The 71111-nt window shown below is 47.5% G+C and overlaps 5 protein-coding genes and 1 long non-coding RNA gene across 6 annotated transcripts; 4 read left to right on the top strand and 2 right to left on the bottom strand.

The window, feature by feature from the left end:
* The first annotated feature begins 7099 nt into the window (after positions 1 to 7099).
* On the top strand, positions 7100 to 9882 carry LOC123135122 (uncharacterized). Its single transcript, XM_044554225.1, has 6 exons — positions 7100 to 7473; positions 7579 to 8402; positions 8520 to 8675; positions 8779 to 8970; positions 9067 to 9364; positions 9449 to 9882. Exons 3-6 carry the CDS (start codon positions 8607 to 8609, stop codon positions 9865 to 9867), a joined length of 978 nt encoding a protein of 325 aa, XP_044410160.1. The 5' UTR covers positions 7100 to 7473; positions 7579 to 8402; positions 8520 to 8606; the 3' UTR covers positions 9868 to 9882.
* Positions 9883 to 9896: 14 nt separating this feature from the next.
* Positions 9897 to 11187, top strand: LOC123135123 (uncharacterized). The gene is made up of 5 exons (XM_044554226.1): positions 9897 to 10140; positions 10223 to 10321; positions 10409 to 10665; positions 10765 to 10840; positions 10937 to 11187. The coding sequence occupies exons 1-5, from the start codon at positions 10027 to 10029 to the stop codon at positions 11054 to 11056; spliced, it is 666 nt and encodes a 221-aa protein (XP_044410161.1). The 5' UTR covers positions 9897 to 10026; the 3' UTR covers positions 11057 to 11187.
* Positions 11188 to 26498: 15311 nt separating this feature from the next.
* Positions 26499 to 28128, bottom strand: LOC123139940 (uncharacterized). The gene is made up of 4 exons (XR_006469706.1): positions 28075 to 28128; positions 27059 to 27957; positions 26816 to 26959; positions 26499 to 26746 (listed from the first exon to the last, which is right to left on the bottom strand). It is a non-coding gene; the product is annotated as an uncharacterized lncRNA (long non-coding RNA).
* A 272-nt stretch (positions 28129 to 28400) lies between these two features.
* Positions 28401 to 29241, bottom strand: LOC123139939 (uncharacterized). The gene is made up of 4 exons (XM_044559653.1): positions 29150 to 29241; positions 28988 to 29065; positions 28845 to 28913; positions 28401 to 28757 (listed from the first exon to the last, which is right to left on the bottom strand). Exons 1-4 carry the CDS (start codon positions 29228 to 29230, stop codon positions 28560 to 28562), a joined length of 426 nt encoding a protein of 141 aa, XP_044415588.1. The 5' UTR covers positions 29231 to 29241; the 3' UTR covers positions 28401 to 28559.
* A 6756-nt stretch (positions 29242 to 35997) lies between these two features.
* Positions 35998 to 37466, top strand: LOC123139736 (LRR receptor-like serine/threonine-protein kinase EFR). The gene is made up of 2 exons (XM_044559462.1): positions 35998 to 36046; positions 36343 to 37466. Exons 1-2 carry the CDS (start codon positions 35998 to 36000, stop codon positions 37464 to 37466), a joined length of 1173 nt encoding a protein of 390 aa, XP_044415397.1.
* Positions 37467 to 59334: 21868 nt separating this feature from the next.
* Positions 59335 to 63332, top strand: LOC123139734 (LRR receptor-like serine/threonine-protein kinase FLS2). The gene is made up of 2 exons (XM_044559461.1): positions 59335 to 60049; positions 62206 to 63332. Exons 1-2 carry the CDS (start codon positions 59335 to 59337, stop codon positions 63330 to 63332), a joined length of 1842 nt encoding a protein of 613 aa, XP_044415396.1.
* The last annotated feature ends 7779 nt before the right edge of the window (positions 63333 to 71111 follow it).

Below are 71111 nucleotides of genomic sequence, written 5' to 3'. Positions count from 1 at the left end.
GAAAAAGAATTAAAATGGAAACACAAAATTAAATGAAAAAGAAATCATAAAACTAAAAAAAACCCAAACCTTATAGTACCGGTTGGTCTTACCAACCGGTACTAAAGGGCTCCAGGCAACCGGAGCTGGCTCGTGCCACGTGGTTGCCCTTTAGCACCGGTTCGTGCTGAACCGGTACTAAAGGGGGGGCCTTTAGTGACCACAATTTAGTGTCGGTTATGGAACCAGCACTAAAGGGCCTTACGAACCGGTGCTATTGCCCGGTTCTGCACTAGTGATCATCCGCAAAGGAGACCCGTTGACTTGAGCCCTACCTAGTGAGGGGTGTGAGCATCCCTTTTCTGTCCCCTAAGGAGAACAAGCGGTGGAGCGGCTCAATCATCATGATGAACAGCATGGGGGAGAGGGATCCGCCTTGTCTCAGGCCCCTGCGGTTGGAAATAGGCGCTCCTGGGATGCCATTTATTGAGACTCTGGTGGATGCTGTAGACAGGAGGCCGGCGATCCAGGACATCCACCGCTGCCCAAAGCCAAGTTTTCTCAAAACCTCCATGATGAAAGCCCACTGGATCGTGTCAAAAGCTTTGGATATGTCAAGTTTGATCAGTGCAGTCGGTTGCTTCAACGCGTGCAGCTTTCTGGCCATGCATTGGACGAGCATGTAATTGTCATGAAGCGATCGCCCACGTATGAATGCACTCTGGTGCATCCCTACTAGCCTTGGGAGATCCGCGGTGTCCCTTACTGAAAGAATCTTATCGAAGATCTTAACGACACCATGTATTAAGCTAACGGGCCTGAAGTCCACCGGTTCGATCGCCCCATCTTTTTTGGGGAGCAAGGTGATCAAGGCTTTGTTGATGGCCTGCATTCCACGAACATCTCCTTTGTAGAAACAGTCCAATGCGCGCATGAAATCCCCTTTGATGATATCCCAACATGCGGCGTAAAATCGTCTGGTGAAACCGTCCGGGCCGGGAGCCTTGTCCTTGGGCATGGATTTGATTATGTTGCCCACCTCCAGTTCGGAAAAAGGAGCCTCAAGGTGTTGGAGATCTAGGTTAGTCAAGTCAAGTGTGTCGAGGTCCAGACCAGAGTCACGCTGCGGGGCCTTTCCCAGGATGTTCTCATAGTAGGCGTCGGCGGCAGCCGCGATTTCCTCGTGCCCGGTGCACATACCACTCTCCGTGTTGATGGTCATGATCACGTTCTTCCTCCGCCTGTGGTTTGCATGCTGATGGAAAAACTCAGTGCTAGCGTCCCCTTCCTTAAGCCATAGCATGCGGGATCATTGCCGTGCGATCATCCTTTCCAGCGAGCAAAGACCTAGGAGTTTTCTTTTGAGCAATCTCCGCAAGGACCTCTCCTCCTCCAATAATGCTCTTGATTCCGCTGCCACATCAAGTTGCTTGATGAGCTCAAGAGCTAGGCCTATCTGGAATTTAACATTGCCGATCCACTTTGTCAGCCCAACTCTGCAGTGCTTTCGCCATGGCTCTCAGTTTCTGATCAAGAACCACAAAGGGATTTCCTGAAGATGATATTGATCTCCATGCCGCCGCGACAATGTGGTGGAAGTCGTCTGCTTTTGTCCAGAATGATTCAAACCTAAATCTCTTGCCTATTCTGAAGTCCGCATGTAGATCAAGTAGGAGAGGACAGTGGTCTGAAACTGCAGACCGCAGAGCCGAAAGGAAGCATGTTGGGTACAGGGCTTCCCAATCCACCGTGGTGAAAACATGATCAATTTTCTCTAGAGTCCCACTGCCTCTTTCGTTCGACCAGGTATATCTCCGACCATTGAGATATATTTCTTTAAGCTCCAGGTCATTCAGTCTTGCTCGGAATCTTGCCATCATGCACCGGTTAATCAAAGTGTTCCTCTTGTCTTATGGATTGACAATTAGGTTGAAGTCACCCAAAACAGCCCAGGGCTCGGCGTGCAGATATCGAATCTCCACTAACTTATGAAGAAACTCGTCCTTGTGCTCATGTTGGTGTGGTCCATAGACCCCGGTGAGCCACCACTGGGCAGAGGAGCCCAACGGTTTAACAAGAGCCATGACAGTGTAATCCGTGTAATGGGGGTTGGAAAGTTGCAAATGAGTGGGTCCCAGGCCAAGAGGATGCCGCCTCGTGTGCCCCAAGCCGGAAGGTAAAAGAACTGGTCAAATCTATTACCCAAACATTGAGTGACAATGGCCGCAGATACACATTCAAGTTTCGTCTCCTGAAGGCAAACAATGCCTGGGTTGACCGCTAGACACACCTGGAAAACTGCATTACGACGCGCTGGAGCGTTTAAGCCATGCACGTTCCACACAAGAACCTTGCAAGGTTGCATCAACATTGAAAAAAATCTACTCGTGAGTGATCCACTAGCTGGTGATCACGCTGCCTCTGCCAGCTCTGCTGGCAGCTCCACCATGGGCAGAACCGAAGGTTCCCATCCGAAAAGAGCTAGGATTGCCGTGACATGCACAAACGAAAGTGGGTGCACAAACAGCTTGGCATACATCTGCAAGGCCTCCTCTCCGATCACTTCTCCTTCATTGGCCAAACAAAGCTTGCGAATGAGCACTTGCTGCTGCTTGGTTGCTGTCGATGCCATCTTGCATTTGGCAATGCGCACGCTCCGTCTTGGTGAGCTAACCGGCATGTGCTTCACACGTGGCCGGCGTGCCCTAGATGTCCCGAGCGCTGGCGGATCCGCAGGGGTGTCAAGGAGTGGCGAGAGGGAGCGCCTCACATCCCTGCAAAAATCCTCCACAAGTCTGCGGGCGTGCCCGGCAGGGGAAGTGTCAACAGGCTCATGGCCTCCCGCATGCATGCCCGAACCAGTATGAGATGGGGTGGCAGGGTCTGGGAGCCGAACGGCTGCTTGCATGGAACGGTCTGCATGGGGAGGAGTGCTAGGGTCCATATCCACCCGTGGCCCATGATCGGCAGAAGTGACAGGTGATAAAGTAGCCGCGGGGCCGCACGAATCCGCAGACAGACTGACCCTGAACCAATCCGCATCTCCCATTAGGCGCGAGGCCCGAGGTGGATCCGGCCCACCCCACGGAGAGCTGACCGACAATGGACAGGGAGACATGTTGTCCCTGTCCAAACCAACCACCACACATTCCTTTTCCACGCCCGGGTTGGGTCCCACTGGTCTACACTACCCTCCAACGGAAAGATCTCCATTGAACCAATCGGAACTGGCTCCTCAAGATTCCTGGCAGGAGTTGCCGCAGTCTCCTGCGCCCCGGTAGCATCAGAGGCCCCACCATTATCCAGTTATCCCACCATGCAGACAGAGGGCTGCGACCGGTCCGCCCTCGGAGCCCGAGGCGCCCCAGGCAAAGCGACCGTGACAGGGCTGGGTGCAGAGGCGCAAGACGACGCGTCCACCCCAGAGCCGGACCCACGCCTGGCACAGCTGAGCTACGATGCCGGGCTATCCACCCATTGGTCACGTGCCACGTGTCTAGCAGGGAGAGGCGCAATTCCACTTTCCAGCACGGCGAGGACCGAGCCGGTCCCGCCATGACCACTTTCCACTGGTCCACCCCAATCCTGACGCTGCGGCTGAGGTGACGTGGTGCGCACCTGATTTTGAATTCCGGCCTGCCTCGCCGGGGGCACCGTGGCCGACGCCGCCGAGGAGCTCGGCGAACTCACCGGAGTCCAGCTCGCGCGCGGGGGAGCCCCCTCAGTCCCACCAGGACGGTGGTACTCGGGATCCGCAGAGTCGGAGGGCAGCGATGGTGGCGGTGGGGGCGGAGGTGGGGGAGGGAAGGAAGCATCTTCAAGGTCCACGATAGGATCCGCCAGCACGGTGAGGGAGATTGGGTAGCTAAGCATGCGGGATCTTCCCCAGCCTGACGAGCGGCGCGCCTCGGCGCCCGCCCAAACCGTGCGGCTGTGCTCCTCGACGAAGAGAACGCGTCTGCTGGGGATGCGGTCAAGCCGATCCGTGCGCAGTCAGACTCTGAAGTTCGACATGTTGTGGCGGCGCGCGGTTTGGTCATCCACTCCGGCGATGAGGCCGGCTCCATGCAGAATGACGGTGGCCATCCGTCGGCACCCCACGGAGAGAGATGGGCACGAGGAGGGGCAGTGAAACCGCCGTAGCCTGTGCCTGTCGCAGCCATGGCCTGAGAGACAGCTCAAACTAGGGCGAGGATGCTCGTTCGGCCCGCACCATGCGCTCCCGCAGGGAAGCCTCGCGGCACAGAACCAGGAAATCTTCCGGCCAGAAAGCGCGAATGGACATGTCCTCCGGACCGATGCCGAACTCCACATGCAGTGCCCGGGCTGCGTCCGCCAGATCCACTGGTGGCCGGGTGCCAGTGATCGTGACCAGCACCGCTCGCGAAAGCTCCGCCTCCATCGACCAGAGGTCCTTCGACGCCTCGAGGAAGCAGGCCTCCGCCTGGATGCCCTCGGCCACTCCACAATCCACAGGCGGCTGCTCGAAGGGCACGGAGAACGATGACCCCTCTGCGCTGGCCTTCGGAGCGGAGCACCGGCCGTGGAGGAAAGGGCTCCGAATACGAGCCTGATGATGTCCCGGCTGAGAGAGAAACGCGGGACGCCATGGAAGGGGTGGGCGCCGCCGCCGGAGTGACGAGCGGCGAGGGGAGGTGGCCGCCGGAGCGGCTGCCGGCGCGGGCTCAGAGCGGGGAGCGGCGCGGGCTCAGAGCGGGGAGTGGGGAGCCGAAGCCTTGAGCTTCTCATTTCGCTAGCAACGGAGCCTCGGTGTGCATGGTCGAGTCGATACGGTTTGACTCACCAAAATAAAGAAACATCAGCTCAAATGAAAGCTTCAGATTTACATGAATAAGTCTACAAGCACTGGTGGTGAACAGATCTTTCAAACAAATATGTTCTCATATTAACCATCATGTGCCATTTTCTTTGCTATGCAAATGTAGAGCCGACTCTGGAGCAAACCGAACAACATGAAAAAGGTAGAGTGCAGAATATACATACACTCCCTGTTTGTTAAAGAATAGACAAACAAATACCAATACAATACAGTACAAAGGTCCAGCCAAGGCTCATTTAGAGCTAAAAATAGAGATAAGGTGGCAACATACAATTTTTTCCGATAAAGGGCGCTTTTATTATCTCAAAAAGTAGCATCCAGAGAATACAAAGCATTATGAGTAACACCCGGCCTCTGCTAACTAAGATGCACACAGCCAATCACCTAAAATCTGATAAAAAGAAAGAAAAAAAGATGACAAATGGGCGACAATAGAGTCATATAGACCGACATTATGCCTATGTCGAAAGGGATGGTGGACCGATCCGGAGATTATGCTGCCACCCATGTTGGGTAAAAACCTCCGAAGCCACCTGCTCCAACCGCGTACACACCGCCTTGAACTGCGGTTGGTACTCCACTCGTTGTAGCGTAGACCACGTATGAAGCGAGTGCGTACAACGGAAAATAACCTGCAAAGGAGAAGCATTTTTGTTATTGAAAACCAAATCATTTCTACATAGTCAAAGCGACCATAGTAAGGCATACGCTCCCACCCTTATTAGCGTTTTCAACCTATTTGAAATACCATCCAACCAATGACCAAAAATATTGGCGACACTTGTGGGTGGATACAAATTTGACGCTATTTGGATGACTGACCACGTAGAACGTGCAAACTTGCATTGGAAAAAGAGGTGTTTGATTGTCTCTTCATGAGTGCAAAAACAACACTTCTTACTCCCTGGCCTGTTGCGTCGTGCGAGGTTGTCTTTGGTTAGAACAACTCCCCTACAAAGATACCACAGGAAGATTTTAACTTTTAGTGAAATCTTTGACTTCCAGATTTTCTTGTTGTTGCTCACTGGTACCTCAGAATGCGTGAGCGCACGGTACATAGATTCTACTATGAAAGACCCCGATGCAGTAAGGTTCCAGCGAAACACATCCCGACCTTGTGTCAAATTGATCAAATCCAGATGGGATAAAAGATTATGCCATGACGTAAGACGGGGCCCAATCAAATCCCGCCTAAACGAAATATTGGGCGGGAATGAACTGAGCACCTGCGCAATTATTTTATTCTTATCGCGAGCGATGTTGGACAAGGATGGATATTGTTCTCGGAGACTGGCATTGCCTAGCCAGATGTCTTCTCAAAAACGAATCTCCGCCCCGTCCTTTATCGTGAAAGACCCAATGTTTTTGATGATATAGAAGATAAAGCTTGGTAGAACACTTACAATGTTTTTGATGCGGTCCGTTAAAAAAACAATGTTTTTCATGCGGGCAACGGGGTAAGCCCGGTTCACACAACAGCCTCAGTTCACTTATGTCCGCATTTTTGCAACACCAGGGGACTGGTGAGTTGTTGTATACGCCGTGGCAAAGACTTGATGCTCTAGTATCCATAACCTTAAAAACGTCTTCCAATGATTTTCAGGTTTCCAAGGCTCGTCGGAAGATACTCGAGTGCATGGCATCATGAGAGATCATGCGAGTGTTTGAAGGTTTCATAAGGAATCTAATAACATTTCAAAATGAATCTAATAACATTGAGTTGGCATTGCGAATGTTGATACTTTTTTCTAATAAGTTTGATCAAAGTAAAGATTAAAGAAAAGTAAAGATACTTTGAGTTCGGTCAAAACTTATATGCAGACTAAAAAAGACAGGATGGAATACTCGTAGGAACATGGCCTCGGGCTTAATTAAAGACATAGATTAGGATATTTTTTTAATATTTCACGGTGGGAGAGCTGCCCGACACGTGTGCATTCGTGGTGTCCCTTCCGACAAGATCAAACGGTCCAGGGTCAATTGGAGCACCGTATCACCGATGGTGTTGCCAGGCAACCACAGCATGCGCATGCAGCAGATTTTAATTCCTCCCCCAGCCACGTGATGGGCCCCCTCCTTCGTTGGTCCCCCGCCTTGGAGGGCCCCGCGGAGACTGGCTGACCGGTGGTGGACTTGAGGTCTTGAGGTTGACGGACGACTTGAGGTCTACGCTCCGGTGGTGGCCAGGCTTGAGATAATAATAAGGCTAATCAAGTCCGGAAGAGTTGGTCTTTTTAAACCCCGGCCGGGGCCTCAACCAGTCCAGCGTTCCAACTCATACCTGGCAGCGGCATTGGCATACACACCTCACAATCCGGCCGGCAGCAAAGCCATGCAAGAAAGGCTGCCGCTTCGCGAAAAATGCGAACATCGGCCATGCAAGAAAGGTTGCCACCCTCTCCCCCCTCCTATGTTTTTCGCGTTGCGATGCCGTATCCTTCTCTGTTCGTGGTGCTTTGCTCTTCCCTAGCTCGCTTCTGTTCGCATGGGCAGAAGTTTTTTGCTGTGATGCAGTTAGAGAAGTGAGGATGACAGATTTATTCTGAAGGAGCCAGCCGGAGCACCGACTGCCTCGTCCCCGGGCGTCCAGGAGACGCCGAGGTTGAATCTTGGCCGGCGGCGTGCGGCGTACGGCCGAAGAGTTCTCCCGAAAGGTACCTACCCTCGCCCCCTCCTATGTTTTTGGCGTTGTGGTGCCGTATCCTTCTCTATTCGTGGTGTTTTGCTCATCCCTAGCTCGCTTCTGTTCGCATTGGCAGAAGTTTTTTGCTGTGAGGCAGTTAGAGAAGTGAGGATGACAGATTTATTTAGTGGGATACAAGCTGCTATGGTGATTAATCATGTAGAAAAGAGTGACCAATCCCCTGAAGATTCGGTTAGCGACGAGGATGGTTCAGGTGGTTCCACTGGATTACCAGGGACACCATGTTTTACTTCCAGGCTTTCATTGCTCAAAGTTGGTTCGGTTGTTGCCAAGTTCAGTGATTTCAAGCGGCAGCTAGTTATGGAGACTGGTTTTGGGGGGTTTCTAGAGGTGAAGGCATGGCAGAAGATTAATCTGAAGTATAGCGCTTTTTTAATGGACCGAGTGCATGTAGAATCCAGCACAATCCACCTTGAGGAACAGGGCGTGCTTGAACTGTCCGAACAGAAGCTTAATTATGTTTTTGGCATCCCCTCCGGTGAATTTGATATAAACGGCGAAGGTGTCGAGCCATCAGAAGCCTGCATCGAGTACACCCGAATGGCAGCAACATTCAGCGACAAAGGCACACATAGCCTAAAAGCAGCTGAAAATGTTTTGCTTGGAGCTATATCAGAAGCGTCCTCCCAAGTACAGCAGGACTGTTTCAAGATTGCATTTGTTATTTTTATAATCGGTCATGTGCTGGCTCCCACCTCCAAACATGATTATATTTCCATAGATTGCTGGGTTGCACTGAATGACATTAGCAAGATCAAGAGTTAGAACTGGGGAGGGTATGTACTGACATTAGCAAGATCAAGAGTCAGAAAGTTCAAGACAGATGTTTCAAAGAGAAACCCAACCATCCACATAGTTGGTTGTCACTTGTTTCTGCAGGTATGTGGTCCACTTTGCACAAACTAGTGAGCTTTTTCATTTTTCAATCTTCTTGCTGTGCCAATCTAGATCCCATGCTAATGCATTTGTTCTATGTTGTCGTTACATATAAATCAGGTTTTTGTTCTCGATTGTCTCGACCTTGGTATACTAAACAAGCCACGAGAAATAACCCCACGCATAGGTTTGTATGATTATGATTCAATGAGGAAGATGGTTGAGAAGATTGCAGTGAACATATCTCCTGGGGAGATTTCCTACCACGGGGGAGCGGTAATTATCGTCTTCATAATTATTGAAGTTTGCGGTTTGTGATATATTTTCTTGTACTTCTTTTTCCACGCACCATACTAAAAATTCTCACTGTTTGCTTTAGGTTCGGCCCGAGCTCTTTTTTAGCAAGCCGATTGAACTCCGTGCGAAAGATACATGCTCCCTAAATCCCCCCAAACAAGCAACAGCCCCTAAAAGAGCAAGCATACCATCCACACCAATGCTACGGTGTAATTACACAAGGACTGGCCCACAAGATTTTTCAAATTACATCCGCACAAAATACCCGAGCATAGTAAGTGTGCCCAAACATGACCATTTCTCTGTTGCCCTGCGATGACATATATTCATGCCTTGTGACTAACCATTTATCTCTCTAACAAACATTTAGTCAGCAGAGAAGCTGGGTATTCTTCTTCGCGAGCAGAATGCACGTGGTATCGCTAATATAATAGAAATGCGCCAAGCATTCCAGACAAACATGTTCACTCTCACAGACAAGCTTATGGCCTGTCTAGCAGCAAGTTGTACCTGCTGCAAGGCATTCGGCCGCAAATCTTGCATTTTGAATGGTGAAGGCACAACCAACTGTCAACCACATCCTACAACATCAACAGACCAAAACCAATTCAGCACTCCTTTAGTAAGCAAGGTTGGGCCATGCTTGCCTGCACCAGGCCACCATGAAGGTACGTCAGCAACTTGAAGCTTTTCCAAGAACTTCTCCAAGAAACAAAACAATCCCAACATCCTTCATGTTATTACTTTCGCAGGAGCCATGTCAGCTACCAGCACAGCATCTAGAAAAAGGGAAGGAAGTATATCATCTAGTGTGCACTCTGGGTTAGCAAAGAAGCAATGCTCACGCGATGAGATTGACAAGCAAACCCAGATGGCCATAGCACAGGATTCGTCGGTTATGGAGATTGCTAGCACGATTGCCAGTATGTATGATGATCTAACGGCCATTCTTGTAACATATTATGCTGAGATCCGGCCATCTCCTGAGTGCATCTTGTTTGGATCAACTACGGAAGGCGCACCTTTGCAAATTGACCTTCCTAAATGCAATTTCGGCAGAGACCCATGGGTTGTTGGTACAGTAAATGCACCACCACCCGAGAACAATCTCGGAGCTATAAGAGACTGGATGGCAGCAGCTTCTACCTTAAATCTTCAGAGGCAAGCATAACCACTCAGCAAACATACACTGATGGGTCCCTAAATTTTCAGAGGCAAGCAATAACCTTCATCTTTTCTGATTAACAGGCCATGGGTTGTACACCCCAAACCTCGTTTCATCTCAGTGGATGGCATAGATATTCAGCAACAGCTTGTGGCACACGAGAAAATGTCCCATGAAATTTGTACTTCCATCTTCCGTAGGCTTGCCCAACTTGACATGTCCTTCTCAAAAGACACTCCTGGTATGATATGGAGGAAATACATCGAGCCCAATTTTGCGGTGAGTGACACCATCATACCAGGCCCCAATTTGAAATTTATGACACGTTTTTACTGACCGCAAACCCTTTCTGAATGTGTAGACAACTGTTCTGTCCAATGCCGACCCACTAACTGTGCACTCCATCAGGGCTAGCTTCCAGGAGGGAACCGCCTCTTGCAACCCAGCATCATGCCGCATGGTAATCCGACATCATTCAAACACTTTCCTTTTAGTGGAACCCTACATCCCCATTGAAATCACTTTTTTTTCCATGTCCATTTGTCAGTGGATTATTCCAGCTATTCTCCCAGATGGCTGGGTGGTTTATGCATTTGACATGCTGCGCAAGCGAATCGTCGTTTATGACCCTGCAGTTGGCCCATTCGGATACAGTAATCGCCGAGTCAGCATCCATGAATTTGTGAGCAACAAACTTCATGCTGCTCTGTTCAACTGCCTCTACAGTTTTTTCAGTTCAGGGCATTGTGAATCAACTCACTGGACACGTACATTTCCAATCATAATGAGAGAACAATTTCACAAGTAAGCCCCCCTGATCTGCCACTGCCTATACATGAAAAGCCACTATCCTTGTCAAGTAATTCTCACTTCTTGGTTTCCATTCTTTAATTCGATATGCAGGGACGAAGCCGGATTGTGTGCCACTTTTTTTTCAAGGAACTACGACGGTGACAAGTTGCAAATCCCACTCACGAAAGTAAGCTCTTCGGATTGAATGAAACACCTAGCCCCTGAGGATGAATTAATTATTCAAAAAAAAAACTAATCTATTGCCGACTATCTTATCTCGTAGGAAACACTCGTATCGCACAACAACCTCATGTTGTACGAGCTGATGAGGATGCAAGGAAATCAAACAAAAGCTGCCAGCGACTCGCTCGAAGCAATTAAAGGGCCGTTTGTCATTCTGTAGGCAAACATTGTTGTTTTAATGAAGAGGTAGCCATTTGTGTGACAGCTTTACTAGATATGGCATTTGTGTCTAGCATCCCATTTTAATCCCATGTTGTAATGAAGCTTATCAGAGCTAAATGCAAACAAGTTATGACAAACTAGGTTTCATGTGCTGCAGTTACAAGATAGACATGGGGATACATTTTGGGCCACCAACATTAGATATTTTCCAAATTGGGCTACCAAATAATTTCCTAGGCAAATATACTATTCCACACCACTGCCACAACCAACACAAACAGGGCCACATTCTTCCAGTAGCCACACCTTGCGGTCGCAGGCAGATGAGCTACTGGAGCTAGATTATTCTCAGCCTAGACAACCTGCCTCTCTTGCACAGCCATCGCTCCCCTGTGTAGTTCAGAATTCATCGTCTCCAGCAGGCGAACCTTGTCTTGCAGATCAATCAGCAGTTGCTTCAGGAAGGGATCTTCAATGAGATCGTCATGCCACTTGTAGAAGTTGCAACCTCCCATCTGAGCCCAAACAATAGCACATCATATCAACTAGAAAGCTCACGGCAAAACACAGCAAAATCAGGTTGGTTGTAAGATTACTTACCCTTGACATGGCACATGTTTTACCTTCTTCCAGGATTCTCGTCACTCCAGGAGATCCACATGGCTACTTTTGGCTTGTGCTTGCATTCACAAGGAGTCGGTGGTTCGTAGTCCATAGGCCCCACCATGTACCTCATCGGGGACCTGTTTTGCCCATGGAAACCAGGCCTGGAGGAAGAAGCAGATCTAGAGCTTGAAGAAATGGAATAAGACATTGCCGTTGGATGTGTGTGTTGGAGGATGGTGTCGCTGGGTGCCTGGCATGGTCATTATATAGCAAGCGGCTCCCTCCCAACGGACTGATTCTTTCAAATTTTGTGGCTCATGATGCTCGCGGGACTGCCGCGTACATGTGGAGCCGCAGAGATACACATCTCCTGGCCAACTAGGTACGCTCACTAGTTTGTTAGGTACCAATCTAGTCGCACAGTTCACCCAACTATGCTTCCATTTGACAAATCAACCCTGTAGTCATTATCTTAAGAGGACCAAATCCAGGTCAACACAAACAACACACAATATTGCAAATTTTCAAGCTGTCACGCAAAGCAGCACACCCCATAGATGATTACAACTAAATAGGTTCAACCAACCACCCATCTGCCACGTCCACCACGTCACATTGACAGGCAAAACCAGCAACAAGCCAGTTACAAAATGATACATGGTTAAGTTCTACATTTAAGAACAAACGACGCTTGTACATCAGTGCCAGCAGAAGTCCAAAAGCTTGACACCATGGCATGGCGACTGGATCCTACTCCTCCTCCACCTGCTTCATGAATCCTGGGCGAGAGCAGTGTTGCCGTGGCAGGCAATTGTCTCATACAGCATCCTCTGGCGCCGCCCGGGGAGAACAACCTTTTGTTTGTTCATGCAAAAAAAGAAGGCATCATCATAATGCTGTCGATAACTCATATAGTTGCAGTAACTAGTTGCACGGAACGGGAGCAAACTTACCACTGGGACAGCTTGCTCCAGTTCGTGACCGTTGTAGTTGTCAGCGTAATAAGCAAGGTAGCCAGGAGATTCACCGCTGAAACATTTAGTTTGCCAAACACGCATTTAGCAGTTGATGTAACCAGGGCGTGATCAGCTAGAACGAACGGCATTTCAATACGTACCTGCCGCATGCCACATGCATGTCCTGGTTGTACACCACGGTCCATGAAGAAATGTCCATGTGCTAGCCGTCCACCAGTATCGTCCCAAGGATTTGCATTCCTCTTAGAAGCATGCGCACTGTCCCCCCATGCTTCCCCTCGTACACGTGCGCAGGCAACTGTGTGTACAAGGGATCAAAGACCATGAGCCTGGTGCGCTCCATGTCGAAGACGTGCAAGCACCACTCGTGATTGAGCCAGACGGGGAACATGATCTGCAAAGAAAAGTTTTTTGATTTGAGTTCGAAGGATTTCTGTGCAATAAACAAAGTCTAAAATTCAGAGGTTTGTTTAACTCACCAAACGACTAGTGGCAAGCCTGAAACCCAAGGTTTGGCGCAGCAAGCAAGGCAGTCACCATAGCACGCCCCACCTCAGTATCAATGTTTTCCATGTGGAGCTTCAACAAAAAAATGAGAAAGATGCAGAGATGTCAGTGAGATGGACCGAGTTAGGTTATGGTTATACTAAGCTGATGCATTATTGAATATGCACTCGCCACAGCATCTGGCGGGGCCAGAGCCCTCCAGTTTGGCAGGCACACCCTCTCCATCATTCTCCTCTCCCTCTCATTCCACCCACGCACCCAAGCATCAAGGCCAGTGTACATCATCTCTTCATGCAAATTGAACTGGTACTTAATCTTGTGACCATCTATCCTCAGCACAGTAGGGGAGTGGTGCTCAAACCAAGTCCTGAAAAACACATACAACAACAATGGCATTTTAACTACATCCAGAACAGCTTGCTCTCAAAATCTAGCAAACAAGACGTATATGGTAATCAACCTGCTTAGTTCCTTTGGGTTGGTTAGCAGCGAGACGGACTCATAGAAGTCAGCGCACACATAATCCGGATAAAAAACATGGTGAAGCTCCAACTCAAATGGTGAATATCCGTATTCCGGCGGAGGTGGCGGTGGAGATGGAGGCATTGCTGGAACCACAGCTGCGAGTACATGGCAACAGTTAAGCGGTGATGCCACGTGGCAAAAAAAATGCATATGTTCAGTTTTTGACTAACCTAGAGGGGCAGGGGTACTCTGTTGGCCACCATCTGGGAGCGCAAGCCTCTTGTTTCCTATGGGAGTAAGCGTGGCAATGCCAGCTCCATTAGCAACGCCCAGCCCTTCACCGTCAGGCACACTACCTGTAAAATGTATCACGAACGAGGTGATTATTTTCTGTTTTCCGACGCAAAGACAATGCATTGAGTACCATACCCAGGCCGTACGCACCTTCGTACATAGCTTGGTCGCATGCTTGGTGTACGACTGGCACAACTTGGTCTCGCGTTGATCCAGCTCCCAGTGCCTCCTGCATTGTCATCTGCCTAGTACACATGCGGCCACCCACTGCACACAATCCCATAGTTCTGTCGAGTGAGAAGCTAGACCATTGCTAAAAACGATGATAACATACATCAATCGTGTCAACTCACCGTTTAGTGCTGGTCCTTTTCCTTTACGGTCTTCGATCATTGGATTATCTTCAACTTCATCAACACCCATTTGTTCCGAAACAACAATTTGTGCAAAAAATACAAGGGATAATTAGTACAGGTATGAAGATCCAACAGACGACGCGGCTAATTAAGAACTGTTTCTAATCAACTGTATACCTTTTCCACGCTCCATCGGAGGCACATGCACGTTATGGTTCTGGCTTCCAGAGGCTAGCGAAATACCTGCTGCACCAGCTGGCATCAATAGGAACAATCCATATTTCAGTTTGTCTTGAAACAAGCCAACGATTGAAAAAATGCAATAAGTTTTTGCTTTTCTATAATGGCCGTGCGCACCTGGGGGGCTACGTGTTTCCTCGTTACGGACCACAACAGCCATCAGAGATCGAGCAGCTTCACGTGAAGTAGCAGCTAGGTCTTGCACGATATCTATTTGAAAGTCACATTTTAACGTCAGTCGCTTGGTGAAGACGGATAAGCCATTTTTTTCTAGTAATAAAACAACAGCGTGCAAAAGCTCATGCATTCTGCATGCATCGCATGGCCCACTCCCATGCAAAAACATCACAGCCACACATGGGCCCCACTACTGCATGCATGCAAGACCAAACATTTTCATGCACGTACATGCTGACTTCTAACTCATTTCGCAGAGTGCATGCATGGGCAACTTGAAAAGAAAGCTAAAAATAATCGAAACTACAGCATGTTGCAAGATGACAGACGAAAGATTACCTGTTTTGCTTCTTGGCACATGAGAATACGGTGTGACGTTGTGAAACGCCGCCGCCATTGGAGCCTGCCTCTTCACCCTGGCCATGAAATCCTCGAGCGTGTCTTCTAGATCTCTCTGTCGTTTGGCTTCCGTCTTGAACCGTATTTCCGCCAGCACCTACTCCTTGGCATCGTCCAGCATCTTCAAGAACTCCTCCTCCCTTTTCTTGAACTGATGTGCCACTGCCTCCTTAAGTGCGGCCAGAATCTAATAGATGAGACATGGACAAAAAAGCGGGATTAGTTTTTTCTGCTTCCGACAACCAAACCAAATAAGACAAATCCCAGCGGAAGCAAACAAGATAAAAAATCGCACCTGCGGAGGTATCTGTTGGGGAACGTAGTAATTTCAAAAAAAAATCCTACGCATACGCAAGGATCATGGTGATGCACAGCAACGAGAGGGGAGAGTGTTGTCCACGTATCCTAGTAGACCGAAAGCGGAAGCGTTATGACAAGGCGGTTGATGTAGTCGTACGTCCTCATGATCCGACCGATCCAAGTACCGAACGTACGGCAACTCCGAGTTCAGCACACGTTCAACTCGATGACGATCCCCGGACTCCGATCCAGCAGGGTGTCGGGGATGAGTTCCGTCAGCACGACGGCGTGATGACGATGATGATGTTCTACCGACGCAGAGCTTCGCCTAAGCACCACAACGATATGACCGAGGTGGAATATGGTGGAGGGGGGCACCGCACACGGTTAAGGAACGATCACGAAGATCAACTTGTGTGTCATGTGGTGCCCCCCTGCCCCCGTATATAAAGTAGCAAGGGAGGAGCAGGCTGGCCCTAGGAGGAGGGCGCGCCAAGGGGAGTCCTACTCCCATCGGGAGTAGGACTCCTTCTTTCCTAGTCCAACTAGGAGAAGGGGGGAAAGGAGGGAAGTGGAGAAGGAAGGGAGAGGGGGGCCGCGCCCCAAACCCCTTGTCCAATTCGGACTGGGCTTGGGAGGGGCGCGCGCCACCTCCTGGCTCCTTCCCACTAAGGCCCATTAAGGCCCCCAATACTCTTCCCCGTATTCCCGTAACTCCCCAGTACTCCGAAAAATACCCGAATCACTCGGAACCTTTCCGATGTTCGAATATAGTCGTCCAATATATCGATCTTTACGTCTCGACCATTTCGAGACTCCTCGTCATGCCCTCGATCTCATCGGGGACTCCGAACTCCTTCAGTACATCAAAACTCATAAACTCATAATATAACTGTCATCGAAACCTTAAGCGTGCGGACCCTACGGGTTCGAGAACTACGTAGACATGACCGAGACACGTCTCCGGTCAATAACTAATAGCGGAACCTGGATGCTCATATTGGCTCCTACATATTCTACGAAGATCTTTATCGGTCAAACCGCATAACAACATACTTTGTTCCCTTTGTCATCGGTATGTTACTTGCCCGAGATTTGATCGTCGGTATCCAATACCTAGTTCAATCTCGTTACCGGCAAGTCTCTTTACTCGTTACGTAGTGCATCATTCCGTAACTAACTCATTAGCTACATTGCTTGCAAGGCTTATAGTGATGTGCATTACCGAGAGGGCCCAGAGATACCTCCCCGACAATCGGAGTGACAAAACCTAATCTCGAAATACGCCAACCCAACATGTACCTTCGGAGACACCTGTAGAGCTCCTTTACAATCACCCAGTTACGTTGTGACGTTTGGTAGCACACAAAGTGTTCCTCCGGTAAGCGGGAGTTGCATAATCTCATAGTTACAGGAACATGTATAAGTCATGAAGAAAGCAATAGCAACATATTAAACGATCAAGTGCTAGGCTAACGGAATGGGTCATGTCAATCACATCATTCTCCTAATGATGTGATCTCGTTAATCAAATGACAACTCATGTCTATGGTTAGGAAACTTAACCATCTTTGATTAACGAGCTAGTCAAGTAGAGCATACTAGTGACACTATGTTTGTCTATGTATTCACACATGTATTATGTTTCCGGTTAATACAATTCTAGCATGAATAATAAACATTTATCATGATATAAGGAATTAAATAATAACTTTATTATTGCCTCTAGGGCATATTTTCTTCAATCTCTCACTTGCACTAGAGTCAATAATCTAGTTCACATCGCCATGTGATTTAACATCAATATTCATATCTGTATATGATTAACACCCATAGTTCACATCGTCATGTGACCAATACCCAAAGGGTTTGCTAGAGTCAATAATCTAGTTCACATCGCTATGTGATTAACACCCAAAGAGTACTAAGGTGTGATCATGTTTTGCTCGTGAGAGAAGCTTAGTCAACGGGTCTGTCATATTCAGAGCCGTATGTATTTTGCAAATATTCTATGTCTACAATGCTCTGCACGGAGCTACTATAGCTAATTGCTCCCACTTTCAATATGTATCCAGATTAAGACTTAGAGTCATCTGGATCAGTATCAAAACTTGTATCGACGTAACCCTTTACGATGAATCTTTTTGTCACCTCCATAATCGAGAAACATATCCTTATTCCACTAAGGATAATTTTGACCAATGTCAAGTGATACTCCTAGATCACTATTGTACTTCCTTGCCAAACCAGGGCAGAGTATACAATAGGTCTGGTCCATAGCATGGCATATTTTTATAGAACCTATGACTGATGCATAGGGAATGACTTTCATTCTCTTTCTATTTTCTGTCGTGGTCGGGATTTGAGTCTTATTCAATTTCATACCTTTGCAACACAGGCAAGAACTCTTTCTTTGACTGTTCCATTTTGAACTACTTCAAAATCTTGTCAAGGTATGTACTCATTGAAAATCTTATCAAGCGTCTTGATCTATCTCAATAGATCTTGATGCTCAATATGTAAGTAGCTTTACTAAGGTCTTTCATTGAAAAACTTTTATTCAAGTATCCCTTTATGCTATCCAGAAATTCTATATCATTTCCAATTAATAATATGTCATCTACATATAATATCAGAAATGCTACAGAGCTCCCACTCACTTTTTTGTAAATACAGGCTTCTCCAAAAGTTTGTATAAAACCATATGCTTTGATCACACTATCAAAGCGTTTATTCCAACTCTGAGATGTTTGCACCAGTCCATAGATGGATCGCTGGAGCTTGCACATTTTGTTAGCATCTTTAGGATTGACAAAACCTTCTGGTTGCATCATATACAACTCTTCTTTAAGAAAACCATTAAGGAATGCAGTTTTGACACCCACTTGCCAGATTTCATAAAATGTGGCAATTGCTAACATGATTCGGGCAGACTTAAGCATCGCTGCAGTTGAGAAAATCTCATTGTAGTCAACACCTTGAACTTGTCAAAAACCTTTTTGCGACAAGTCGAGCTTTGTAGATAGTAACACTACTATCAACGTCCGTCTTCCTCTTGAAGATCCATTTATTTTCTATGGTTTGTCGATCATCGGGCAAGTCCACCAAAGTCCACACTTTGTTCTCATACATGGATCCTATCTCAGATTTCATGGCCTCCAGCCATTTTGCGGAATCTGGGCTCATCATCGCTTCCTCATAGTTCGTAGGTTAATCATGGTCTAGTAACATGACTTTCAGAACAGGATTACCGTACCACTCTGGTGCGGACCGTACTCTGGAAGACCTACAAGGTTCTATAGTAACTTGATCTGAAGTTTCATGATCATCATCATTAGCTTCCTCACTAATTGGTGTAGGAATCACTGGAACTGATTTCAGTGATGAACTACTTTCCAATAAGGGAGCAGGTACAGTTACCTCATCAAGTTCTACTTTCCTCCCACTCACTTCTTTCGAGAGAAACTCCTTCTCTAGAAAGGATCCATTTTTAGCAATGAATATCTTGCCCTTCGGATCTGTGATAGAAGGTGTACCCAACAGTTTCCTTTGGGTATTCTATGAAGATGCACTTCTCCAATTTGGGTTTGAGCTTATCAGGATGAAACTTTTTCATACAAGCATCGCGGCCCCAAACTTTAAGAAATGACAACTTGGGTTCTTGCTAAACCACAGTTCATATGCTGTCGTCTCAACGGATTTAGATGGTGCCCTTTTAACGTGAATGCAGGTGTCTCTAATGCATAACCCCAAAACAATAGTGGTAAATCGGTAAGAGACATCATAGATCGCACCATATCCAATAAAGTGCGGTTACGACGTTCGAACACACCATAACATTGTGGTGTTCCAGGTGGCGTGAGCTATGAAACTATTTCACATTGTTTTAATTGAAGACCAAACTCGTAACTCAAATATTCGTCTCCACGATCAGATCGCAGAAACTTTATTTTCTTGTTACGATGATTTTTCCACTTCACTCTGAAATTCTTTGAACCTTTCAACTATTTCAGACTTATGTTTCATCAAGTAGATATACCCATATCTTCTCAAATCATTTTGTGAAGGTCGGAAAATAACGATACTTGGCACGAGCATCAACTCTCATTGGATTGCATACATCGGTATGTATTATTTCCAATAAGTCAGTAGCTTGTCCCATTGTTCCGGAGAACGGAGTTTTAGTCATCTTGCCCAAAAGGCACGGTTCGCAAGCATCAAATGATTCATAACCAAGTGATTCCGAAAATCCATCTTTATGGAGTTTCTTCATGCGCTTTACACCGATATGACCCAAACGGCAGTGCCACAAATAAGTTGCACTATCATTATTAACTTTGCATCTTTTGGCATCAATATTATGAATATGCACTATGATCGAGATCCAACAAACTATTTTCATTGGGTGTATAACCATCGAAGGTCTTATTCATGTAAACAGAATAACAATTATTTTTTAACTTCAAATGAATAACCGTATTGCAATAAACATGATCAAATCATATTCATGCTCAACGCAAACACTAAATAACATTTATTTAGGTTTAACACCAATCTCGAAAATATAGGGAGTGTGTGATGATGATCATATCAATCTTGGAACTATTTCCAACACTCATCGTCACTTCCCCTCAACTAGTCTCTGTTTATTATGTAACTACTGTTTTGAGTTACTAATCTTAGGAACCGAACAAGTATCAAATACTCAGGGGCTACTATAAACACTAGTAAGGAACACATCAAACACCTGTATATCAAATATACCCTTGTTCACTTTGCCATCCTTCTTATCCACCAAATATTTAGGGCATTTCCGCTTCCAGTGACCATTTCCTTTGCAGTGTAAGCACTTAGTTTCAGGCTTTCGTCCAACTTTGGTCTTCTTCACGGGAGTGACAACTTGTTTGCCATTCTACTTGAAGTTTCCCTTTCTTTCCCTTTTGCCCTTTTCTTGAAACTAGTGGTCTTGTCAATCATCAACACTTGATGCTCTTTCTTGATTTCTACCTTCGTCGATTTCAACAACACGAAGAGCTCGGGAATCGTTTTCGTCATCCCTTGCATACTATAGTTCATCACGAAGTTCTAGTAACTTAGTGATGGTGACTAGAGAATTCTGTCAATCACTATCTTATCTGGAAGATTAACTCCCACTTGATTCAAGCGATTGAAGTACCCAGACAATCTGAGCACATGCTCACTAGTTGAGCGATTCTCCTCCATCTTTTAGCTATAGAACTTGTTGGAGACTTCATATCTCTCAACTCGGGTATTTGCTTGAAATATTAACTTCAATTCCTGGAACATCTCATATGGTCCATGTGAAGGAAATATGCCCTAGAGGCAATAATAAAGTTATTATTTATTTCCTCATATCATGATAAATGTTTATTATTCATGCTAGAATTGTATTAACCGGAAACATGATACATGTGTGAATACATAGACAAACATATAGTCACTAGTATGCCTCTACTTGACTAGCTCATTAATCAAAGATGGTTATGTTTCCTAATCATAGACATGTGTTGTCATTTGATTAATGGGATCACATCATTAGGAGAATGATGTGATTGACATGACCCATTCCGTTAGCCTAGCACTTGATCGTTTAGTATATTGCTATTGCTTTCTTCATGACTTATACAAAGTTCCTGCAACTATGAGATTGTGCAACTCCCGTTTACCGGAAGAACACTTTGTGTGCTACCAAACGTCACAACGTAACTGGGTGATTATAAAGGTGCTCTACAGGTGTTTCCGAAGGTACATGTTGGGTTGGCATAATTCGAGATTAGGTTTTGTCACTCCGATTGTCGGAGAGGTATCTCTGGGCCCTCTCGGTAATACTCATCACCTAAGCCTTGCAAGCATTGTGACTAATGAGTTAGTTATAAAGATGATATATTACGGAACGAGTAAAGAGACTTGCCGGTAACAAGATTGAACTAGGTATTGGATATCGACGATCAAATCTCGGGCAAGTAACATACTAATGACAAAGGGAACAACGTTTGTTGTTATGCGGTTTGACCGATAAAGATCTTCGTAGAATATGTAGGAACCAATATGGGCATCCAGGTCCCGCTATTGGTTATTGACCGAGAATGGTTCTAGGTCATGTCTACATAGTTCTCGAACCCGTAGGGTCCGCACGCTTAAACGTTACGATGACAGTTTTATTATGAGTTTATAAGTTTTGATGTACCGAAGTTTGTTCGGAGTCCCGGATGTGATCACGGACATGACGAGGAGTCTCAAAATGGTCGAGACATAAAGATTAATATATTGGACGACTATATTCGGACACCGGAAGTGTTTCGGGTGATTTCGGAGAAAACCGGAGTGCCGGAGGGGTTACCGGAACCCCCCGGGAGAGTATTGGGCATATGGGCCTTAAGGGAAAGGAGAGAGGGGCGGCCAGCATGGGCCGCGCGCCGCCACCCCCCTCTGGTCCGAATTGGACTAGGAGGGGGGGCGGCGCCCCCCCTTTCCTTCCCCCTCTCCCCCTTCCTTCCCCCTCCTAGTAGGAGTAGGAAAGGAGGAGTCCTACTCCTACTAGGAGGAGGATTCCTCCTCCCTTGGCGCGCCCAAGGGGCCGGCCGGCCTCCCCCCTTGCTCCTTTATATACGGGGGCAGGGGGCACCCCATAGACACACAAGTTGATCTACGGATCGTTCCTTAGCCGTATGCGGTGCCCCCTTCCACCATATTCCACCTCGGTCATATCGTCGCGGAGTTTAGGCGAAGCCCTGTGCCGGTAGAACATCATCACCGTCACCACGCCGTCGTGCTGACGGAACTCATCTCCGGAGCTTTGCTGGATCGGAGCCCGGAGATCGTCATCGAGCTGAACGTGTGCTGAACTCGGAGGCGCCGTACGTTCGGAGCTTGGATCGGTCGGATCGTGAAGACGTACGACTACATCAACCGCGTTGTGCTAATGCTTCCGCTTACGGTCTACGAGGGTACGTGGACAACACTCTCCCCTCTCGTTGCTATGCATCACCATGATCTTGTGTGTGCGTAGGAAAATTTTGAAATTACTACGTTCCCCAACACCATGACGTTCAAGACGTGTTTGAAGTCCCGATTCTAAGCCGTTAAGCATGGTGCACTAAACTATCAAGTATTCATCATATTGAGCTAGCCAAACATTCATAACGTCTGCATCTGCTCCTGCAATAGGTTTATCACCTAGCGGTGCATCAAGGACATAATTCTTCTGTGCAGCAATGAGGATAAACCTCAGATCACGGATCCAATCCGCATCATTGCTATTAACATCTTTCAACACAGTTTTCTCTAGGAACATATCAAAATAAACATATGAAAGCAACAATGCGAGCTATTGATCTACAACATAATTTGCAAAATACTACCAGGACTAAGTTCATGATAAATTTAAGTTCAATTAATCATATTACTTAAGAACTCCCACTTAGACAGACATCTCTCTAGTCAACTAAGTGATCACGTGATCCAAATCAACTAAACCATGCCCGGTCATCACGTGAGATGGAGTAGTTTTCAATGGTGAACATTACTATGTTGATCATATCTACTATATGATTCACGCTCGACCTTTCGGTCTCCGTGTTCCGAGGCCATATCTGTTATATGCTAGGCTCGTCAAGTTTAACCTGAGTATTCCGCGTGTGCAACTATTTTGCACCCGTTGTATTTGAACGTAGAGCCTATCACGCCCGATCATCACGTGGTGTCTCAGCACGAAGAACTTTCGCAACGGTGCATACTCAGGGAGAACACTTTTTGATAATTTTTAGTGAGAGATCATCTTAAAATGCTACCGTCAATCAAAGCAAGATAAGATGCATAAAGGATAAACATCACATGCAATCAATATAAGTGATATGATATGGCCATCATCATCTTGTGCTTGTGATCTCCATCTCCGAAGCACCGTCGTGATCACCATCGTCACCGGCGCGACACCTTGATCTCCATCGTAGCATCGTTGTCGTTACGCCATCTATTGCTTCTACGACTATCGCTACCGCTTAGTGACAAAGTAAAGCAATTACAGGGCGTTTGCATTTCATAGAATAAAGCGACAACCATACGGCTCCTGCCAGTTGCCGATAACTTCGATTACAAAACATGATCATCTCATACAATAAAATATAGCATCACGTCTTGACCATATCACATCACAACATGCCCTGCAAAAACAAGTTAGACGTCCTCTACTTCGTTGTTGCAAATTTTACGTGGCTGCTACGGGCTGAGCAAGAACCGTTCTTACCTACGCATCAAAACCACAACGATAGTTCGTCAAGTTAGTGCTGTTTTAACCTTCGCAAGGACCGGGCGTAGCCACACTCGGTTCAACTAAAGTTGGAGAAACAGACACCCGCTAGTCACCTGTGTGCAAAGCACGGCGGTAAAACCAGTCTCGCGTAAGCGTACGCGTAATGTCGGTCCGTGCCGCTTCATCCAACAATACCGCTGAACCAAAGTATGACATGCTGGTAAGCAGTATGACTTGTATTGCCCACAACTAACTTGTGTTCTACTCGTGCATATGACATCTACGCATAAAATCTGGCTCTGATACCACTGTTGGGGAACTTAGTAATTTCAAAAAAAATCCTACGCACACGCAAGAATCAAGGTGATGCACAGCAACGAGAGGGGAGAGTGTTGTCCACGTACCCTCGTAGACCGAAAGTGGAAGTGTTATGAAACTGCGGTTGATGTAGTCATACGTCTTCATGATCCGACCGATCCAGGTACCGAATGTACCACAACTCCGAGTTCAGCACACGTTCAGCTCGATGACGATCCCCGGACTCCGATCCAGCAAGGTGTCGGGGATGAGTTCCGTCAGCACGACGGCGTGGTGACGATGATGATATTCTACCGACGCAGGGCTTCGCCTAAGCACCGCAACGATATGACCGAGGTGGAATATGGTGGAGGGGGGCACCGCACACGGCTAAGAAACGATCACGAAGATCAACTTGTGTGTCATGGGGTGCCCCCTGCCCCCGTATATAAAGGAGCAAGGGAGGAGGAGGCTGGCCCTAGGAGGAGGGCGCGCCAAGGGGAGTCCTAGGACTCCTTCTTTCCTAGTCCAACTAGGAGAAGGGGGGAAAGGAGGGAAGTGGAGAAGGAAGGGAGAGGGGGGCCGCGCCCCAAACCCCTTGTCCAATTCGGACTGGGCTTGGGGCGGGCGCGCGCCACCTCCTGGCTCCTTCCCACTAAGGCCCATTAAGACCCAATACTCTTCCCCGTATTCCCGTAACTCCCCGGTACTCCGAAAAATACCCGAATCACTCGGAACATTTCCGATGTCCGAATATAGTCGTCCAATATATCGATCTTTATGTCTCGACCATTTCGAGACTCCTCTTCATGTCCCCGATCTCATCCGGGACTCCGAACTCCTTCGGTACTTCAAAACTCATAAACTCATAATATAACTGTCATCGAAACCTTAAGCGTGCGGACCCTACGGGTTCGAGAACTATGTAGACATGACCGAGACACGTCTCCGGTCAATAACCAATAGCGGAACCTGGATGCTCATATTGGCTCCTACATATTCTACGAAGATCTTTATCGGCCAAACCGCATAACAACATACTTTGTTCCCTTTGTCATCGGTATGTTACTTGCCCGAGATTTGATCGTCGGTATCCAATACCTAGTTCAATCTCGTTATCGGCAAGTCTCTTTACTCGTTACGTAATGCATCATTCCGTAACTAACTCATTAGCTACATTGCTTGCAAGGCTTATAGTGATGTGCATTACCGAGAGGGCCCAGAGATACCTCCCCGACAATCGGAGTGACAAAACCTAATCTCGAAATACGCCAACCCAACATGTACCTTCAGAGACACCTGTAGAGCTCCTTTATAATCACCCAGTTACGTTGTGACGTTTGGTAGCACACTAAGTGTTCCTCCGGTAAACGGGATTTGCATAATCTCATAGTTACAGGAACATGTATAAGTCATGAAGAAAGCAATAGCAACATATTAAACGATCAAGTGCTAGGCTAACGGAATGGGTCATGTCAATCACATCATTCTCCTAATGATGTGATCTCGTTAATCAAATGACAACTCCCGGCCGGTCGCCGGCGGTCGGCGTGGTGGCGGTGCTGCCCTTGGCAGCAGGACGGTGTGGTGGCGTGCGGTGGCCGGCGGCGCGTCCCTGGCCCAGATCTGGGCCCTCCCGGCCCCATCTGGGTCCTAGCGGGCCGGTCCCTGGCGTGGCTTCGTCGTCGTCTGTGCGGTGAGGAGGAGGAGCGGCTCGGATGGGGGGCGGCGATGCCGATGGCGTGCCTGCTGCAGCGCGATGGCGGGAGCTGTCCGGGAATGGAGTTCCCGGCCGGGCCTGTGGGCACACGGGCCTGGTAGGCTCCTGCTAGTGTGTCCGGTCGGCTACCGACATTGACGGTGGAGGTTGTGCCCTCCCGCGTGCCGACGGTGCTGCGGCCCCTAGTCCCGGCTCCTATCCCTTGTTGTGCAGACCTCACCTCGTGGTGCCGTGGTGAGACGGCGTGGAGGCTTCTTGACCATGGTGGCGCAAGATGGTGGTCGGTTTGGTGGCAGGCTCTGGAGCACCTGAGGTGAAGGTTGGGATCGGGGGAAACCCCTATCGGCCTGTCCGACCCCGACGCGGCGACGCCGGTGGGTGCCGCTGGACCTTCCTGGAGGGCGTCGGGGGCGACCTTTCCTCTCGCCTCGTCGTGTACCGGGGGAAACCCTTGGCAGCAGCGTCGTCTTCGTCGCGGTCCTTCTTGGAGGTGCTGATTGGTACCGGTGCTTCGGAGCCTTGGAGCATGGTGGGAGATCTTCGGTGGGTGCAGTGGTCGTGAAGCTTCTTCGTTTCCGTCGATCCGCCGTTGTCGGCATTCTTTTCTCTTGTTGTTTCTCTTTCGTTTCTTTTGGGTGTGCCTGTGCTGCTTCCGCCCCAGCACCTATCCTTGGATGTATCGGTTGGTTGCTTTGGAATACAAAGCGGGGGGAAACCCTTTTTCGTTAAATGACAACTCATGTCTATGGTTAGAAAACTTAACCATCTTTGATTAACGAGCTAGTCAAGTAGAGGCATACTAGTGACACTATGTTTGTCTATGTATTCACACATGTATTACGTTTCCGGTTAATACAATTCTAGCATGAATAATAAACATTTATCATGATATAAGAAAATAAATAATAACTTTATTATTGCCTCTAGGGCATATTTCCTTCAGTATCTCTGTCCCAGGGGCCACAGCAAATCCAGGCGGGCCAGCGCACACACCAGGGCTTGGGGCGGTCCAAGAATACGCGGGCGGTGCACTCCCGGACGGCACATTAGTTGCCGGGGATCTGGGGATATCAGATACCTGCAAGGGAACAATCGAAAAGAATGTTAGCAACCATGTAGAATCTAGCATTTAAGACGATTTGTTTACCTCGAAGCCTGCATCCACTCCGTTCTTCGCTGCGTGCTTGCGGATCTGAAGCTTCATCGACAGATCGGAGTACGACGCCATCCGAGGAAGTGGTAGCTGCTCACACCCTTCCATGCCATGCTCATGGTAGTCACAGAAGATGATCTTCAATTTGTATAGTCAATTAAACCAAATGAAATCAGTGACCATTTCGCATAACTCGCATGCATGTGCTAGTAAACGAACGGATTTTGCTTGGCTAACCTGAGGAACAATGAGGCACCCCTGAAGAGAAAGCTGAGGTGGGTCATGCAACAAATCATCCCTCAGTTTTGCTGCAGCCTCTCTCAACCCCTCCACTACTTAGTCACACAAATCATATTCCGATATTTTGTTCGGCTCAGCAAGAACAGGCAACAGCTCATTCGAAATCTTCGGATGGGCTCCTCTAGGAAGAAGAACTGTGGATGCTGCGAGGATTGTGCACGCGGCCATCATTTTCTCTCTCTCCGCTCCCACGATTGCTACTTTGCTAGCGTTTTGCACTATCTTTTTAACTCTCACAATCGGAATCTTGCATGTTTTGGGCATGTCAGTCTCTAAGATGGCATGCAACTTCCCCAGTAACTCTTCCCGGTCTGGCAAGCAAGAACCAGCCCGGATATCGATCTTTTCCCCGCTAGGATTCAATCCTATGCATTTTCCTACCTCCCTGGAGTCAACCACAACAAAGTTTCCGTCCCCCATGTCCATCTTCATAGTTTCGGGATCTATCCTAGCGAGCAGGGACATGGAAAATATGCGATTATTATTGCCTAAAGCCTTGAGCTTGCAAAACTGCTCCATCCCTACCCCCGCGAAAACAGACTTCATGTTCGGGTTCCACTCCCCGGCAATCGTTTGGATCATATACCGGCGTTGTAGGCGGTGTTCAGGACGGGCATCTTCTTGGCGGCAGCCATTGTAGAGGAAGAAGCAAGATCCGGTTGAGCTGCAGACGAGTACTCCCTCCGTTCTAAATTACTTGTCTTGGATTTGTCTAGATACGGATGTATCTAGACTCATTTTAGTGCTAGATACATCCGTATCTAGACAAATCTAAGACAAGTAATTCGGAACGGAGGGAGTAGTTCCTAGGTCTCCGCCCCATCTCAACCAGCAAGCTGCGAGCAAAATCAAAGAAAAAGCAGCAACACACAAATGTGTTAGGACTTGACAGAAAACCGCAGCAAGAGTGAAAAAGAGAGAGATGAGCGAGTGATGAGAGCAATAGTAGTCACCTTTGTTCTTGCTCCCTCCCTCCTTGCTGCGCCAAGCCCTGGTGCTGTGCTAGCGTTGTTGATGTATCCCTCTGTACCAGCAACATCTTATTTTATAGTCAAGTGCCGGCCGAACAGCTCCATGTGCTCAACACTGTATACCAACCAAGTGGTTGCCCAACCATCCACGTATTCACCTTATCTAGGCCACAAAATATCATCTCCCCATCTCTCCCACCACACAGTAATGAGCCAGGGCCATTAACAATTTTTAACCACCAAAAAAACGCGCTCATAAACACAAAATCATGAGCAATGACTGCTCAAGCATAGCCGTCGATGCGAACAGAATTTGAAAATCGATTAACTTGCTAAACACATAGCCTTGCACAATGGAAAAACATGGTTTTGCCCATGCATACTTAGGATACTTAGCACACCTACTAAACAAAACATGCACGTACATTTGCATGCGCGCTAATAGCACAGCACTGGCATCTACAAATCTAAATTTTTGCTCGCTTGCATGGAGGGCTCTCGGCGTCATCTTCTTCACAGCCAGCGCCTACAGGACCAGTCCCCGACATGTGGTCCCCCTCCTCCAGCGCGCATGCCTCTACTTGCACTGCATGCGCCATGCAAGGATCAAAGTCCGCCGTCTCCTCCTCACAAGAGAAAACAGGAAGCTCCACCCCAACATCACCCTGGTGTCAAGAAATTTGCAAACGCACAACATTAGACCACAAAAAAAATTCCTCTCGTCATGACTAGTAACAAATCCAAATTCTCACATTATCCACCACCGTCTCCTCCACCTCACCATCTGCACCTACGATAGGCCCTTGCCCCAGCACACTTGCCTGCCAGTGCACAAACACATATCATTTGGCCTCGCAAAACGAGGGATTTGGATGGAAACTAGGAAAAAAATTACATCATCATCGACGCTTGCAACCCCAGAAGAGTGATCAGGAAAAAACAGAGCGTCAAGCCCGACAATGTCACTAAGAACCTGGATCACATTAAAACTGCTAGTATCAGAAAATATCTGATTACAGTGATCTATATCAATCCCTTTGCCATGTGATAGTCGTACCTGCACACCGCCTACTGTCAACGTGGAGCCAGACGTTTCGGTGAGATTAGAGCTTGGGGACACGGTGCTGCTGGGCGCCATCTCTCCACTGTTCGAATGGGTTTCCAGGGTCCGCGCCACCTGCATAAATAGAGGACGAAAATTTTCATTTTCCCTCCCAAGCGAAGAGATTCAAATTTCAAACTAGCAAGGGAGCATCGCATGCATGGGTTACAAATTTGAATTTTGTGGTCACGATGAGCACACGGATCACCTCGATGGTATGGCATGGCCATTTTCTCTCACAAAGCTAGTGCCTATGCGCCGCTGCATTAACTCGAGCACAGATGGGCGGGGCGGTGCATCTGTGCACCTCTCTTGTCAACCATCTGCCATCGCGTGGGGGAGCGAAAAAGTAGCGTCATGATGAACGAGGAAAAGGTTTCGGGAACAGTGTTCCCATCAGTTGTCACTTGACAACACAACGGGAGACCGTGAGGCGTGGTGAGCAGCCACACTTACGAAGGAACGCTCCCGCCACCTCCTCGCAGCCCATCTGTTCGTCCCCCCCCCCCCCCCCTTACTAAATGTACAATGGGAAATCCTTAATGCTTACTGCCTACATGCCATCAGTATATCAAGCACTAATTTTGTTTCATAAACAATCATCAAAAAAACACTAAAGCTTGCCTTGGATGATGATTTGCATCTTCAAAAACACTCAGTCAAACAATGCCACTGGCATGCTGGCTGATTCGCCATGGATCTCTGCACCATCCCACGCGCAATGCCTCTGCTGGTTTAATTGTTGTACCCTGCCTCGCGAACATCTGTGCTCGACAGGCGAGGCGTGCTCTCCCATCCATCCCGCCGACGGAGCAATGGAGGCCCCTACGAAAGCTATAGCAATGCCTTGTCAGGATCATCATCAATCAAAGCACGCCCCTGCTAGTTTAAAAAAATGCACCCTGTGTCCATGCATGGTACACAAAAACATGACAAAAAAACACTAGCGCATGTACGAGCGATATGGCAACCACGCGGCCGATCGATCAGTTACCAAAATCAGCCATCGCAATATACCCTTTAACAAAACTAGCAAAAAGGCCCGTGCGTTGCAACGGATAATAAACAGAAAAAAATACATGCACCCGTACCTATTGAAATTTATAGCGGCACTATACATAGCTATTTTTCCATGGTATCATTGTATGGTGGAACATAAGTTGGTGAAGAAGTAATCTAAAAGGTACGCCATTTTATTCACTATCCAGAAGAATGATGCAACAAAAGCTAAGAACTACGTGGCTGCTGACAACTCACATCTTCTCAAGGGGCATACATGACCACAGATGTGAACAAATACACTAAGGGGCACAAGAACTACTGTTATGCAGAACAATTTTCCACCATAAGTAAATAAATGATATAGATACCCAGTAATTCCTGATTGGCCAACATCCCCTGGGAAAACCAGGGCGAACCAATCTACCTCTCACAGATCCGAAGAATCGCAAATAATAATCGAGGTTGACGAACTAAATCTATGCGATCGCCCCTACTTTTGTCGCGACAATTGTAGCAGCGGCGCCTTGGCCGCTTCGACGGCTTCGTTCACCTCCATGTGGGCCCACAGGAGCGTCTTTGCCCTCCTCGTTGCTGTGGGGACTCGATTCGTTTTTCTTTACGACCAAAGCAGCGGACGGCAGTGTTCATGCTGGACTGGCTAATGCCGACACAATTGACGATGGTCCGGCTGTTGGTGGGGCCGAGGAAGAGCATCAGGTTCCTAGACTTGCTGCCAGAGGATGGCACGCCCGACGGCATTTGTGAGTTTCTGCGGCACAGTTAGTGCTGTCACGGCGTGACAGTAGCTTGGCTGTCTACAATGTCGATGGAGTGGACCAGGCTCCTGGATTTGCTGGCGGTGGGCGGCATCAGCGAGTTCCTGTGATATGAGGAGGAAATCAAAAGGATTAGCTATGTGTTTATTCTCGTAGCAGCGATTAAGTATCGTAGTTATATCTTATATTCAAAAATTAGGGATCAGTTTCCCAGGTGTATAAGTCGTTCTCTAATGGGAGTGTCCCCTACACACACGGACACACAATGAACGAAATTTGGAGTCGAGCTCTAATTTGATTTTATGAGGAGATGGAGTCATGCTTGGATGAAAGTGAGAGCTCTTGCAGGCTATGGGCCGAACGGACTTGGCCCATCCCGCCAAACGCCTCACTCCAGCCCAGGCGTGTACGCTCGGCAATCCACGTCGCCGAATAAGATATATATGTCTCGGAATTAGTACCACCTCGCGTATATCTTTTTAGTAGAAGATAAAATCATCCAGCGGGACGAAATCAAGAATATCACCTTGCTTTATTAGTAGGTATAGATATAGATATAGATAATGTTGCGTTTGTGAGCAAGCACATAGCCGAGCAAACAATCTTGTCACATGGAGTTAAGAATAGAATTTTTTGTAACTTCGAAGTGCAATAGTCATGCAGAAAAAAAAGAACCTAGGATTAAATAGTTAGCACACCAAGCCAAAATTATTGGCAACAGGAAGATGCAATAAGTGTCGATCTCCAAATGGCTACGGGGAACATCATGGCAAGCTAAGAAACACAAGGACAACAAATGACCCACACGATCAGTCTCCTTACACAGAAAATTTTCTTAAATGAACTATAAGAAATTAGGCTCGAACGGTGCACTTTTGTTAGTGCCGCAGGCATTCCGTCGATGTCCAACCACCCCACAGTTGCTACACTTCGGCAATTTCCTTGGAGCCTTTGGCAAATCTCCTCTCTTTGGGAAGGTTGTGCATTTGTGACCTTGCAATCTGCAAATTGTACAGAATCTGGACCTCTTAAGATGATTCTCATAAGGAGCTTTGTCTCGACTTGTCGTTGGTCTCCCCCTCTGACGTTTTTTCTGATGCACCCCCACACCTGAACAATTTGAATCACCATCTGCATTATCCGCATCTTCACCACCACCATTTTCCTGGACCCCCCCCCCCTTTGTAGCACTGGCAACCAAAAGTTGCTGCTTCTCTCGCTCTGCCAGCCCTAAACCATCCTTTTCTACAGTCAAAGGCAGCAGAGTAGCATGGACCTCCTTCATCATACTCATGAAAACTTCATAACATTGAACATTGCTGTCACCAAGCACCACACACTCAAGAGCTTTCATGTACATAGTGTGATGCCTGAATGTATCACTAGCAGGAGGCCCTCTGTCTTTCTGATACCTGACCAAGTGTTCCGGGAGAATGTCACGAGCCTGTCTTGTCCAGCGCTTCATTATGTGCTTCTCAGGTATTTTTGCCAAACGAAAGTGAACCATCACCTACATAATATTATACCGGACATCAACCAACTACTGTCATATGGACAAACAGAGCGACAACGTGATTTTTTTAGTAACCACAATGGATACAAACCTGCAAAGTATGGCAGCACACTACGCCAGAATGTTCAAACATGCCACACTCGCAGCTGAAAAAACTTTCATCCTCTTTGATTTCAATTTTGAACTCGACTTTACTCCATTTCTCTCTGTTCGCTGCTTCAACATGTGTCGACTTATAAATCCTCCTAGGAACAATCTCATCGAGTACATGTGCACCACATTTGTACACTCTTCACCAAACTTCTCAAACATGGCCCTCGTGTAAACTTTGCTAGCATGCCTCTCCAACGGAAGGTTAAATCTAGGAGATACACCACTCTGCAACGGGAATAAACACACACACATCCCAAATGTTAGGATGACAACCATTTTCAAGTATGAAGGCTTACAGAGAAGCTAGGACATTTTAAATACTTGTTTTCAATGAACACAAATGTAGGGGTAACGGATGGAGTTTTTTACCAGTGATGTTCTTTTCTCCTGGAAGCTTTCTTCAGATTGCCGGTCAAATTGAAGCTTCTCAAGCTGCTTGAGGAACAAATGCATTGGACATCCTGGAGGCACGTACCCCTTCAGCAGGTGATTTGCGCTCTCACTCCTTTGTGTGCTAGTCATTTTAGCACAGAATACACCCATGAAATATGGTTTAGCCCATTTATGTCGGACTTCGTATATCTGCGTCAGAATCGGATGTTTCTTGAGTGAGTACTTGTCCAACATCTGCTGCCACCCTTGCTCAAATTCCTCTTCCGTGGTCATGTGATGAACAAGCTTGTGAAACTCCATTTTGAATTCACTGTTCTTGCTCCAAAGCACACCCATTGACTCTTTTGCTTTTTCAGGACATGCCACTTGCACCAACGATGTACTGTGTTTGGCATTTCTGCCTCGATTGAAATTTCCATAGAGCGCGATTGATCTGTAAGTATAGTTTGTGGATGCTTCCCACCAACCATACGTATGAACTCCCGGAACACCTACTTGAAAGATTCTTCTTTCTCATCTCTCATCATGACCCCTCCAAAGATTATACTCTGAAAGTGATTGTTGACACCAACAAAAAGACCAAATGGCATGTCATATAGGTTGGTCTTGTATGTTGTGTCAAATGTAATTGCATCACCGAAATACCGATAATGATCACACCCCCTACTCGTAACCCACATGAGTTTTTTTATCCTGCTGTCTTCATCTACTTGCACGGTGTAATTGAAGTCAGGATCATTTGCTTGCATATCAGCCAGAATTTCCATTGTTTTCATAGCGTCAGAGTCTGACTGGTCCTTGTTCAGCTTCCTGCACAGTGTCTTCAATGAACGTTTTGTAAATGGCACATTTTCAACTGAGCCAAAAAAACTCCCCACAATGCTGAAAACCTTCCCAAGACCAACATTGTTATCGCGGAGTTGTTTCACCAGATCCTTTGTGTATCTATCGATGTGCCTGTGTGACTTCCAATGCATTTTTTCTCCACATGTCACAGACAGCGGGTGGTTATGGCCAGATTTTAACTCTAATATGTACCAACCGTTGTCATTTGAACGGAGCAATCTAATCATGGCTTCACACCCGCACCTTGATGATCGACTGTTTTCCCTCATTGGTTTGCCCTGCAGACACGGTAGGAAGTACAGAAAAAATGTTAGCTAGAGATTACCCAAGGTTATCTAGCGCAATACTGCAACAAAATAACAGATCATATTATAGAAGAAAAAATAACAAATGCCATATTGATTATCGACATATGAGTGCACATGCACGTACCGCACAAGCACTCAGTATTTCTTGCATACATCTCTTCCGATTAATATTCAGTCTGCTTTTCGCAAGCCTCACGCCGAAACCATATTCCCATGAATAGAGGTTGTAGAACTCATAGGCTTCGTCCAATGAGTCAAAAGATGTGCCAATTGTTGGATTGATGACTGGCCCAGATTTTGTCTCTGCATAAGCGCGAACTGACAATTCAAGTGTTGTTTTCCTATCAGGGTTCATCTCCCTCTCCTCAGGTGCCTTCCAAATCCTAACCCTGCAGACAGTGTTTTTGTGGAAAAACACATGGATGAAAATGCTCAATTACCCTTGAAACAAAAATATATCAACATAAAGAACGTCAGGCACAATCGCTACATCCATCCATCTAACAAACCTAGAAACTTATCTCAAACAAATCATATAAATCGAAACTACATAATACAGATCCCAGTATTCTAAAAATCTCATTCACCTGCAAAATCATAAAAACACCACATACATATGCCATGGATTCATTTTTATCCCACACGAACAACGAAACAAAAATCCAAAACAGACCACACAGCTCACGCAGCGACCCAACTCCTATAAACTAAAACTCTTTTATCTATAATGCTATCATCACTGCGTGAAACAAACGAATCCAGCTCACTAAAAATGGCACAAATAAATCAGTAACTGGCTAATGGATGTACGCCCGTAACCACTCCCTTCAGTGTGAAAATTAAAAGACTTGAGATAACAGTTTCAACTTGACAAACGAACCAAAACGCATTATGATGCCACAATAAATCGGTAATTGACTAGAGACTAACGCATCTACAACCCAATGAACTTGTGTAGCTGTCGAAGTCAATCCCCCAAACAAAACAGAATTAACCTAGGCTTGCACAATTTTTCCATCACATGCCCCTAATTAGACACCAAATATATGTTACTTTCTCATATCAATATCTCACAATTAAAAACAACTGTCATCTATACTGCACAGCAATCCAAGGGAGGCGTGCTAACCGCCGGATCGAACAATATAGGCATAGTCTGGCAAAACAAATCAAGGTTCGTGCTAAACAATCGCCAAATAGACGAGGAAAAAATTCTTATGCACATGGTGCCCCCCTAACTATAACCTTCGCGTCCACCCGCTGGTCGCCTCAGAGCAAAAGTCATATGTGGCTCCCTTTCCGACGGCCTGTGGCTCACCGGCAGCGACCGCCTCCACACCTACAACGCTCATGGAATCCTGAGACTCCAGCGGCAGTACCGGAGAGCTCCACACAGCATCTCCGTCAATGGCCCTGCAAGAAATCAAATCTAGCTACATGAGTCTAGATCTTACTATGGCAAGCGGCGCTCCGCCATCGGTGGGAAGATGCTCGCCGAGGAAAAAATGGTGGAGGAGAAGACGCGTACCCATTTAACTCTAAGCCATTGGTAGACATGGCGACAGAACAGCTTTGAGGCGCCGCCGGAACAGCTTTGAGGAGCCGTCGTCCCTGGCCCAGGCGGGTGCGTAGAGGAAGGGGATGGAATAGGAATTCTATCGCGTGGCTCCGCTCTGATCCACTAGATTTCCTGTCGCGGCGAGGGGGGTCATCAATTACGACGAGCAGTGCTGTTTCGAACCAGCCCATGGGCCAAATTTCCCTGGTGCACGTCATGTGATCATTGGCAGAACCAGGAAACAGAATCCAGGAATGGGCCGAACAGAATACACCTATGGGAGCGCTAGGCGTATGCCGGACCGTATTTCATCCTATAGGCCTGGCACAAACCTGGCCTGAACTGACGCATTGCACATCCCAAGGCCCAAACGAACGCGCAAGATAAAGGCCTGCCTGGTGCTCGGTCGCCATAAGCCCGCACCCTGCCGCTTCGCCCCATCCGGCCAACCAAAGGTTCCATCTTTCTTCTTCTCCTCGGTTTTCTGTTTGCTACCAACCATTTCACAAAATCAAACCTCTATGCTATGGCTACCAGCAAACTCTTTCTTTACATGCATGCATGAGTTCTAATGTTTTAGTAATTCTTCACACTTGCAGGTAAGGGAGGCCTTACGTCTACCATTCAGCCGGCGAGGCTCACCACCATCCTTAGGCTACTGTCGTTGATGCTCGTTTCTTGTGGAGTCAGCAGTGTCCGCTGCTCCTCCTCGACGATGACAGTCCATGATAATAGCACTGACATGATCTCGCTGTTGGATTTTAAGCGCGCCATCACCAATGACTCAAGACAAGTCTTGAGATCTTGGCACGTCGGCGCCCCCCTTTGCAAATGGAAGGGTGTCGTCTACAGCGGCCCCAAGCACCCGGACCGAGTCATCGAGCTGAACCTTACGAACCTATCGTTGTCGAGCACGATTTCACCGTCTCTCGGGAACCTAACATTCCTTATGAGGCTGGAACTGTCCATGAATGGCTTCACCGGCGAGATACCTCCTCTCAACCGTCTCCAAAGATTAGAGTACCTTCTCTTGGGACAGAACTCACTGCAAGGGACCATTCCGGATACTCTTACAAACTACTCTAATCTATACGAACTATTCCTGTCTAGCAACTTACTAATAGGAGAAGTTCCCAGTGATATAGGACGCCTATCCAATCTATTGTTGTTATTTCTTGGAGGAAATAATCTCACCGGAGAAATCCCACCAAGCCTAAAAAACAGCAGTCAGCTTGAATACATCTTGCTTGATTATAATAAGCTCACCGGAACCATTCCTGATGAGTTGGGAAAACTCCCAAATCTTTCTGCATTAAACCTTGCTAAAAATAGGCTATCAGGTGGAATCCCGGAAACCCTGTACAAATACAATCAGTCTTCTCTCAGACATATATTCTTAGATTCCAATATGCTTGGGAAAACACCGCCATCTAACTTTGGTGATACCCTCCCGAATCTTAAAGTTCTCACATTGTACGAAAATAATTTTGAAGGTCATCTCCGAGCATCACTAGGCAATATTTCAGGGCTAGAGTGGTTAGACTTGTCATTCAACAATTTCATTGGTCAAGTTCCAAGTTCTTTTGGTAATCTTGGGCTGTTAGAACACCTAAACCTTCAGCAAAACAATTTGTCGGGCTTCATCCCAGGAGAGCTGGGTGGCTTGCAACACCTCACCAATCTGTATCTGTCTGATAATAATCTGCAAGGTGGGGTACCTTGAAACAGTGTGTTTGTTGGGAATAAGCGGGCAAGAGCCTTTATCAGTATTGGAGGCAACGGATGGGGACTCCTTTGGAGGTACACTGGATCTGCTACCATGTCCTACTATCTCTCGGAGAGAAGATACGCATTATTTACTACCTGATCATATAGAGTATTTATTCTAATATTTGGTTTTAGGCCACCCATACTGTTGATCTATTTTATGCTCAACAGTATGTCAAGAGCAAACCTGTCTCCTCGCAAAAAAGAGAGCAAACCTGTCATTCTTGTTTTGTTTTGTTTTGTTTTTCGGCCGTGTATAATTCTCGGGGTTGGGACCTTCCCAACCTTCTCTTTGGCAATAAATGATTTGGTGAGATCGTGGCTCTCAGTGTCTAGCAATCTGCAAAACAAATCAAAATGATAGTTTCAAAAAAAGTCATCAGGATTTGTCTAGCCACTGGCCAGTTACCGACCGCTCCCATTGAATGGTCTACAAGAAAAGCTAGTCCACGTCTTGGTCTTGTCATGCTGACTGTTCTAATACTGGAGTTATGGCAAAAAAGCTTATAACGACTTGGACGGTCAAAGCAGAGAATAATGGATTAACTTAACTTGCATATGCTTTAGGGAACCGTAATGTGGTTGCTAATTGTCAAGCCCTAACAGGCGCCTTTCCCAGACATCCCTTGTCTTGGTCACATTGTCATCCGTAAAGATTACACTATCCCAGTCATTAGTCCCAATTTACCCTGCTTACAAAATAGAGAGAAGCAGCACATTCCCAGTCCACGTCATGGTCTTGGAATGCTTGCATTTTTTATCTTCTAGTGGAGTTATGGATGAAATTTACAATGGTTTGGACAATCGACCAAATCAACTTCAGTTTCTCATGACACAAAACACTTCCGAAGAGTTCAACATAGATTCTCCGACCTTCACAGGCAATGGGTTTTTGTCACCCTCAAATTCAGCGATGAAGTATTCCAAAAGCTGAGCTCTGCCGTGTTGCAGAGCTTACGAAGAAGACGAGTAGAATTAGAGCTTCGAAAGAATTAGTCACCGATGATATGCATTATCGGCTTTCACAGCAAAGCTGAGTCTTGAGATTTGGTTAGGTGAATCACTTCTGTCCTTGGCTCAATCTATATGCATACACAAGGTTGTAAGGTTGTGCGCCTTTAACCTGAAATGGATGGATCATCACACAATTTGGCTCAAGACTGTTTCAGAACTGAAGCAGAGTATATCAGAGTGAATTAGTGAAGAAATGATGTGTTGGAATCGCTGGACAATCGCTCTAGCTACAGTAACTCGCGAGAAGCATGGACTGAAGATTTCTCTGGAAGTCACTTCTTTTCTCTCTCTGTACAGATATTTTACAGCATCACACTCTTACAAGTAACACCCTCTTGTCACTCCAATATCTAAACTATACCCTCCATCAAAGGCCTAACAACACTCCCCCTCAAGATGGGGTAAATATGTCTATTAGCCCCATCTTGCTACATAGTTTCTCAAATAATACAACATTAACTCCTTTGGTTAAGACATCAGCAAGTTGATCTACTGATTTCACAAAGCCAATATGAAGTGCTCCCTGCTCTAACTTCTCTCGAATGAAATATCTATCTATCTCAATGTGCTTCGTTCTATCATGATGGACTGGGTTATTCACTAGATTAATTGTAGCCTGATTGTCACAATACAGTTGAAGAGGAGCACTATCATACAACCCAAGTTCACTCAACAAGATTCTCAGCCACATTGTCTCACACAAGCCTGACGCCATTGACCTAAACTCTGCTCCTGCAGTCGATCGTGCAACCACACTCTGCTTCTTACTCCTCCAACTCACAAGATTACCTCCAACAAACATGAAGTAACCTGATGTTGACCTTCTATTGTCTAAGCAGCCAGCCCAATCAGCATCGGTATAGCCCTCAATTCTCAGATGTCCATGATTTGAGAATAGAATTCCTTTCCCAGGACAGCTTTTAAGGTACCACAGAATTCTGTGTACAACATTCAAGTGATGGGACTGGGGATCATGCATATATCTACTCACAATGCTCACTTCATATGCAATGTCTGGCCTTGTATGAGAAAGGTAAATTAATCGCCCTACTAATCTCTGATATTGGCCTTTATCTATGGGATCCCCAGAGTCAGCTTTAATATGATGATTTGGTTCAATTGGTGTACTAGCTGGTCTACAGTCAAGCATCCCGGTTTCAGCAAGCAAATCAAGAACATATTTCCTCTGTGAGAGATAAATACCTTGAGCACCGTAGACAACCTCGATTCCCAGGAAGTAGTGGAGAAACCCCAGATCTTTCACTTCAAATGATCTAGATAACATTTTCTTCAATTTAGATATTCCTTCATCATCATTACCTGTTATTACGATGTCAACAACGTAGACAATAAGGATAACAATCTTGCCATTGTAACACCTAAAAAAGAGTGTATGATCAGCATTACTTTGTTGGTACCCCAGTAAACACAATTTCTTTCTAAATCTCCCAAACCATGCCCTTGGTGATTGCTTAAGTCCATAAAGGGATTTCTTTAGCCTACAAACTTTTCCTTCAGTTTCCTGACTACTAAAACCTGGAGGAATCTCCATATAGACTTCTTCAAGCAAGTCCCCATGGAGAAATGCATTCTTAACGTCCATTTGAAACAGTTTCCACTTATCATTGGCTGCAATGGAAATAAGAGTTCTAACAGTATTCATTTTTGCCACCGGTGCGAAAGTTTCATCATAATCTATCCCATAGGTTTGACTGTAACCTTTCGCCACTAATCTGGCTTTATATCTCTCTACTTTACCTTCTGAATTCTGCTTAACAGTGAACACCCATTTACATCCAACAGCTCTCTTATTTGCAGGAAGAGTTGTAAGTATCCAAGTATTGTTTTTATCAAGGGCAGCCATTTCCTTGAGCATTGCTTGTCTCCACCTTGGATCTCGTTTAGCTTCCTACCAGTTACATGGTATACGTGTAGCAGTTTCCAAGGATACTAAAAAAGACTTGTACTGGGGGCCAACAGATATATATGACACATAATTAGAGATATCATAGGAGGATAATTTCGAAGGCAACATTCTGCAAGGCTGCTTTCTGAATGCTATAGGAATATCTAAGTCATCGTGTGGAGAGGAGAGTGTACCATCACTTTCAGAAGGTCTCGAATTTAAATCATGTGCGTCTGACTGACCTTGAACTTCAAGATTCTGTCCCAATGGATTGTTCTCCTCCCCTACACTTGATCCCTCTCGGTTTGGTGTCTTCTTCTATACACCCGAACTTCTTATTCTTCATTTGGCTTTGGCCACCGATCCCTCTCGGTTTGGTGTCTTCTTCTATACACCCGAACTTCTTGTTCTTCATTTGGCTTTGGCCACCGTGTTGCTTTGTCTAATGTATCTTGTTCTGCTTCTATAGAACTCACATCCCTATCTTCATGACTTTCTTCATGTGGTATTACTCCAACCACCATTTCATTCGATGTAGTAGGATAACTTTCCATTCCTTCCTCTCCCCCTGTCTTGCTGTCCACATCTGGAACATCATTAATATATAAATCTGGGAAAACATCAGTCAAATCTACAGGTTCTCCATAGAATGAGTCATGTTCCCTGAACACTACATCCATGCTTACAAACATTCGTTTTTCCGACGGGCACCAACATTTATAACCTTTCTGTTTTCCTGAGTATCCCACGAATATACACTTCACTGCTCTAGGATCTAGCTTCCCGACCGATGGTCTATGATCCCTCACAAAACATACACATCCAAATCCCTTTGGTGGCACAACATATGTAGTTTCACCAGTTAGACACTCAATCGGTGTCTTATTATTGAGCACCCGGGATGGCATTCTATTCATCAAATAAGCCGCTGTCATCACAGCTTCAGCCCACAAATATTTAGGAACATTCATAGCTAACATGATACACCGGGTGATTTCTAAGAGATGTCTGTTCTTCCTTTTAGCCAACCCATTCTGCTGGGAAGTTCCTGGGCAACTAGTTTGATGGATAATTCCAAAGCTTGACAGATACTCATCAAATTTGTTATTTACATATTCTGTATCATTGTCAGTTCGAAATATTTTCACCCGTGCATCATATTGATTTTTGATTAAGTTGTGGAAATCCTTAAAGCATTCAAACACATCACTTTTATTTCTCAGTACATAAACCCAAGTAGTCCTAGTGCAACAGTCAATAAATGTAACAAAAGATTTGTACCCATAAAGTGACCACACTCCACTAGGAACCCACACATCTGAGTGGATAGTTTGAAATGGCACCGTACTTCTGTGATCAGATGATGTATATATACTACGAGTTAACTTCCCATACTGACAGGCATCACATACTAGGCTTTCTTTGCAAATTTTATTATAGAGGTTAGGATACAACTGACCTAGGGTGTTAAAGGACATGTGTCCCAGCCTGCGATGATGAAGAAGAAATTCTTCCAATGGTGATCGAGACAACACAGCAGCAGCCATAGGTTCCATATCATCATCCAAGTAGTATAGACCATCTCGCATAATTCCTGTCCCAAGGACTTTCCAAGTCCCAAGTTGCAGAAACAAACACCAAGTTGGGAAAGAAAACTGCATCACAATTAAGTTCCTTTGTAATATAGCTGATAGATAATAGATTAATTGGGAATGAGGGAACATGTAAAATAGATGACAAAGACATATTAGGTCCACATATGACAGTCCCTGATCCCATAATAGCTTGGGTAGAGCCATCTGCCAACTTCACATCCTGCCCCATCACATTAGGTGCATATTTTAAGAAGTCCTCATAGGATCCCACCATATGTCTTGATGCACCAGAATCAATTAACCATGGTCGATCACAACTTACAGCTTTAGAAGCATTAGTCCAAGGACCAGCAGGAACAGCAGAAATAGATGCCTCCTTTGAAGAGTTTTCACTCGAACTCATCTTCTTAAACCACCGCCACTTCACCATATCTTCTGCAGTCATCCTCACACTCACAAGCTGTGTGGTTCCACTATCACCAGCTGGTCGTGTAACTCCACAAAGATTACAGATTCTGCGAAAAGCAAAATTTACATTTCTACAGTTTGCATTTGGACAAAGGCAATCCCCATCTCGTCGCCAAGACTTCTTAGTACCAACAACACGTCTTCTGCTATACCAATTCGGCCATTGCCCAGGTTGATTGTATCCAAAGCAACTCTTATTTCTTAAGTTCATTCCAAACATTGGATTCTCCCCCTGCTTGCAATTTGCACCAATTAACATATTGTTCCTCTTCACTTTAGGTCTCCACAGCAGCTTCGACTCACTGCCCAACTGCCTCACCAAGTACCTCTTCTACAGCACTTTGTTCTCTTGCCTCAGCACAGCCTCTTCTTCCACTTCCTTCTCTCCAATCAGCAGAGCAGCAGCAGCCCTGAACCGCAACAGCAAACTCAGCTTCAGGCAGCTACAGTCTTCTCTTCTCCCCTTCTCCTCTGCCATAGCACCACAGAGCCCCAGCAGCTTGCAAACAACAACAGCAATAGCAATCCTTCTCTCTCCCTCAACCAGCAGCAGCAGCAACACTCAAGTGCAAGCACTAGCAGCAGCCAACACAGCCCCCAGCAGTAGCAGCAGCAAACAGCAGCAACCCAGCAATGCACACCACCACCACCAGCAGCAGTTCCACACGCACACTCCTCACTGCACCTCCTCAGCAGCGCCTCTTTGCACCGCCAAGCCCTGACGTTGCCGGCCGCCGCCACCAGCCACGAGACCCCCGCGCTTGCTCCTCCCGCGCGTCACACGCCTGCGTCAGGCGCGTGCGCACAGCTCGTGCGCAGCCGCCCACGCAGCTCCCCGCTAGACGCCGCCCAGGAGAAAGAGGAAAGAGACTCCGCCGCCCCGATTCAGCTCTCGACCGCCGGTAATTAGGCCCGGAAGCCAACCTGCTCTGATGACATGTTGGAATCGTTGGACAATCGCCCTAGCTACAGTAACTCGCGAGAAGCATGGACTGAAGATTTGTCTGGAAGTCACTTCTTTCCTCTCTTTGTACATATATTTTACAGCAGCACACTCTTACAAGTAACACCCTCTTGTCACCCAATATCTAATCTATACCCTCCATCAAAGGCCTAACAACATGATGTATATATATTCCGAGAGAAGACGTGCTCCATCATTTCAGATGATCGATTATGGCACGCGTTTGTGTGCTTCTGTAGTTCCCTGTTTAATAGATAGATTCAGCACCTGGTTAGTGTGTCTTTGTTTTTTGAAATTTGAGGCCAATGTATGAAAAATAACAAACTCATGTACATTGTGTGTAGTGTAAAGAAAGCTTAGAATGCTGAATTTAGATTTTAAAAAAAAGCTTGGTAGAGAACTTACAGTGTTTTTGATGCGGGCAAGTCTGGTTCGCACAATAACAAAAAGCACGTACCAGTGAGTTGCTATATACACTGGCAAAGTCATGATGCTCGTTTGGGACGAGTGAAAGCAGAGCACCTGGCATTCCTGAAGCAGAGCATCTCTCTGCTGAGCTGATTTGGGACTGATTCCCGACGAGCGGATTCGAGGCTTTGGTGTTCGTTCGGTCTATACACTTTGGGAGCACCTGGTGGTTCTTGACTTCTGTCCATGTGCCATGTCAATGTCAGACTGACCGAACCTCGGGCAATCTGCTGATCCTGGTGGGTGCTTTTGCTTTCAGCATTTTTTGACTACCATATAACTGCTTTTGCTTTCAGCATTTTTTGACTACCATATGAAGCAGCCCTCACATTTTTCAGTTTGTTTTCTTTTGCAGTCTGAAGACCAAAAAGTCTGTTGCAGCAGTTCATCCGATTTTTTTCCCTGGGAAAATGCTGGTTTTGATAGTAAATAGATGAACATTTCCCCTGGAAACAAGTTTAAATGTTGTTCTTCATATTGCAGACGTTAGTGTTGACTCTGGGATGGTACAAAATAAATCTGCCGTCATATGACCGAGCGAACAACTCAGTTTGTGACCGCTCACAAATTTTTCTCCCTTGTTATACATGTCCATCGTGAGCACCAGCGAATTTATACTACTCCTACTTGTTATCCTGTACTGGCTTCAGTTCCTGGGCGCCAAAATCTCCATTTTTTCTGACATGAAGCAAACTGTACACAAAAAAAACCTTATCTTAATTTCACTTTTGGTTTTGGGGCATTGCGTAACGAAATGATGCAGGCGTGATCACGCTCAAAGGGATCCTGCTATAGGGGCTTGAACTGGTCAGCCTTGAGCTTCTCCACTTCACTTGCAAACACAGACTGGGTGGGCATGGTCGAGTCATACTATCTGCTTTTTTTTTCTTTTTTTTTCGAAAAGGGGGATACCCTGGCCTTTGCATCAGCATGATGCATACGGCCCTCTTATTAAACAAAATAGAGTAGTATCAACAAGGTTTCAAAGGTCCTGAAAAATGAAAAAAGAAAGCAACACAAGCTCATACAGAGCCCGGATAAGCTAGATACATCAAGCTAGCCACATCAAAGAGCCACAACCGGCGGGGCAAATTAGATAGGAATACTAAATGCCTATCCTATTACATGACCGCCATCCAAACCGGTTGAAGATATCCCGAGCTACCATCTCCCAACGGACAGACCCAGTAACCAAATGCTCCCTGGCCTCCGTCTGGGTGAGTAGCGACCATGAACGAATCAGAGCCGTAGTCCGGAATAAAACCTGCAAAAAATGTATATATGATGTTCTGTTAAAGACCAAATCGTTTCTGCAGTTCCAGATGGTCCACAGCAAAGCACAAACCCCCACCCGAATATGTCTCCCTAAGTTGGGCTCAATCCCATTAAGCCATGTCCCAAACAAAGTACTAACAGAATTCGGTGGTTTGATGTTAAAAGCAATGTGGACCGTCTGCCATAGAACCTTTGCAAGCGGGCAATCAAAAAAGATGTGTTTAATAGACTCATCCCGATCACAGAAACTACACCTAGTAGGTCCTGTCCAATTGCGCTTCTTCAAGTTATCCTTAGTTAAAATTACTTGTTTATGAACAAACCACATAAACACTTTTATTTTCAAAGGAACTTTGACATCCCAAACATGTTTGGACGTGGGAATGGAGCTCAAATTAATAACATCAATATACATTGATTTGACCGTGAAGCCTCCAGACTTAGTCAACTTCCAGCGCAATTCATCAGGTTGTTGAGACAGCTGGATATCCATCAGCCTTCTAACTAGATGTAGCCATTGTTCCCAATGATTGCCCGCTAGCACTCGTCTAAACTGAATATTAAGGGGGATAGATTGGAAAACCGAAGCAATGACCACCTCCTTTCGTTGAACAATACGATACAAGGAGGGATATTGGATGGCCAGTGGTGCGTCACCAAGCCAAGTATCCTCCCAGAAACGCGTGCTCGAGCCGTTTCCTACAACAAACTTTGTCCTATTAACGAAAGCCTGCTTGACCTTCATAAGCCCCTTCCAGAAAGGCGAGTCAGTCGGCCTTATAGAGACTTGCGACAAAGTTTTTGACTGGAGGTACTTGCCGCGAAGGATCTGTGCCCACACAGCATCCGTCTCCGACGAGAGCTTCCACAGCCACTTGCTAAGAAGGCATTTATTCTTAATTTCTAGATTCTCAATACCTAGACCCCCTTGGTCCTTCGGTCTACAAATAATGTCCCACTTAGCCAGTCTGTATTTTCTTTTCAGCTCATCACCCTGCTAGAAGAACCGCGATCTATAGAAATCTAGTCTCTTCTGTTGGAAATATGCCCTAGAGGCAATAATAAAAGTATTATTATTATATTTCCTTGTTCATGATAATTGTCTTTTATTCATGCTATAACTGTATTATCCGGAAATCGTAATACACGTGTGAATACATAGACCACAATATGTCCCTAGTGAGCCTCTAGTTGACTAGCTCGTTGTGATCAACAGATAGTCATGGTTTCCTGGCTATGGACATTGGATGTCGTTGATAACGGGATCACATCATTAGGAGAATGATGTGATGGACAAGACCCAATCCTAAGCTAGCACAAAGATCGTGTAGTTCGTTTGCTAGAGCTTTGCCAATGTCAAGTATCTCTTCCTTTGACCATGAGATCGTGTAACTCCTGGATACCGTAGGAGTGCTTTGGGTGTATCAAACGTCACAACGTAACTGGGTGACTATAAAGGTGCACTACAGGTATCTCCGAAAGTATCTATTGTTTTATGCGGATCGAGACTGGGATTTGTCACTCCGTGTAAACGGAGAGGTATCTCTGGGCCCACTCGGTAGGACATCATCATATGCGCAATGTGACCAAGGAGTTGATCACGGGATGATGTGTTACGGAACGAGTAAAGTGACTTGCCGGTAACGAGATTGAACAAGGTATTGGATACCGACGATCGAATCTCGGGCAAGTAAAATACCGCTAGACAAAGGGAATTGTATACGGGATCGATTGAGTCCTTGACATCGTGGTTCATCCGATGAGATCATCGTGGAACATGTGGGAGCCAACATGGGTATCCAGATCCCGCTGTTGGTTATTGACCGGAGAACGTCTCGGTCATGTCTGCATGTCTCCCGAACCCGTAGGGTCTACACACTTAAGGTTCGATGACGCTAGGGTTATAAAGGAAGCTTGTATGTGGTTACCGAATGTTGTTCGGAGTCCCGGATGAGATCCCGGACGTCACGAGGAGTTCCGGAATGGTCCGGAGGTAAAGATTTATATATAGGAAGTCCTGTTTCGGCCATCGGGACAAGTTTCGGGGTCATCGGTATTGTACCGGGACCACCGGAAGGGTCCCGGGGGCCCACCGGGTGGGGCCACCTGCCCCGGGGGGCCACATGGGCTGTAGGGGGTGCGCCTTGGCCTACATGGGCCAAGGGCACCAGCCCCAAGAGGCCCATGCGCCTAGGGAACCCTAGAGGGAAGAGTCCTCAAGGGGGAAGGCACCTCCGAGGTGCCTTGGGGAGGATGGACTCCTCCCCCCCCTCTTGGCCGCCGCACCAGATGCCATCTGGAGGCTGGCCGCCGCCCCTTGGGGTGGGAAACCCTAAAGGGGGCGCAGCCCTCCCCTTCCCCCTATATATATTGAGGCATGGGGCTGCCCATAACACGCGATTTGATCTCTCGTTGGTGCAGCCCTGCCCCTCTCCCTCCTCCTCTTCTCCCATGGTGCTTGGCGAAGCCCTGCGGGATTGCCACGCTCCTCCACCACCACCACGCCGTTGTGCTGCTGTTGGATGGAGTCTTCCTCAACCTCTCCCTCTCTCCTTGCTGGATCAAGGCGTGGGAGACGTCACCGGGCTGTACGTGTGTTGAACGCGGAGGTGCCGTCCGTTCGGCACTTGATCATCGGTGATCTGAATCACGACGAGTACGACTCCATCAACCCCGTTCACTTGAACGCTTCCGCTTAGCGATCTACAAGGGTATGTAGATGCACTCCCCTTTCTACTCGTTGCTGGTCTCTCCATAGATAGATCTTGGTGTTACGTAGGAAAATTTTTGAATTTCTGCTACGTTCCCCAACAGTGGCATCATGAGCTAGGTCTATTGCGTAGATTCTTTGCACGAGTAGAACACAAAGTAGTTGTGGGCGTTGATGTTGTTCAATATGCTTACCGTTACTAGTCCAATCTTGTTTCGACGGTATTGTGGGATGAAGCGGCCCGGACCGACCTTACACGTACTCTTACGTGAGACAGGTTCCACCGATTGACATGCACTTGGTGCATAAGGTGGCTAGCGGGTGCCAGTCTCTCCCACTTTAGTCGGAACGGATTCGATGAAAAGGGTCCTTATGAAGGGTAAATAGCAATTGGCATATCACGTTGTGGTCTTGCGTAGGTAAGAAACGTTCTTGCTAGAAACCCATAGCAGCCACGTAAAACATGCAACAACAATTAGAGGACGTCTAACTTGTTTTTGCAGGGTATGCTATGTGATGTGATATGGCCAAAAGGATGTGATGAATGATATATGTGATGTATGAGATTGATCATGTTCTTGTAATAGGATTCACGACTTGCATGTCGATGAGTATGACAACCGGCAGGAGCCATAGGAGTTGTCTTTATTTTTTGTATGACCTGCGTGTCATTGAAGAACGCCATGTAAACTTACTTTACTTTATTGCTAAACGCGTTAGTCATAGAAGTAGAAGTAGTCGTTGGCGTGACAACTTCATGAAGACACGATGATGGAGATCATGATGATGGAGATCATGGTGTCATGCCGGTGACAAGATGATCATGGAGCCCCGAAGATGAAGATCAAAGGAGCTATATGATATTGGCCATATCATGTCACTACTCTATTTGATTGCATGTGATGTTTATCATGTTTATGCATCTTGTTTACTTAGGACGACGGTAGTAAATAAGATGATCCCTTACAAAATTTCAAGAAGTGTTCTCCCCTAACTGTGCACCGTTGCTACAGTTCGTCGCTTCTAAGCACCACGTGATGATCGGGTGTGATGGATTCTTACGTTCACATACAACGGGTGTAAGACAGTTTTACACAGCGAAAACACTTAGGGTTAACTTGACGAGCCTAGCATGTGCAGACATGGCCTCGGAACACGGAGACCGAAAGGTCGAGCATGAGTCGTATAGTAGATACGATCAACATGAAGATGTTCACCGATGATGACTAGTCCGTCTCACGTGATGATCGGACACGGCCTAGTTGACTCGGATCATGTGATCACTTAGATGACCAGAGGGATGTCTATCTGAGTGGGAGTTCATAAGATGAACTTAATTATCCTGAACATAGTCAAAAGACCTTTTGCAAATTATGTCGTAGCTCGCGCTTTAGTTCTACTGTTTTAGATATGTTCCTAGAGAAAATATAGTTGAAAGTTGATAGTAGCGATTATGCGATCAGTAGAAAGCTTATGTCCTTAATGCACCGCTTAGTGTGCTGAACCCCAAACGTCGTTTGTGGATGTTGCGAACATCGGACATACACGTTTTGATAACTACGTGATAGTTCAGTTAAATGGTTTAAGTAGAGGCACCAAAGACGTTTTCGAAACGTCGCGGAACATATGAGATGTTTCGAGGGCTGAAATTGGGATTTCAGGCTCGTGCCCACGTCAAGAGGTATAAGACCTCCGACGATTTTCTTAGCCTGCAAACTAAGGGAGAAAAGCTCAATCGTTGAGCTTGTGCTCAGATTGTCTGAGTGCAACAATCACTTGAATCGAGTGGGAGTTGATCTTCCAGATGAGATAGTGATGTTTCCCCAAAGTCATTGCCACCAAGCTGCTAGAGCTTCGTGATGAACTATAACATATCAGGGATAGATACGATGATCCTTGAAATATTCGTGATGTTTGACATCGCGAAAGTAGAAATCAAGAAGGAGCATCAATTTGGTTGAACCTTTCAAGAAGGGCAAGGGAAAGAAGGGATACTTCATGAGACGGCAAATCAGCTGCCGCACCAATGAAGAAACCCGAGGTTGAACCCAAACCCGAGACTAAGTGCTTCTGTAATAAAGGGAACAACCACTGGAGCAGGATTACCCTAGATACTTGGTAGATGAGAAGGCTGGCAAGGTCGATAGAAGTATATTGGATATACATTATGTTAATGTGTACTTTACTAGTACTCCTAGTAGCACCAGGGTATTAGATACCGGTTCGATTGCTAAGTGTTAGTAACTCGAAATAAAAGCTACGGAATAAAACGGAGACTAGCTAAAGGTGAGCTGACGATATGTGTTGGAAGTGTTTCCAAGTTTGATGTGATCTAACATCGCACGCTCCCTCTACCATCAAGATTAGTATTAAACCTGAATAAGTGCTCTTGCACCTAAAGGAATGGTTTATTGAATCTTGATCGTAGGGATACACATTTTCATGCCAAAAGATATAAGATAGTAATGATAGTACCACTTACTTGTGGCACTGCCATGTAAGTCATAATGGTATAAAACGCATGAAGAAGCTCCATGTTGATGGATCTTTGGACTCACTCGTTTTTGAAAAGTTTGAGACATGCGAACCATGTCTATTGGTGTATATGCATGAAGAAACTCCATGCAAATGGACCGTTTGGACTCACTTGATTTTGAATCACTTGAGATATGCAAATCATACCACATAGGCAAGATGACTGAAAAGCCTCGGTTTCAGTAAGATGGAACAAGATAGCAACTTGTTGGAAGTAACACATTTTGATGTGTGCAGTCCAATGAGTGCTGAGGCATGCAGTGAATATCGTTATGTTCTTACTTCACAGATGATTCGAGTAGATGTTGAGAATATTTACTTGATGAAACACAAGTCTGAATTATTGAATGGTTCAAGTAATTTCAGAGTGAAGTAGAAGATCATTGTGACAAGAGGATAAAATGTCTATGATATGATCATAGAGATGAATATCTGAGTTACGAGTTTTGGCACACAATTAAGACATTGTGGAAATTGTTTCGCAATTAATACCGCCTGGAACACCATAATGTGATGGTGTGTCCGAACATCATAGTTGCACCCTATTGGATATGGTGCGTACCATGATGTCTCTTATCGAATTACCACTATCGTTCATGGGTTAGGCATTAGAGACAACCACATTCACTTTAAATAGGGCACCACGTAATTCCGATGAGATGACACCGTATGAATTATGGTTTAGAGAAACCTAAGTTGTCGTTTCTTAAAGGTTTGGGGCTGCGACGCTTATGTGAAAAAGTTTCAGGATTAAGCTCGAACCCAAAGCGGATAAAATGCATCTTCATAGGACACCCAAAACAGTTGGGTATACCTCCTAATTCAGATCCGAAAGCAATATGGATTGTTTCTAGAATCGGGTCCTTTCTCGAGGAAAAGTTTCTCTCGAAAGAATTGAGTGGGAGGATGGTGGAGACTTGATGAGGTTATTGAACCGTCTCTTCAACTAGTGTGTGGCAGGGCACAGGAAGTTGTTCCTGTGGCACCTACACCAATTGAAGTGGAAGCTTATGATATTGATCATGAAACTTCGGATCAAGTCACTACCGAACCTCGTAGGACGACAAGGACACGTACTACTTCGGAGTGGTAAGTGATCCTGTCTTGGAAGTCATGTTGCTGGACAACAATGAACCTACGAGCTATGGAGAAGCGATGGTGGGCCCGGATTCCGATAAATGGCTCGAGGCCATAAAATCCGAGAACGGATCCATGGACTTTGGTGGACTTGCCCGATGATCGGCAAGCCATTAAGATAAATGGATCTTTAAGAAGAAGACGGACGTGGATGGTAATGTCACCGTCCATGAAGCTCGACTTGTGGCGAAAAGTTTTTCACAAGTTCAAGGAGTTGACTACGATGAGATTTTCTCATCCGTAGCGATGCTTAAAGTCCGTCGGAATCATGTTAGCATTAGCTGCATTTATGAAATCTGGCAGATGGATGTCAAAACGAGTTTCCTTACCAGTTTTCGTAAGGAAAGGTTGTATGTAATACAATCAGAAAGTTTTTGTCGATCCTAAGGATGCTAAAAGGTATGCTAGCTCCAGCGATCCTTCTAAGGACTGGAGTGAGCATCTCGGAGTTGGAATGTATGCTTTGATGATGATCAAAGATTTTGGGTTTGTACAAAGTTTATGAGAAACTTGTATTTCCAAAGAAGTGAGTGGGAGCACTATAGAATTTCTGATGAGTATATGTTGTTGACATATTGTTGATCAGAAATGACGTAGAATTTCTGGAAAGCATATAGGGTTATTTTGAAAGTGTTTTTCAATGGAAAGCCTGGATTAAGCTACTTGAACATTGAGCATCAAGATCTATAAGGATAGATCAAAATGCTTAATAATACTTTCAAATGAGCACATACCTTGACATGATCTTGAAGGTGTTCAAGATGGACCAGTCAAAGAAGGAGTTCTTGCCTGAGTTGTAAGGTACGAAGTTAAGACTTAAAGCTCGACCACGGCAGAATAGAGAGAAAGGACGAAGGTCGTCCCCTATGCTTAAGACGTAGGCTCTTCAGTATGCTATGCTGTGTACCGCACCTGAAGTGTGCCTTGCCATGAGTCAGTCAAGGGGTACAAGAGTGATCCAAGAATGGCTCACAGGACAGCGGTCAAAGTTATCCTTAGTAACTAGTGGACTAAGGAATTTTCTCGATTATGGAGGTGGTAAAAGAGTTCGTCGTAAAGGTTACGACGATGCAAGCTTGACACCTATCCGGATAGCTCTGAGTAGAGAGACCGGATACATATAATGGAGCAATAATTTAGAATAGCTCCAAGTAGAACAGTTGTTTGGAATAGCTCCAAATAGAGCGTGGTAGCTGCATCTAGGAGATGACATAGAGATTTGTAAAGCACACACGGATCTGAAAGGTTCAGACCCGTTGACTAAAACCTCTCTCACAAGCAACATGATCAAACATAAAACTCATTGAGTGTTAATCACATAGTGATGTGAACTAGACTACTGACTCTAGTAAACTCTTGGGTATTAGTCACATGGCGATGTGACCTGTGAGTGTTAATCACATGGCGATGTGAACTAGATTATTGACTCTAGTGCAAGTGGGAGACTGTTGGAAATATGCCCTAGAGGCAATAATAAAAGTATTATTATTATATTTCCTTGTTCATGATAATTGTCTTTTATTCATGCTATAACTGTATTATCCGGAAATCGTAATACACGTGTGAATACATAGACCACAATATGTCCCTAGTGAGCCTCTAGTTGACTAGCTCGTTGTGATCAACAGATAGTCATGGTTTCCTGGCTATGGACATTGGATGTCGTTGATAACGGGATCACATCATTAGGAGAATGATGTGATGGACAAGACCCAATCCTAAGCTAGCACAAAGATCGTGTAGTTCGTTTGCTAGAGCTTTGCCAATGTCAAGTATCTCTTCCTTTGACCATGAGATCGTGTAACTCCTGGATACCGTAGGAGTGCTTTGGGTGTATCAAACGTCACAACGTAACTGGGTGACTATAAAGGTGCACTACAGGTATCTCCGAAAGTATCTATTGTTTTATGCGGATCGAGACTGGGATTTGTCACTCCGTGTAAACGGAGAGGTATCTCTGGGCCCACTCGGTAGGACATCATCATATGCGCAATGTGACCAAGGAGTTGATCACGGGATGATGTGTTACGGAACGAGTAAAGTGACTTGCCGGTAACGAGATTGAACAAGGTATTGGATACCGACGATCGAATCTCGGGCAAGTAAAATACCGCTAGACAAAGGGAATTGTATACGGGATCGATTGAGTCCTTGACATCGTGGTTCATCCGATGAGATCATCGTGGAACATGTGGGAGCCAACATGGGTATCCAGATCCCGCTGTTGGTTATTGACCGGAGAACGTCTCGGTCATGTCTGCATGTCTCCCGAACCCGTAGGGTCTACACACTTAAGGTTCGATGACGCTAGGGTTATAAAGGAAGCTTGTATGTGGTTACCGAATGTTGTTCGGAGTCCCGGATGAGATCCCGGACGTCACGAGGAGTTCCGGAATGGTCCGGAGGTAAAGATTTATATATAGGAAGTCCTGTTTCGGCCATCGGGACAAGTTTCGGGGTCATCGGTATTGTACCGGGACCACCGGAAGGGTCCCGGGGGCCCACCGGGTGGGGCCACCTGCCCCGGGGGGCCACATGGGCTGTAGGGGGTGCGCCTTGGCCTACATGGGCCAAGGGCACCAGCCCCAAGAGGCCCATGCGCCTAGGGAACCCTAGAGGGAAGAGTCCTCAAGGGGAAGGCACCTCCGAGGTGCCTTGGGGAGGATGGACTCCTCCCCCCCCCTCTTGGCCGCCGCACCAGATGCCATCTGGAGGCTGGCCGCCGCCCCTTGGGGTGGGAAACCCTAAAGGGGGCGCAGCCCTCCCCTCCCCCTATATATATTGAGGCATGGGGCTGCCCATAACACATGATTTGATCTCTCGTTGGTGCAGCCCTGCCCCTCTCCCTCCTCCTCTTCTCCCATGGTGCTTGGCGAAGCCCTGCGGGATTGCCACGCTCCTCCACCACCACCACGCCGTTGTGCTGCTGTTGGATGGAGTCTTCCTCAACCTCTCCCTCTCTCCTTGCTGGATCAAGGCGTGGGAGACGTCACCGGGCTGTACGTGTGTTGAACGCGGAGGTGCCGTCCGTTCGGCACTTGATCATCGGTGATCTGAATCACGACGAGTACGACTCCATCAACCCCGTTCACTTGAACGCTTCCGCTTAGCGATCTACAAGGGTATGTAGATGCACTCCCCTTTCTACTCGTTGTTGGTCTCTCCATAGATAGATCTTGGTGTTACGTAGGAAAATTTTTGAATTTCTGCTACGTTCCCCAACATCTTCCTGACTCCAACTAGTATCTCAAAGAACGAAAGAAGAAACATCGGCAAACTTGTGAGCACCGAATTAATAAGTATTAACCGGCCTCCATAAGATAAGAGCTTGCCCTTCCAGCAGCTCAGTTTCTTCTCAAATCGGTCTTCAATGCACTTCCATTCTCTGTTCGTTAGCCTACGATGGTGGATAGGAATCCCTAAGTATGAGAAAGGTAACTGTCCCAACTCACACCCAAACAATTGTTTGTAGGCCTCCTGCTCATCTTTGGCCCTACCAAAGCAGAACAACTCACTCTTATGAAAGTTGATCTTCAACCCGGTCAATTGTTCGAATAGGCATAACACCAGCTTCATATTCCTAGCCTTACTCACGTCATGCTCCATAAAGATGATCGTATCATCAGCGTATTGTAGGATAGAAATGCCTCCATCAACCAGATGAGGCACCAATCCACCTACTTGACCATTTTCCTTAGCCCGTCCTATCAGAATTGCCAACATATCTACCACAATGTTAAACAAGATAGGGGACATTGGGTCTCCTTGTCGTAGGCCTTTATGAGTCTGAAAGTAATGACCTATATCATCATTAACTTTAATTCCCACACTACCCTTTTGCGTAAATGATTGGACCTGCCTTCGCCAGGCTTCATCAAACCCTTTCATACGCAAAGATTGTTGGAGAAATGGCCACTTTATCTTATCATACGCTCTCTCGAAATCCACTTTAAAAATCACTCCATCCAATTTTTTGGAGTGGATTTCATGGAGCGTTTCATGCAAAACTACCACTCCTTCAAGAATGTTTCTGTTTGGCATGAACGCGGTTTGGGATTGATGCACCACAGAATGCGCGATCTGTGTGAGCCTGTTGGTCCCGACCTTTGTGAAAATTTTGAAACTAACATTGAGGAGACAGATCGGCCTGAATTGCTCAATTCGTACCGCATCCGTCTTCTTAGGTAGTAATGTGATAGTCCCAAAATTCAGGTGGAATAATTGAAGCTGTCCAGAGAATAGATCATGAAACATAGGTAGTAAATCCCCCTTAATAATGTGCCAGCACTTCTTATAAAACTCGGCCGGAAAACCATCCGGACCAGGAGCCTTATTATTTTTCATTTGAGCAATTGCCTCAAGAACCTCCTTCTCAGAGAACGGGGCAAGCAGAATGTCATTGTCAGCAGCCGAAAGCTGAGGTATATCCTCAGTCATGGACTCATCAAGTGACACCGTATTCTCCTTCGGTGGACCAAACAACTGCTTATAATACTCAGTGATATAAGTTTTTAGGTTATCCTGACCTAAAATTGTACCCTCGTCCTGCTCGAGCTGAAAGATTCGCTTCTTTCTGTGCTTGCCATTAGCAATTAAATGAAAGAACTGAGTATTTGCGTCCCCCTGGACCACTCTACGAACCTTAGCACGTAAAGCCCACTTCAATTCTTCTTCACGTAGTAGTTCTTTCAATCGCTTTTCCGCCTCATTTTTAACCTGAAGCTCTGCGGGGACTAACACATTAGACTCGGCTTTTACGTCCAAGTCATGTATAAGAGAAAGGAGTCTATCCTTTTCAATCTTATACGCACCACTAAGATGCTTAGCCCAACCCCTCAAGAAGCTCCGTAAATTCCTAATCTTATTCTGCCAACGCTCAATGGGTGTTTTACCGCGAACCTCATTAGCCCATTCCCTAGCAATCAAGTCAAAGAACCCCTCACGTTCGAACCATGACGTCTCAAATGAGAAGGTGTTCTTATTTCCCACGTGGTTCGGCTCCCCTGAGTCCACGAACAATGGGGTATGATCAGATATGCCCCTCGAAAGGGCTTGCACCGTGACCAACGGGAATTTTTGTTCCCACTCCACGCTTGCAAGAACCCGATCAAGTTTTTCGTAAGTTGGGTTTGGCATAGCGTTGGCCCAAGTAAACTTTCGACCCGAGAGTACTATCTCTCTCAGATCCAAACTTTCAATAATGGTGTTGAACATGAAGGACCATCTACCATCAAGTTGTCATTGTTTTTCTCCTCCCGCCTCCGGATGATATTGAAATCTCCTCCGACTAAAATCGGTAGTTGTTCTGACCCACAAATTCGAACTAGGTCAGCTAGAAACTCCGCTTTGAACTCAGGCTGCGCGGCCCCATATACCGCCACCAAAGCCCAGTTAAAGCCATCAATCTTAGACCTAACTCGAAACTTTACGGCGAAGTCGCCCATCACAACACTACGGACTTCCAGTGAATCGCATCTCACACCTAGTAAGATGCCCCCCGATCTTCCTCGCGGAGGTAAGCAGTGCCAATCGAAATCAATACCACCAACTAGTGAGGAGAGAAACTGAGGTGCAAAGTTATCTCTACCCGTCTCCGATAGAGCAACAAAATCTAGCTTCTGCTCAATAGAAGTCTCAGCCAGGAATCTTCTTTTAGCCAAGTCCTTAAGACCTCTGCTGTTCCAAAAAATTCCTCTCATAGTTCATCATGGAATTTTTTGGTGGTTCGAATCCTAGCACTCCTACGGACTGCGGAATCGGGATAGATCTTCCGTTTCCACTTACGTTTAGGTTTATTAAGCTCAAGACCCCTTTCCTCATGACCGGGTTCTGGAATATTGCTAGCGTCATTCTGAAGGGGCACATCCTCTTCGTCAGCCTCCTGGTTAGTGGGTGCGAGATCCTCACACAGGCTATCAAGCACTCTAACTCCTAACGCATTTATCTCATCATCATTCATAGGTTTAACTGCCGCAAGATTACGAACAGTCTCTAAAGCCCGTTCCGCTTCCAAGTCTAAAATATCATTCACCGATTTAGTAATTTCACTATCTGTAGCACCTAGTGAAACTCCTAATTGGTTTGCCTTATTTATAATGTCCTCATTAGAAAAATGCAATAAAGAATTAGACAAGTCAACGAACATACCCGATGAACAAGCAGCCTCCTGAAGCTTGGCCGCCCTCATAGCGCACCGCTGCTGCATGTCATCAACCTCCGGGACGTCGAGGATGCGAGCACTCATCCGTCTGCCCCCGGAAGTAGGGTCCGGGATCCCGCCAAACGCGATCACCTCCTCCCTAGTATAACCTGGCACCGAAACTCCAGTTGGTGCCGAGGTCACTAGCGGAGGCATCTGCGGGCTCCCCATCCCGCCAGACGAGTGCCCCAACGCAGGCAATGGGGAGGAGAGAACGACCGGGGCCACCTGCCCGCCGTCTCCTCCCGCCTCAACCTGCGGCGCGGATGAAGTATCCCTCGGAGGGGTGGTCCGCCTGACCACCCAGGCAGAGGGAGGAGACCAGGCCACCTGCCCTGGCGTCCCCCCCTCCCACAGCAGCGACAGTGGTAGCCACCTTCGTCGCGGAGGTCGTCAAGGTCGCCTGCCTCGAGGACCCTCCAGCCGCTGGAACTGTCCCCCTAGGAGTCAAGGCCCCCGGCGAAACCTGGAACGTCCGTGGGACGGGGGGAGAATGGACTATAAGTCCCGAACCCTCACCCCCACAACCCCTCGGCCCCGTGCTCGCTGACACCGAGGTCACTCCTGCAGCAATCAACAGTCCAGTAGGGCTATCACTGTGCCCGCAGTCTGCACCAACCTCCCTCTCAACCTCCAGTGAAGGAAGCGTGTGCTCAAGAGTATCGTCCGACTCCACCCTGTCACTCCAAAGCCTGGGAGGTGCCGAAGCTGGCTCGAAAGAACCGAACCGCAAAGTAGCCATGGGCACCGCCGGTGAGTCAGTGGGCTCAGCCTCCAGTCCAGTCCCGGCCGACTGAGGGTGCGATCCGTTGGATCCCTCTCGCATGGTCTCATCTGACGGGGCCCCCTTAGTCCCAGTACCTCCCTCACGATCGTGCATATCAACATCATTACCGTTAACTGCATCATCAAACAAGTCGGTGTCCTCAAACTCAATCTCTAGCGGGAAGACCTCACCCCTATATGTCCAGTTGACCTTATCGGGCACATACTCAATATCCAAAATGCTCACAAGAATCCGGGCAATCCCATTGGCACGAGTGAAAACCATGTCCACTTTTTCAGTTTTTCCAACGAGGATACCCAAACTAGCCACAACACGAGCGTCCTGCAGAGGCTTTGATGGAGCCCCCAAAAACCTCAGCCATACCTGTGTAAGCGGTTTTCCTTTAGGCTCAACCTGTTTCCACTCGTTAAACTCCAGAATACATGTAGTACCGGGAACTTTACACAAGCCAAAACTTAACTATTTCTGCAGGTCCTCGATAGACGGGAAGTCCACCTTAAAAACTCTGTCCTCAATGGGTACTAACTCCCAAACAAAATCACCGGGAGCTATCTCCTGCAACCTCCTCACAATCTGTGCCTCAGTCACCGCTCCCTGTGTCACTCTGACAATCCCAGTAGTCGTAGTCTGGTTATCCTCCGGGACCTCTCTCGCCTTCGGGGACTCAAAAAACATGAGCTCGGCACAGTAGACTCCATAGATGTGTAGAGTCGGAGGCGGAATTCGTTATGTGGTGGTCAACAAGCATCAACAAATCAAGGTATGGATGCTGGAAGAATCGGCCGATGGCCTCCTAGGGTGGATGTTATCACATGAGGCCAACCTGGGTTTTTATGGTCATAAAATCAATAACTCGATTATAGAGCCGAGGGTGCCATGGGAGGCCATCGAAAGCAAAGAGGCAATAGTGCACTTGTATGAGGAGGGTGGCCTAGGTGACACAACGGACGATGTTGATGACAACGATGACCATGAAGAAGAAAGCATCTATGAGAAGGATGGGCAAAGTGAAACGACTGATGATATTGATGACAACTATGACAATGAAGAAGAATGCATCTGTGAGAAGGATGGGCAGAGTGAAACAACTTATAATATCAATGACAACTATGGCAGTGAAGAAGAAAGCATCTATAAGGAGGATGTCCAGGGCCAAACGACCAATGCCAGTGATGATAACGACCTCAGTGAAAGAGATACACATCAAGATGAAGATGAAGAATCCGAAAGTGCCGATGGTTCTCAGTACTCTTGGAACTCAGCCGAGGACAACTTCATCGACCTGAATCAAAGTGATGCCCGCCAAGAGGAACAAGGACATGCGCATTGGAGAATCATGGGACTGCATCCATACAAGGATGTGTTCCTTCTCTGCCACATATGGGGCCATGTTGTGGCGTACCACCCTAACAGCTCCAGAATGCAGTATTTGGGCACGAGGCTTGTTAGAGATGACACCCAACAAACTCGAGGCATCTATCGTGCGTTCCCTTACCGCCCATGCTATATCGATGTGCTCCCTACATCAAGAATGGTTACTCCTAATGGTTTTTCTCCCATGTATATGTTTTGCTAGACATAGAAATATACATAGCATTGCATCTATATTATGGTCCTTCAGTTATTTGCGATTCATCAGCGAGTAGCATGGAAATAGAGCTGGTTGACATTTGGCAGACTTGACTTGGACGAGAAAGGAAACATTGAGCTAAGTGTATATCTTTTTGGACAACGCTGACGCCCACACGTGTGGTGGGAGCTAAACCCGCCCACACGCCCTATAGCACAAAGACTGCGCCATGTCACCGCATGCATGCATGTGGAAATCTTTTTGGATTTTCTGTTTTAAATTTTTTTATCTCTTAAATGAAAAATCCAATTGAAGATTCCGTTTTCACCATTAAATCCCTCGCGACGAGATCTTCGAAACTAGATCTCATATCAATATATTTCGATGAATTTTTTTTGGTTAAAAGTTGCCGTGTCTATTGCACATGAATTGCCATGATGTTTACACTGAAGTTGCCATGATATGTTTCAGCTATTTTTTTCTACATTTAAAAATAAATTTTGACATATTATAAAACGGGGAATTAAGAAACTAGACTTACCATGCACCATAAATTAAAATTGCCATGATACATGCACTTAAAATTGCCATGGTTCATACAAAAAATTATTTTCATGGTCAAAGTACTAGAATTGGCATCATCGAAAAACAAAAATTGCCACATGGCAGCTTTAGTTTAAGCACTATGGCAACTACAGTGTAAACATCATGGCAACTTTTGGGCAAAAAAAATTTCGTCGAAACATATCAACATGGGTCTAGTTTTGAAGATCTCATCGAGACGGATTTAATGGTGAAAACGGATTTTTAATTCGCTTTTTTAATTAGGAGATAAAACATTTTTAAGCCGAAAACCAAAAAAAAATCTGCTGATATCATCTGTTCATATGTGGCAAAATGAGTGGTAATGGAGGCGTGTGGGCGATGTGCAAACGCCCACATGTTTGAACGCTAGTTTTTTCGACCTTTTTTGAGAAAAATAATGGCACAATATCGGACAAATAGTACCCCTTGAAGGCACGGCATCATCATACTGTGTCGTTATCCAACGTGAAACACATACAAGTTTAATTGACCAGCTGTGACGTGTATTTTATTGGGAAAAATAGTCAATGAGTAATGTCTACGCACAATGTATATTTTTCTTCAAGGAAAAACAAAAGCTTTGCGTTTTTATTGACTGGTAGAAGAAGAAAAAAATTTATACAAGCGCAGAATAGTGCAACGTCAGGATTGTAGCACGATGCCGGTGTCCCTAAAAGTCAGGCACCGCTGGAAGATGCAAATTTTAACATGCTCCCTCTTACACCCCCCCTCCCTTTTTACATATGAGGTAAGAAGGTAATTAAGAGTTAATCAGACCACTAATTAATAAGATCAACAACTCAGATCTATTAAATACTCTTACCTTTCATGTAAAAAGAGAGGGTAAGAGGAAGCATGTTAAAACTGCTCCCTGGAAGAACTTCTAGCCGCCCTGGACCTCAGCTCGTGCCGTAAGGCGACATTCTGGAAGCACGGCTATCACAAAGAAAACATACGAATGCTGGACACATCTCTTCCGTTTCCGTCTGAAAAGTACAGAGAAGAATTGGAGTGATCCTACTGTAGGCCGAAACGGTCACTGACAAGGTTGACAGACTTGAGGTCTTCACTCCGGCGGCGGGCAGGCTTCAGATAAGGGTGTGAGAAAAACTGCAGAAAATTCAGATGCAAGTGTGTGGACGTGATGACGCTCAATCTGATGAGCCTCCAGCATTCCAACTCATACGGGCACACCTCACCACCTGGCCGGCAGCAAAACCATGGAAGGAAGCAAGCCACCGTTTCTTGCGATCCGGCCAAGCAAAGGTGCATACGTACTCTGTTGTCCTCGTTACTAGTGAAGTACAGTACTCCCTCCGATCCAAAATAAATGTCGTGGTTTTAGTTCCAAACATCCATTTTTTGCCTTGCCGTCGGTTTTGTCATTGCTGCCAGCAAACTCTTTCTTCACATCACTTTTGAAGTCGGCAGCATCCTCTAATGGCTATTGTCGTTGCTGATCATTACTCTTAACACGTGCAGATCCGGGAGGCAATCTTATATGTGCCAGTCAACCCGCAAGGATCACCTCCATCCTTACGCTACTCTCGTTGCTGCTCCTTTCTTGCGGAGTCGGCAGCATCCGCTGCTCCTCCTCAACGAAGACAATCCATGATAACAGCACAGACATGATGTCGCTGCTAGATTTCAAGCGGGCCATCACCAACGACCCAAGTCAAGCCTTGAGATCTTGGGACCTCGGCGTCCCCCTTTGCGGATGGAACGGCGTCGTCTACAGCGGCCTGGAGCACCCGGGGCGAGTCATCGAGCTGAACCTTATGAACCTATCTTTGTCGGGCACGATTTCACCATCCCTCGGGAATCTATCATTCCTTAGGAGACTGGACCTGTCCATTAATGGCTTCACCGGCGAGATACCTCCTCTCAACCGTCTCCAAAGATTGGAGGACCTTCTCTTGGGACAGAACTCACTGCGAGGGACCATTCCGGATACTCTTACAAACGGCTCCAATCTATACAAACTATTCCTGTCTAGCAACTTACTAATAGGAGAAGTTCCCAGTGGTATAGGCCGCCTATCCAATCTATTGTTGTTATTTCTTGGAGGAAATAATCTCACCGGAGAAATCCCACCAAGCCTAAACAACAGCAGTCAGCTTGAATACATCTTGCTTGCTGATAATAAGCTCACCGGAACCATTCCTGATGAGTTGGGAAAACTCCCAAATCTTTCTGAATTAAACCTTGCTGAAAATAGGCTATCAGGTGGAATCCCGGAAACCCTGTACAAATACAATCAGTCTTCTCTCAGATATCTATTCTTAGATTCCAATATGCTTGGGAAAACACTGCCATCTAACTTTGGTGATACCATCCTGAATCTTAAAGTTCTCACATTGTACGAAAATAATTTTGAAGGTCATCTCCCAGCATCACTAGGCAATATTTCAGGGCTAAAGTGGTTAGACTTGTCATTCAACAATTTCGTTGGTCAAGTTCAAATTTCTTTTGGTAATCTTGGACTCTTACAACACCTAGACCTTCAGCAAAACAATTTGATGGGCTTCATCCCAAGAGAGCTGAGTGGCTTGCAACACCTCACCAATCTGTATCTATCTGATAATAATTTGGAAGGTGGGGTACCATGAAACAGTCTTTGTTGGAAATATAAGTGGGGCAATAGCCTTTATCAGTATTGGAGGTAACCGGTGGGGAATCCTTTGGAGGAACACTGGATCTGCTCCCATGTCCTACTATGTATTGGACAAAAAGATACGCATTATGTACTACCTGATCATATAGAGTATTCATCCTAATATTTGGTTTCATTCCACACCATACTGTTGATCTATTTTATGCTCACCAGGACGTCAAGAGCAAACCTGTCACTCTTGTTTTGTTTCGTTTTTTGGCCGTGTGTAATTCTCGGGGTTGGGAGCTTCCCAACCTTCTCTTTGGCAATAAATGAATCAGTGAGATCTGGCTCCCAGTGCTCAGCAATCTGCAAAACAAATCAAAAGGATAGTTTCAGGAAAAAAAAATCATCAGGATTTACCATGCTAGCCACTGGCCAGTTACCGACCACTCCCACTGGATAGTTTCAGAAAAGCTAGTCCACGTCTAGGTCTTGTCATGCTGACTGTTCTAATACTGGAGTTATGGCACAAAAGCTTATAACGACTTGGAACGTCAAAGCAGAGAAAAGTACAGACAGTGTGGAGAGTGTTAGGATTAACCTAACTTGCATATGCTTTAGGGAACCATAATGTGGTTGCTAATTGGCCAGCCCTAACAGGCGCCTTTCCCAGATATCCCTTTTCTTGGTCACATTGTCATTCCTAAAGATTACACTATCCCAGTCATTAGTCCCAATTTACCCTGCTTACAAAATAGAGAGAAGCAGCACATTCCCAGTCCACGTCATGGTCTTGCAATGCTTGCATATGTTTCTTCTTGTTACAATAATTCAGACAATTGACGAAATCAGCAAGCACATTATCAGTAATTCAGATTTTGGAGGGGTAGTATGCATATTCTGAGTTTGTGTTTCATTGGTGATAGCAGTTTTCTCTTTGCTGTTGGCTGGAAATAATAACGCATGGAAGGAACATAGAACAAAATCAGTAAGCACGTACTCCCTCCGTTCGGAATTACTTGTCTCGAAAATGAATGTATCTAGAACTAAAATATGTCTAGATACATCCATTTCTGTGACAAGTAATTCCGAACGGAGGGAGTACATAGAATTCAACCAAGAATCCATGGTTATCTTAAAGATGATGACGACTGACGAGTCAATGACGATATAGCCAAGCACAACAAACAAATCGGGAACAGAAACATATCTGAAAGCAGAGAACATCTTACATGTGACTAGCCAAAGGACTTAACTGAACTCCACCTCATATACAAATTCGATGAGTTGGCAACGCTTGGGCGGGAGATCGATGATACTGTATTTGATTTACAGAACCAAGCCTCAGAGGACCAAGTTAATAGTAGTTGAGTTGTCTTAAATTTTTCAGCCAGACGCAGAGCCGTGACAGTCAGCTGCTGCATGTTAAGGCCATGAGAAGAAGAGCTTGGAAAGAACTAGTCACCGATGATGTGCATTATCGGCTTTGACAGCAAAGCTGAGTCTTGTGATTTGGTTAGCTGAACCGCTTCTCTGCTTGGCTCAAGATCTATGCGTATACAAGGCTGTGAGGTTGTGCGTCTTTAACCTGAAACGAATGGATCATCGCACTATTAAGCTTGGAGTGTTTCAGAACTGAAGCAGAGTACGTATATCAGAGTGAATCAATTCAACAGAGAAGAAATAATGTCTATCAAGAGGTGTGCTAAATTATCATCAATCTTAACAGCAATCACAAGTAGAGCTACCCCACTGCACACTGAACTTGTGCTTCGCTTGCACATCACACATACTGTTTTAGCCCTCCAAGCGCAGGGAGTCTAGTCAGGCTCCGGCAGAGGCGGCGGGGGCGGCGGCGACAGGTGGACAGCCATCAAGCGGAGGTCTGCGATGAAGGCTGAGATGGCGTCCCGATCCGGGGGGCGGCTAAGCGGCCGCCAAAGCTGCAAGAAACCCGAGAGTTTGTAGAGAGCGTCAGTAGCGCGACGAAGAGGAGTACGCTGGATCACAAGCTTATTGCAAACGGTCCAAAGAGTCCAGGCAAGAACCCCAACCTCCAGCCACCTAATGTGGCGAGAGGACGTGGGGGACAATTGGAGTTCAGCAAATAAGTCCGGGAAATTGGCATGGCACCAACTTCCACCGACAATCTCGCGAAAGCAGCTCCAGAGAAACTGGGCGGAGACGCAAGCGAAGAAGATGTGGTTGGAGTCTTCCGGGACATCACAGAGGGGGCAGATACCAGTGCCCGGGCCATTGCGCTTGCAAACCTACACACCAGACGGGACCCGTCCACGAATCCACTGCCACATGAAGATGCGAATCTTCAGGGGGACGCGGACGGACCACACCATCTATAGGGGAAGGGGGGCGGAGGAGGGGGCAATGGCCAAGTATAGCGACTTGGTTGAGAACTGGCCCGATGGTTCCAAGCGCCAGCGCACAAGGTCCTGACCCCCATCCACCAACGGCTCATGCAGAGCAACGCAGTCGAGCAACTCACGCCAGGCGGCGGATTCCGCCGGCCCAAAGGGCCGATGGAAAGCAAGGCGCCCTAAGTCAAGAAGGGCCCTGTCAACAGAAATCATAGGGTCGACGGAGATAGAGAAGAGGGCGGGGAAGCGGGCCGCAAAGGGGGAGTCGCCGGCCCAGCGATCAAACCAGAATAGCGTCGAGAGGCCGGACCCCACCGAGATGGAGGTACCAATGCGGAGTACCGGGAGAAGCTGGACGAGAGACTGCCAGAACTGAGATCCGCCCGATTTCTGGCAGAAGGCTAGGGGTTGACCTCGCAGGTATTTATTCCGGATAATGTCCAGCCAGAGGCCACCATGACCCTGTGCGATGCGCCACAGCCACCGGGATAGAAGGGCAATATCCATCCGTTTAGAGCACATGATGCCCAAGCCACCCTGCTCCCTGGGCTTGCAGATGTCAGGCCAGCTGACCATGTGATACTTCTGCTTGCCATGCTCGCCAGCCCAGTAGAATCAGGACTGAATTTTGGCGATCTCCTTATGGAGAGATTCATGGAGGCTGTTGAAACTCATAAGAAACAAGAGGAGGCTAGAGAGGGATGAGTTGATAAGAATAGTCCGGGCCGCCTTAGAAAGCCACCTCCCCTGCCAGGGCTCGCACCGGGACTGGAGTTTGGTCACGGAGGGCCGCAGGTCCGCGACAGAGAGACGCGAGTCACTAATGGGCGTCCCAAGGTAGGTAGTGGGGAAAGAGCCCAGGCGGCAATTAAGTCTGTTGGCAATGGCCACAGACTCAGAGGGGGAATATCCCATCACCATAACGTCGCTCTTGTCGAAGTTGATCTTGAGGCCCGACATCTGTTGGAAGCAAAGAAGGAGGAACTTGAGGTTGGCGATGTCCATCTCCGAGCCTTCGATCATGATGATCGTGTCGTCAGCATACTGGAGGATGGAGATCCCCGAGCCCCCATAGAGGTGGGGGTAATCCCTCGGATGTGGCCAGTGGCTTTTGCCTTATCCAGAATGGAGGCCAAAGCGTCCACGACCATATTGAAGAGAAACGGGGAGAAGGGGTCGCCTTGGCGCACCCCACATAGGGTAGGGAAGAAGGGGCCGATCTCGCCGTTGATGTTGACCGCCGTGCGACCGCAAGAGACCATTTGCATGACTCTTGTGATCCATCGGTCGTCAAAGCCCTTCCGAAGAAGGACTTCCCTAAGGAAGGTCCAGCTAACCGTGTCGTAGGCTTTATGGAAATCGATCTTCAGAAAAACCGCCTTCAGGCGTTTGACCCGGACCTCATGAAGAACCTCATGAAGCACCAGGAAACCATCCAGGATGTACCTCCCCTTAATGAAGGCCGACTGGTTAGGGTGGGTAATCCGATCAGCAAGCAGGGTCACCCTATTGGCGTACCCCTTGGCCAGGATCCGGAAGATCACGTTAATGACCGTGATCGGGCGGAACTGGCGAATGTCAGCGGCCCAGGGACCTTGGGGATGAGGGAGATGGTCCCGAAGTTGAGGCGACCTAGGTCGATAGATCCCACAAAGAATTCATCAAAGATGGCCATGACCTCTGATTTAATCACGTTCCAGAAGGTCTGGAAGAAAATGACCGGAAGACCGTCTGGGCCCGGCGCAGAGGAGGGATTCATACCCTTGATGGCCTCCCAGACCTCCTTCTCAGAGAAGGGAGCTGTCAGGGACGCGTTCTCCGCGTCAGAAACTAGTTGGGCACCAGCCCAACAATCGGGGGCGAGAGAGATGCCGCTCCTAGGGGCGGGAGAGAAGAGGGACCGATAGAAACCGTCGACATGGGTCCGGATGTCACGGGGATCCTGAAGGAGGGTTTCCCCATCCCACCGGCAGGGGATGGTGTTGCGTCTACGGCGGCCGTTGGCAATCGCCTGGAAGTAAGCCGTATTCGCGTCTCCCTTCAGGACCCAACGCTGGGCGCCCCGAAGGCGCCAATATGCTTCCTCATCGGTGTAAATCACGGAGAGCTGGTCCTCGAGGTCATAGCGAGAAAGCCACTTGTCCGGGGAGAGACCCACCACGTCAGCCCGAAAGTCGAGGGCCTGGATCGCGGTAAGCAACGCCTTCTTACGCTCCCTGGCATCATGGCCCAGGTTGGCCCCCCAACCCTTCATAAATTGCCTACCACGCTTCGCACAAAAGTGCCACGTGTCAATAGCAGAAGGGGGGCGAGGGTGGGGGTGGGCCCGAGCCTTGGTCCACCGTGCGCAAAGGGCGTGGGTAAAACCCGCCTGGGATAGCCAGAAAGTCTCGAAGCGGAAACGAGGGGAGATCGGCGGACGTTCGTCCGCGGAGGAGAGAAGCAGGGGGACATGGTCCGAACCAATCCGGGTGATGGTGCGGAGAGAGGCTAGGGGGCAACGGAGGTCCCATTCCGGGGAAACTAGGACCCTGTCCAAGACGGACTGGGTCGGGGAGGCTTGTCGGTTGGTCTAGGTAAACCGGGCCCCAATCCATTCAATCTCCCGGAGGGCGAGGTCGGCAATGAAGTCATTAAACAATTGCATCCGGGCAAAGCATACATTGCCATTGCTCTTGTCTTCCGCAACGCGCAGCAGGTTGAAGTCGCCACCTACTACCACGGGGAGGGAGGCTGCCGAGATCTTCCGGTGGAGCTCCTCCAGGAAGGAGGCCGACCTACTATGGTCGGCCGGCCCATAGACAATGATGATCTCCCACTTGAAGTTGAGCGACCTCTCGAATAACTCCATGCTGACGAAGAATTCACCCCTATCGATGCTGCCCACCTCAAAGGTGGCATCCTTCACACCTAAGAGGATGCCACCCGAGTGGCCCGCGCTCCCACTAAAAGGGAGCCAGTGCCACGCAAAGAGGTGAGAGCTCAGCCGGTCAAGCTCAGGAAGCGCGAAATCACGATGCATGGTCTCTTGCACAGCCACAATGTCGATGAGCTCATCCCGCATGTACTCCATTAACTGGCGGCGACGGCCATCATGGCCGAAGCCGCGGATGTTCCAGAAGAGGGCCCGCATTAAGGAGCCATGGGGGGGGCTGCTTGACCCCAGAACACGAGAAGCGCTTAGCACGCGAAGGGCCGCCGTACGAGAGCGGGTGCGGCCCCGAATCTCTGGCATGGCCACAGGGGGAGGAGGGACCGTTGGCTGCGGCAAGGGCGGAGAAGGGGATCCCCCAGCCGGTGAGGCGACTGGGGGGACGAGGAGGGCTGCCCGGGCCTCCGCGAGCTTACCATCGAGAACCTCACGAGCTCTGATGGCCGCGATCTGGGCAAGAGGGGGACCAACTTCCCCTCGGAAAATGATCGCGGAGTCGGAGGCCACTTTGGCGAGGTGCCCCAGCGGCACAGACTCAAGCGCAGAGAAAGAACAAGACGAAGCAGAGGGGGGAATGGAGGGCGTACCTGGCTCCAAGTTACGGGCGGCCGCGTGAAGCTCCGCCCGCTCGGGGATGGGCAACGCCGGGCTGCCCTCAGGGTGAGCAGCATCCAGCCGAGCACTCCGGCGGGATGCCACCACCGGGGAGGAGGACGACCGACCGCGACGGGAGTAGGCGGCGGAGCAGGGAGGGGGGGCTGGGCCGCCAAAGGCGTGATGATCCGAGCCGCCCCCACCCCAGGAGACGGCGAAGGAGAGGACAGCAGACCCGGCCCAGCACAGCCGAGGAAGAGCTAGGTAGGGGGTGACGGCGCGGCCGAAGGGGGAGGCGGCACCAGGGGGGCCGATGGGACGGCATCTGGGGCGACCCGTGGAGACGACGGGGCCGGAGGGGCATCAGGCTGCAGGGAGGAGATGTCGACGGGGGGAGGCAAGGCCGGGGCGGGGGGGGACAGCCACTGGAGGCGTCCCCCCTACCGTGGGCGCCGCCGAAGAGTCGGTGGGCATGCCTCCGTGCAGGCCCATCGAGTCCAGGACAGGTGGCGGAGACGAGGCGGGGGAGCGTGGGGAGGAAGCCGGGCAGACCACCAGGCCCACACTGGAGATGTCGCTCCCCTCGGAGGGCGACGCCTCAGAGATCGGCGGGCCATCCATCGGGGGGCGAGAGGAAGCCTGGCGGCCCTTGCCCCCCGCGGCAGGAGGGGGGCGAGGGGGAGGGGGAGGGGGAGTCCTCGGACGCCCCCTCCTCATCCGAGCGGTGAGAGCGGGAGCGGTGACGGCCGTGGTAGTCTCCGCCGGCTCCCGGGTTGTCACCGGGGGGCCCGACGTTGAGGGAGCGGGGACGCCCAACGTGGTTGGGAGGCTCGGGGGCGATCCTGAGGTCGAAGCCCTGGTTGTTGAAGAAGACCCGGACCGAAGTGTGAAGCTTGGAGGAGTCGAGGCACTTGACCTTGACTCGCACCTCCTCCTCCTTGCGCAATGAGAGCTCGTCGACCACCACCACCTTGCCCAAGAGGCGAGACATCTGGCGGATGACAAGCTCGGACCGCGCAATATCGGGGAGGCCGGAGATGAGGATCCAGGCGGTGTCGAGGACAGCCACGGCCTAGGCGTCGAGCACCGGCTCGGATATCTCGACAACCAGCTGGTTGAGAGCAAGAGTGATCCGGCCACTACACGTCACGTAGCCGAAGCTGACGGAGTCGGGGAAGACGACAGAGAAGACGTGACCGGCGGTGGGGGTGACCACCCAGTCCCACTGGTGACGATAGAGATGGTTGAGCTCAGCCTCGATCATTTCCGAGGATGCCACCCCATCAACGACCGCGACAATCGCCTAAAGGGAGGGCGACGGCGGAGGGGCGTCCGGTACCTCGAGGTGGAAGAAACCCAATCCCTCGATCCCATGCCCATACATCATGAGCTCCGAAACCACCGGTCTATCCGGGCACAGAAGGGCGGGGTGGCCGGGATCCTTGCAGAGGTAGCAGCACTAGGGGTTGACGCAGGCGACTGGCGAATGCCCCCTCACCCCACAGTTGAAGCAGGGGGGCGAGGGAGACCGAAGACGGGGTCCGAAACGGAGGCGGAGCCCGGACCCGCGGGAGGGGGCACGGCCGGAGTGTCGTGGACACCACGGTGCTTCTTCTTCTTGGCAGGTCCGGGCCGCCCGCGGGCGGTGCCTCCACCAAGAGCAGGGGCCAGGGCCGCAACCCCCATGGAAGCAGCGTGCGGAGGGACATAGCGGCGAGTATCCGGGGTGGGGAGGATCCCGTCCCGCGGGCGGGGAGAGCTGGCCCGCACCGGGCGGGAGGGTGACGGAGAGCGGCCCCGACGATGGGTCGGCGAAGGGGAGCGCCGGCGGGAGCGCCAGTCCCCGACGAAGCACGCGGCGACCGAGACCGAGCCCGGTTATCACGGCGGG

This window comes from Triticum aestivum, chromosome 6B, assembly GCF_018294505.1.
Source record: "Triticum aestivum cultivar Chinese Spring chromosome 6B, IWGSC CS RefSeq v2.1, whole genome shotgun sequence".
NCBI lineage: Eukaryota > Viridiplantae > Streptophyta > Magnoliopsida > Poales > Poaceae > Triticum > Triticum aestivum.
This window is presented reverse-complemented; position numbering and strand designations above follow the sequence as displayed.

Bases quoted from the DNA above. Each gene is read 5' to 3' on its own strand.
- LOC123139939 (XM_044559653.1), bottom strand. From the start codon at position 29,230: ATGGCGCCCAGCAGCACCGTGTCCCCAAGCTCTAATCTCACCGAAACG. The intron at 28,914-28,987 runs GTAATTTTTTTC...GTGCACTGGCAG, and splicing joins TTGCAAGCGTCGATGATGAT to GCAAGTGTGCTGGGGCAAGG. The intron at 28,758-28,844 runs GTGAGAATTTGG...TCTTGACACCAG, and splicing joins AGGAGACGGTGGTGGATAAT to GGTGATGTTGGGGTGGAGCT.
- LOC123139736 (XM_044559462.1), top strand. From the start codon at position 35,998: ATGGGCCGAACAGAATACACCTATGGGAGCGCTAGGCGTATGCCGGAC. The intron at 36,047-36,342 runs GTATTTCATCCT...TCACACTTGCAG, and splicing joins CGCTAGGCGTATGCCGGACC to GTAAGGGAGGCCTTACGTCT.
- LOC123139734 (XM_044559461.1), top strand. From the start codon at position 59,335: ATGCTGGAAGAATCGGCCGATGGCCTCCTAGGGTGGATGTTATCACAT. The intron at 60,050-62,205 runs GTGCGTTCCCTT...TAACACGTGCAG, and splicing joins ACAAACTCGAGGCATCTATC to ATCCGGGAGGCAATCTTATA.
- LOC123135122 (XM_044554225.1), top strand. From the start codon at position 8,607: ATGAGGAAGATGGTTGAGAAGATTGCAGTGAACATATCTCCTGGGGAG. The intron at 8,676-8,778 runs GTAATTATCGTC...TGTTTGCTTTAG, and splicing joins TTTCCTACCACGGGGGAGCG to GTTCGGCCCGAGCTCTTTTT. The intron at 8,971-9,066 runs GTAAGTGTGCCC...ACAAACATTTAG, and splicing joins GCACAAAATACCCGAGCATA to TCAGCAGAGAAGCTGGGTAT.
- LOC123135123 (XM_044554226.1), top strand. From the start codon at position 10,027: ATGTCCCATGAAATTTGTACTTCCATCTTCCGTAGGCTTGCCCAACTT. The intron at 10,322-10,408 runs GTAATCCGACAT...TCCATTTGTCAG, and splicing joins ACCCAGCATCATGCCGCATG to TGGATTATTCCAGCTATTCT. The intron at 10,841-10,936 runs GTAAGCTCTTCG...CTTATCTCGTAG, and splicing joins TGCAAATCCCACTCACGAAA to GAAACACTCGTATCGCACAA.